Genomic DNA, 72,089 nt, shown 5'->3' on the forward strand with positions numbered 1-72,089 from the left:
TCAAATTATTGTGAAAGAACTTGCTATCGTTGACGAGTGCAATAATTATGCTGTATTCCATTTCAAATCACCATTTCCAAAGATGGAATTGAGCGCAAAATTGTATAACGACGTAACATGGCTGGAACGTAACTATCATAAAATAAAATGGGAAGATGGAGATTTAGAATACAGTGACTCATTAATACGTGATTACCTTGCAGGTTATGAGAAAATTTTCACAAAAGGAACTGAGAAAGCAAAGTTTTTGAGAAGATTGCATTCTAACGTACAATGCATACCGGAGGACTTTCTCAAGCCTGATTTCAGCTTTTTCACCACTTCGTGGTGTTATGATGCATGTAAGATACGTAAATATAGACCCGATGGAAGGTGTGCGTTGTACAGTGCCCAACATTATAATTCTTTGCTGTTTAAAAATATGTATCAAACAAATAATTTCTTGTGCGAAAACAATCGAATGCAAAGTATGAAATTGGCACCGATGTATACAAATGCGCAGAAAAGAAACTTTGCACGTTATGGATTCTTCTACAACGGAAAGGAATTACAGTGTGTTTATTGCTTGCATGCACTGAGATTGCATAAAGCTCGTACATGTTGTCTGTCTACAATTAGATACGCCCCCCTCAGAGACAACTGTGTTACAGCTAAGTGCACATTCCTACCTTATCAATTTTATTGTTCATAACTTAATCGAGGTCATGCAGTGTTTTAGCTTTGCAAAATTCAAAAATTAACTCGCCTCTGGATGAACTTTGGAAATGCTTGTATGACATTGCAGATAAAAAATGTAAAAGATCATTGCCCTCTCTCTGTTAAGACATCAATAGAGCTGATGCCCCAAGTGATATAGGTCTGAGGATATCTATAGCCATTTTTGGAATGCTTGTTCATACTAAATTCACTATAGATATTCTCGGAGAGCACACTTAAAAAGCAACGCCTGCGGTTTGTACAGCACATAGAAAATTTCAATATAAATTTGTGAAATTTTTCTTAACTGTCGGGTGGAAAGCAAACCAATTATTTGCAATTTTACAGTATAAGTTATTAGATGGATTCACTTTAATCTGACAGTAGAAATATGGATTCACTTTAATCTGATAGTAGAGAATTTTTTCCTCAGTGAAATTATTTTTTCCCTCACATTTCCAATTTTATCTGAGATTTTCGAACTGCTCGATATACTAGATACAGGACATCTACATTATTGTAGTGCAAATGATTTCTCAACTATTGTTACAAATTCCGATGAACTTTGGAAATGCTTGTATGACATTGCAGATAAAAAATGTAAAAGATCAACTTAGATCATTGACCTCTCTCTGTTAAGACATCAATAGAGCTGATACCCCAAGTGATATAGGTCTGAGGATATCTATGGCCATTTTTATCAAGAGATACGCCCCCTCAGACACAACTGTTACAGCTAAGTGCACATTCCTACCTTATCAATTTTATTGTTCATAGCTTGATCTAGGTCATGCAGTGTTTTAACTTTGCAAAATTCAAAAAATTAACTCCCCTCTTGATGTCAATTTCATTCAATGAATTTGATTTTATTGCAAAAAATATTAAATTTTCAACAGGATTCCAAGGAGATGATGTTGATCTAGCGTTAACAAAAACAGAAAATGTACATTTTCCAATTTTATCTGAGATTTTCGAATTATTGGACATACTAGATACAGGTCATCTACATTATTGTAGTGCAAATGATTTCTCAACTATTGTTACAAATTCCGATAAACTTTGGAAATGCTTGTATGACATTGCAGATAAAAAATGTGAAAGATCAACTTAGATCATTGACCTCTCTCTGTTAAGACATCAATAGAGCTGATACCCCAAGTGATATAGGTCTGAGGATATCTATAGCCATTTTTGGAATACTTGTTCGTACTAAATTTACTAATAGATATTCTCGGAGAGCACACTTAAAAAGCAACGCCCGCGGTTTGTACAGCACATAGAAAATTTCAATATAAATTTGTGAAATTTTTCTTAACTGTCAGGTGGAAAGCAAACCAATTGTATTAATTTTACAGTATAAAGATGTAACAGATTCACTCATTTAGCATTCACTTTAATTTGACAGTAGAGAATTTTTCCCTCAAAGGGACATTATACAGATTCACTCATTTAGCATTCACTTTAATTTGACAGTATAGCATTAGATGGATTCACTCAGAATAAAGATGTATTCACTTTAATTTGACAGTATAGCATTAGATGGATTCACTCAGTATAAAGATGGATTCACTTTAATTTGACAGTATAGCATTAGATGGATTCACTTTAATCTGTCAGTAGAGAATTTTTCCCTCAAAGGGAAATTATTTTTTCCCTCATCTAGCATTCACTTTAATTTGACAGTATAGCATTAGATGGATTCACTTTAATTTGACAGTAGAAATATGGATTCACTTTAATCTGTCAGTAGGGAATTTTTCCCTCAAAGGGAAATTTTTTTTCCCTTTTTCCCTCCCCCTCGTCCTCACTGGGAGAGGGGAGAGGGAGAGGGAGAAGGAGAAGGAGAGGGAGAGGGAGAGGGAGAGAGAGAGGGAGAGGGAGAGGGAGAGGGAGAGGGAGAGGGAGAAGGAGAGGGAGAAGGAGAAGGAGAGGGAGAGGGGGAGGAGAGGGCGGCGCAGAGGGGGAGGGGGAGGGGGATTTGCGGAAAAATTTTTCCTTATTTCTCGGGGATTGCGCAAAAAAACCAGTCTGAACTATCTATATCAGTCTACTTAGTCATCATCCGCCATTTTTCTCAAGAATATTACGGAGCTCCTGAAATTTTCCCAGAAATGAGACTCATTCCAGTTGATAGGGCTTATAAATAGCTATCCATGGTATAAGTTTGAAGGAAATCGTCTGAGCCGTTTTGAGAAAACCGTGAAAAACATGGATATTTAGTCATTATCCGCCATTTTTCTCAAGAATATTACGGAGCTCCTGAAATTTTCCAAGAAATGAGACTCATATCAGTTGACAAGGCTTATAAATAGCTATCCATGGTATAAATTTGAAAAAAATCGTTAGAGCCGTTTTCGATAAAAACGTGGTTTTTTAGTCATTTTTTCCGCCATCTTGAATTGGATTTTATTGAATTTCTTATTGTCGGATCCTCATGGTATAAGGACCTTGAGTTTAGAATTTCAAGTCAATCGGTTAATTGAGAATGGAGTTATCTTGTTCACAGACACACACACATACACACACACACTCATACACACACACACACACACACACACACACACACACACACAACACACACACACACACACACCACACACACACACACACACACACATACATACACACACACACACACACACACACACACACACACACACACACACACACACCACACACACACACACACATACACACACACAGACCAACACCCAAAAATCATTTTTTTGACTCAAGGGACCTTGAAACGTATAGAAAACATGAAATTAGGGTACCTTGATATTTTTTGGAAAGCAATACTTTCCTTACCCATGGTAATAGGGCAAGGAAAGTAACAAGCCTTGATAGAATTATTTACTCACTGTACAGTCAGTCAAAAATGTTAATATTGAAATGAGGGGTATTATGGCAAGGTGAACAAAAAAATAAGGTCCCATGCTCTTTTTCGATATTTCTTCAAATGAAAAATGAGTTTTGTGGGTTGTCAAACTCCCCCTGAAAGGGAGTTTGCTATCTTTTAGTAAAATAGCAATGATTTCTGCGTAAAATAACATCTTTCTTGCCAACAAGAATCGAACTCTTTGTGAATTTAGATATGACCTACACTTTAGATTTATATAATTCTATCAATTGAATTCATGGAAATTGAAGTACTTTTCTCAGTCAGTTTATGATTGATTGATAAAATTGATTATCAATAAAAAGATATTATAATTTTATCTGTAAAGAATTAGTTGAACGAATTGTCGATGTACTGAGTTTTTGGTCAACAATAATTTAATATTGGTATTTATCCAATCATTATTTTTTTCAGAAGTTATTTCATTTGAATTAGGATATATTTATAAGCTCCTATCAATTTATCATTCGTAACAATGAATTGTTCAAAACATGAATTTAATCAAATAAAAAATGGCTCATACTTCTGTATTCATGTTCGCATGTTTTCCACTTGTGATGGATAGCCAAAATATTGTATGGAGAGCTGCACGGCGAATTGTAATCGAGGGCTCTGATTGGCTGAAAAGTTCAGCGTTCGGAGTGCGGTGAGGCGAACAGTTAGAACAGAGCCAAGCGGCATGGCGAACGGTTCGGAGTACGGTACGGCGAGTGATTAACAGCTGATTTTTAACATTATGAAACATATGCTCATGTTCACTGAAAGGCAAGATGTTCGGAGGAATGCACGGTTTGCTGCGCGGTTCGAAGTTCGGTTCAGCATGTTTGGACGCTATAAAAGGCTAAGCCCGGACGAACTGAAATCAAACTACTGAGCCTAAAAACTTGAAATTTCGCACAATTGTTTATGGTAGCCTCAAAACATCCACTACGAAAGGATTTTCATAAGTTCACCCCCCTGAGGGAGCTGGGCCCCCCAAAAATTTTATTTTTTTACCGCTCATTGCACAGAAAAGTCATGAGGAACTTTTTCGTTCAACTATGAAAAAAAATTATATCTATGCAGAAAAAAATTCCAATCAGGAGCAAAGGGGGGTTCAGGAGAGGGCACTTTTCGAAAATTTCGATGTGAAATCACACTACAGCTCAAACTAGTCAGCCTACAGATATAAGAATTTGCACAAATATTCTTCAAACATGCTAGATGCGCTCTAAGAACGGATACATAAGTAAGCTTATGAACATGGTAAGGTTAACTCCATATGGAACTGAGATAATTGACACATGATATTCTAACATAATATGTTTTAATCATTGGAAAGCTTAAAACAATTTCATCAATCGGCTGATCAAATTGATTTTGCTTTGATTGAGAGGGCAAGCTTGCCACGTGTTTGTTCCATTGTTGTATGCTTGGCAAGTTCGGTTCGCGCCTTCTATCAGCTGTATATGGAGTCTCATACATTCCGATTAGAACAGAGCACAAAGATTTTCTTTGGTTAGGAGTTTGTTGATAATTCTTTTTTCAAATTCAAATTCTATTGCCATCACATTGAAAACTTTCTTAATAGACAACAAGATTACAGAAAAAAAATGTCAAACATATACATACATTTATTTGTAGCACGGCCAGAAAAAGACAAACTTGAGTACTAGCCGTGAGTTTATTGAATATAACTGAACATATATATATTTTGTTAATATTTTGTGAATAAAAATTACGGGTTTATGAGAGATGCGAGTGATTCCTTATATTTTATCCAAATGGTTATTCATAATATAGTAGTCGGGGTCATTGCAATCCAAAGTTTTTTATTCTGTACGGAAGCTAATACATTTCATACGTATTGATTGTCCATAATGTATTCAGTGACCATAATGGAAGTAATTGAACTACTCAAAATTAATGGCTTACTGCTCCCTCATAGAATTTATAGTATTTCTGGTGATTGAGCCTGTCTTTTTCAGCGTTGACTATTAATAATAAAGCTTAATTTACAACTAGCTTACCCGACAAACTTCGTACCGCCAATATATCTCATGAATAATGATTAATGACACGGAATAGTGATTTCATTATTCCGAAAACATATTATTCTTCTCAATCAATTGGTAGTAATATCTATCAGTAAAGTTTTGAATTAAAAAAAAGAAAGGTTAAATCAGTGTTTCAAAGATGAATTCAATGTTTTCATAGCTATAGATTGTCGATGTATGGTCCAGGAAATATGCGATGTACGATGAATCACACAGAATTCCATATTCTTCCATTCTAGGATGAATATGAGCTAAGCTAGATTCAAAAAAATTAAAATTATTCTTTCATTCTTCAGTAATTGATGAATGCAATATGAACAACTCTCTTTCATTAGGTGAGTATTTTTTTCAACATTTTCCAGTTTCTCAATGATAGGGGAGTGATAATTATTTGTATAGGTCTTCTAAGGAACCATTATCAACAGCTGATACCAATCAACTCCAAACTACCGTTTTAATACCAGTACACAATTTATCATAGGGTGACGTGTTTATCACAGCTGGTAACTTTAGATGCTAAAGCATATTATCACAATAATATGATCTTGAATCATGATCATCTTTCCACTCTTCGGTAGCCGCTCGGCCGAGAATTTCGAAAACATAGGTCTGTAAAATGGATTAATAAATAATTATTATTAGCCTCCTATCAAAATTTCTGTTTAGAAACCATCCCCGATATTCACACAACATATTCCCAAAGTTTCATGCCATTATGTCAAGTAGTTTTCAAGTCTACAGGGAAAAAACAAACATACAAACAAACAGACATTCATTTTTCTATAAATAGATTTTCATTCGGCTCAAACAAAAGTTTCGTCTCTAAATGAAGGTAGAATGATAAGGATTCAGTTCTGTTGTTTTAACATTTTTTCAAGTCACTTTCAAAAAGTTCATGTAGTACCTACTAATGTGTTTGAGACACATCTGATGCTATCATAGTTTCACCACTATTCTGTTCTACAGTCCTATCTCTTAGTAGTCGTTAACTATATCTATAATCTCTATACTTATAAAAGGCTAAGCCCCGACAGACTGAAATCACACCACAGCCCAAACTACTGAGCCTAAAAACTTGAAATTTTGCACAATTGTTTATGGTAGCCTGAATACATCCACTAAGAAAGGATTTTCAGAAATTTGCCCCCCTGAGGGAGCTGGGCCCCCCCAAAATTTTGTACTTTTCAACCGCTCATTGCACAGCAAAGTCATAAGGAACTTTTTTGTTCAGCTACGAAAAAAAATTATATCTATGCAGAAAAATTTCGATCAGGAGCACAGGGGGGACCTGGAGAGGGCATTTTTCGAAAATTTTGATGTAAAATCACACTACAGCTCAAACTAATTGTCCTACAGACTTGAAACTTTGCACAAATATTCTTCAAACATGCTAGACGCGCACTAAGAACGGATTTTTAGATATTTTGCCTCTAAGGATTTCAAAGGATGAAAAAGGATCCTATTGAGTAAGGTTATGAACATGGTAATGTGAACGCCATATGGAAATGGGATAATTTATTTATTGACATGTGATATTCTAACATATGTTGTAATCATTGAAAATAATAACAAAATAATATGATAGAAATTCAAAAAAGAACATCTGTTCTACTATTGCTTTCTACCTGATTCCACTTAACCTCAATAATATTGTTCTGATAATGGATAAATATGTTTAATAATATTATTGTTACTAATATAATAAAAGTATTGTTTTGATAATTAATTATTATGATTAATATAATAATAGTATTGTTTTGGTAGTCAATAAATATTTTTATTCTCATAAACTCTGTATAATATAAGGTGAATGTGAAACAGCTGCATCAAAGAAATTATCTCAAAAACATATGTTTAGGAAAATCATAGTTTTGAACTTCGTTTTCCTGATGCAATGTATAGGCCTACACGTGGCTTGGATTATCAATTTTTCAGCTAGAACAGTTTTTTGAGACTGCTAAATAAACGTCTGCAGTTTTATCATTGCTGTATCGGCAATATGAAAACGCATGCAGTTAATATGTCTTTAATTAAAGGTGTTGATATTTACATGATAATTATTTTCTGCCATTTTTATTTAATTACAATTTCAAAATTATTCAAGCCTTGATGGAATGATTGACTTACTGTACAGTCAGTCGAAAATTTTAATATTGAAATGAGGGGTATTTTGGCAAGCTGAACAAAAAAATAAGGTCATATGCTCTTTTCGATATTTATGTAAATGAAAAATGAGTCTTGTGGGTTGTCACAGCTCCCCCTGGAAGGGCAACTATTCATTTTATCCTATCTTTGAGTGAAATAACAATGATTTCTTGCCAACAAGAATCGAACTCTATGTGAATTTAGATAAAATATGACCTACACTTTAGAATTATATAATTATATTAATTGAATTCATGGAAATTGAAGTAATTTTTTCAGTCAGTTTATGATTAGTTGATGAAATTGATTATCAATAAAAAAATGATTATAATTTTATCAGTACCGAATTAGTTGAATGAATTGTCGATGTACTGAGTTCTTTGTCAACAATAATTTAATATTGCTATTTATCCAATCATTATTTTTCCAGAAGTTATTTCATTTGAATTAGAAAATATTTATAAGCTCTTATCAATTAGTCATTCGTAACAATGAATTGTTCAAAACATGAATTTAATCAAATAAAAAATGGCCCATACTTCTGTATTCATGTTCGCATGTTTTCCACTTGTGTTGGATAGCCAAATATTGTATGGCGAGCTGCACGGCGAACTGATGGACAAACACATTAAGTTATTAGTTTAGTTTTTTCGTACCTATAAAATTGTAGGATGGGGAGGAACAAACTAAGTTCACCTCGACCCCCTTATAAAAGTGCCAAAACTAATAATCAAAATCATCAAGCAGAAGCCACTTTCTTCGTTATCCGTCAGACCAGCTCTACAATGAGTTTGGTGTGATGGACGCAAGACAACTCTACTCCCTAGGAATTATTTGCAGACTACACAAAAACCCAGAAAGCTTTCAAAACAGAAACCACTGTCATAACACAAGGAATAGAAGCCTTCTCATCACGAACGTGGCTAGGAAGGCAACATACCAACAACACTACTTCAACCACCTAGCACCAAAATACCACAATTTACTTCCTGTGCACATAAAGATAATAGAAAACTCAAAAAAATTTAAATGCGCCATTAAAAACTGGATCAAACAACTGGAAGGCATAATATAGGAAACATAAATTTCGAACAATATTTGTAAGCTCACTTTCTCAGGGGTTATTTGCACCCCCACTCTAAACTTAATGTATTACTATTACACCTGCTCTAGAACATGGGTTTTCCATAGTTGAGTAGGTTAATATCCGAAAAAATGAAATTTATTTATATTTGTAAAAAAATTTCATGAATTGTATTTGAATATTGTGTAAATTTTATTGATTAGATTGCTTATTTGTATATTAATGGGAATAAAATGTATTATTATTATTATTATATTATTATTATTATTATATTATTATTATTATTATTCATTGTATATTTTTCCCCCGACTCAGATGTCCGATTGCTGTCTCATTCACTCAATTATCAAATGAAGAGCCTGTTTGACTTATAGTAAAGATAATATGTCAATTTTTTACAACATACAGTTTTTATTCATCAGAAGCCAATACCAATATCAGTCCAATAAAAAAATCCTTTTCTGTCATGTTCCCCGTAGCGAAGCACGGGTAACTGCTAGTAATTATATAAAGTAAAGAGCTGGCTTATGCACGTACGGGTTAGGAAAATTATGTATGACGCATCATCACGTCTGAACTACTGGACTAATTAGCTTGAAATTTTGCATATAGATTCTTTATTGGCCAAGGATGGTTATAGGCCTATTTTCAATTCTTCAAAATTTCATTACGTCAAGTTTTACAACAGATCCTTGCGAAGCACGGGTTCCTGCTAGTGAAATCATATGAATACACTAACATATGATCAAAATGAGAATCTTCTAGCAGTATTTATTTATTAACTTCATATCACTTGAAAATGGCATCAATATCCAAAACATGTTGTGATTAAATAATTCAAAAAGGATACCGTACTAAGATTTTTATTTTTCTTTCTATTTCAGACATCGTGTTTCTGCAGTGCTATTTTCCTGTCACCAGCTGGCTTAGACCTTTGAATAGTAGACTTGAGATGCGCGTTAACACTAGCGTCAGTTGATCAATTTTCATAATGGCAAGGAAATTTGTGTGAGTGCGCCACACCAGATTTTTACTTTCCTTGCCCTATTGCCATAGGTAAGGAAAGTATTGCTTTCCGAAAAAAATTAAGGTACCCCAATTGCTAAAATTTGTATAAGTTTCAAGGTCCCCTGAGTCCAAAAAAGTGTTTTTTGGGTATTGGTGTGTATGTGTGTGTGTGTGTGTGTGTGTGTGTGTGTGTGTGTGTGTGTGTGTGTGTGTGTATGTGCGTCTGTGTACACGATATCTCATCTCCCAATATAACGGAATGACTTGAAATTTTGAACTTGAGGTCCTTACAATATAAGGATCCGACACGACCAATTTCGATCTAATGCAATTCAAGATGGCGGCTAAAATTTTGTCAAAAACAGGGTTTTTCGCGATTTTCTCGAAAACGGCTCCAACGATTTTGATCAAATTTATACCTAAAATAGTAATTGTTAAGCTCTATCAACTGTCACAAGTCACATATCTGTTAAAATTCCAGGAGCTCCGCCCCATCTATGCAAAGTTTGATTTTAGATTCCCAATTCCCAGGCTTCAGATACAATTTCAACAAAAAATTCCAAGTTGAAACATTAAGTATGGAAATCTATACAATTTATGTTCAATAACATTTTCACTTGAAATTTAAAATAAGTTCGAAATTCGAGAAAATGTTTCAATTGCAAACTGTTGATTCTATTAAATCATTCACTATGAAGAGATAGCAGGTGTCTCTTCGTGTGTCTCCAGCGTTATTGACCTGTAACCAGCTGGCTTGGATCTTTGAATAGTAGACTTGAGATGCGCGTCAACACTAGCGTCAGTTGATCAATTTTCATAATGGCAAGGAAAGTTGTGTGAGTGCGCCACACCAGATTTTTTAATTGCCGTAGGAATTCAGTAGGTACTAGTCCAGGAGCTAGCTTACATTGAGCATACATGAGAGAGGCAGAGAATTTGATTTCGGATTATTGTTAGGGGGTCTTTAGTGTATATGAAACTCGATGTCGTCACGTCCCAGGGTGGTCGACAGATTGGGGGGGAGGGGGGTAGGTTGTAAAAAACGTGCGCTTATAAAATCGCCTGTCCTGCAGTTACTATTCATAGTACAGCTTTGACTTTATTCTCAATATTATGTACTTATAACTGGCTTTCAATGAGGTCCTCTACATTTTTGCGATAAACCGCATAGTTTTTCCGCAAAAAAAAAAATATCTCGAAAAATGTATTTTTGTATTATGGACTTTTTGTTATTTCTTGAATATTCAAGTCGTTAGCCGACTTAGAGGAAAAGGTTACGAATAAAAGTTGTAGGCCGTTTCTTCCTGAATTCAATGATATATATAGTTTGGGGGTTACGATCATAGATGCGGCGGTGAGAGGGTGATAAGTAGCACTGTTACGCTGCGGCGCAGTCCTCCCCCATGATTAATGCGCGTAGTGGCCTGTCTATCGCATCGCTCCTACTATTCTATGCATTCAAATTATGTATTTCAGCAACGCTATCTTATGTATTTTCGGTCGCTGAACACGATTTTTCAATTCTCAAGCCTCAATAATTGATAATTCTCATCATAATATACAAATTATGGTCAAATTACAAACTTTATCTCATTATCATTATTTATTATTACATTGTAATGCTAAACCATCTTGTTTCTTGTTAGGAATCCTATTTGTGTTTCTTAGTCGATAAAAAACTAATATCTCATAAAGAGAGAATAATTATTACATTTAGTTCAATGATCACTTTGGAATTGCGAAAGTCAAGTAATGGAGTAAGTTTAACAAATAATATAGGCTATCCCATATAGAGCACCGTGTAACAGGAGTAAAATATTTTCCCAATATAAATTTACAATTGTAGCACGAATATCTTATTTATTTATTTATTATTTATTTATTTATTATTTATTTATTTATTTATTTATTTATTTATTATTTATTTATTTATTCCAAGAAAACATAGGCTTACTGACAAACTCCAGTACGAGCCTTAATGACATAGATGATAGTATAACATTACAATTAACATACAAAAAAGAAAACAAAAAAAATAATATCGCACTTCATAAAATCACGATTCAGTATATAACTAATAAGATTAGAAAAGAACGATTTTTGGGTTGGATTCCGGAAAGTTAGTAAAGGGTATAGGATGAAAGATACATATAGAAAGAAGAAACATTTGAAGAAAGAGAGTTAGTAGAGCTCAAAAATAATAATTTATTCATCAATTGAGCAGCATAATCTTTCACAAGATCTCTTGAATGTATTGTAGCGGTCATAGAAGGAATCAAGGAATGGGTTTAGTCTATTGTACAATCTCATTGTTCTATTTAGGTAGGAATTGAAATGGTGAGCGGTTCTGACAAACGGTATTTGGAATAGCTTATTAAGTCTTGGTCTTTTGCATGGAACATGAAAATTTAGCAAATTGAATAAATCTGGCATGAATATATTATTATTTAGAATAAGAGCTCAAAAATAATAATTTATTCATCAATTGAGCAGCATAATCTTTCACAAGATCTCTTGAATGTATTGTAGCGGTCATAGAAGGAATCAAGGAATGGGTTTAGTCTATTGTACAATCTCATTGTTCTATTTAGGTAGGAATTGAAATGGTGAGCGGTTCTGACAAACGGTATTTGAAATAGCTTATAAAGTCTTGGTCGTTTGTGATATAAACATTCGGTGACTCACCAGTTACCGGTAGACTATCTATAACCTAAAAATTGTTAAACTTTTAAGCGGGAAGCCAAGACAGCTGTCAATCAGCTGTTTTTGACAGTTCTTTCCACAACTGACCTTCCGTACTTTCTCTTCGATAGTCTCGTTTGTTTTCCTTCCAATAATTTCTCCTCTTCCTTGTTCCTCATTCTTTCTCAGGAGCTTCCAATTATATCCTTGCTTTGACGGCTCTCTTAGCTTGAAGACCTTTTCCTTTAAATAGTTCCATCATTATCATCCACTATGTCTTTAAATAGAGTAAACAGACTTACCCGATCGGGCCGATATAATATTATTCAAGGAATGGACGACGAAATTGAGAGTTTAAGAGAGGGTCTTGTTAACAGGGAGGTGATTGATATTGCTATTGACTTGCATGCTGCTCTTGTTGTAATTAGCAATAAATACACCAGTGAAGCTATTATTGACTTTATTCCCATCATGATATCTCTTTTGAATAAATACGACACTTCTATGAAAGAAAATTCTGATTTAACTAATTTGCTAAATGATGTCAAATTCGAGAAGGAGTCTTTAATTGAAAAGTTGAGGATGGAAAGAGAAACTAGAGCTATAATAGTCGAAGACTCATTATCTATGGAGAAACAGACGGAAAGTGAGATTTGTGCCTTGAAACTCAATATCAGGAACATGGAGGAAGAACTACGGTTGTTACACTTGGAAATGACATCAAAGGATGAGATAATTAAATTATTAGAGTCTGATTCTAAAAGAATTTCATCAATATTTAATTCTGGCGAAATTCACCTTGGTGCTAGGCTCACTCTCGATTCTGATGACCCTTTCATTGCACCTCGATCATATTCCAAAGTGGTTCACGCATCAATTCCTGATCCTGTGATCACTGGAAATCGGTTCTCGCCTCTTAATGTCGATGAATCGTTATCGTCACCATTGGAGTCTGGACGGCGTAATTATAGGGTCACAGCTCAGGTTCATAGATCTGTCGCCGGTTCACCAAATACGGGCAAATCCATCTTTCGCAAAAAAAGGAAAGTAGTTATTTTGTCGGATAGCCAGGGGCGCGACATGTACAAGTATCTGAATGGGTTGTATGATTGTGATGTATTTGTTCATTGTCAACCAGGTGCGAAGATGAAGCACGTCATTGAAAGAGGTCTGTGTTTCACTAAGGACTTAACCCGGTCTGACTGCGTCATTGTTATGGCGGGAACGAATGATTTCGGTAGACTTGAGCCGGGTCATCTCACCGTAATGCAGGGACGTGATGTGATTGAGGCTGCTGATTTAAACACTAACATACTGTTGTGTGCCATTCCTTACCGCCACGATTTGCCGTCCGTGAATGACAACATTTGCTTCGCCAACTCAGCTATTCAAAATCGACTTGTCAACTTTGAGGGAAGATCGACAATGAAATTCTGTGGTGTTAGCAGTACGCTGACGCGTAATTACTTCACGAAACATGGACTGCACTACAGGATCTCAGCTAAGAGACTGCTGGGAAGGTCGATAAGCGAATATGTAAAAAAATACTCACAATCAGATTGTGTGTGATCGTTCTGTGACTGTAGTAAATGAAACGCAGTTAATACAGTCGGGCATCCCGAGAGCGCCGGATTCTCCTATCTTTCGTCACATGGAGTCCTGTCCTGCTACGCCAAACCCAAGCTGCTCTGATGCTCCCCACACATGTGTTGATGTCAATGTGAATCCAAGTGAAATTTCTTCTGTTTATTTATCTATTGCAACAATTGACAATGACATTTCTCATATTGAGACAAATGATTTAAACTGATAACTAATGACAACGATCTTGTTTCGGCCAGCCGACTTGTACACACTAGTCATAAAGTAAATAGTAATTATAATAGTAGTATTGCTCGTTCTGGTACTTTCAGGAATGAAGGGGGTAATCATTCCACTGAGTTGAGTTTCCTGTCGTGGAATGTTCAGGGGTTGCGGAATAAAATTGATTATATTGAAACTATTGTAGATGATAATAAAATCCATATAATGATGATAACGGAGCACTGGTTGAGAATTAACAATCTGAATTATGTAAATATAAATAATTTCAAATTAGGTTCTTATTTCAGTAGATCTAATAGAATTCATGGTGGTTCAGCTTTATTCTTAAACGATTTAATAGAGTTCAAGGAAATGCAGAGAGTGAAAGAATTATCTGTTGAAATGGTTTGCGAGGCTTGTGCGATTAAGTTGCCTTCATTGAACTTGATAGCTGTTGCCTTTTACAGGCCATGTAGTGCTTTATTAAGTACTTTTTGTGAATTCCTGGACACCTTGGATAGAATATTGACTTATTTATCGGCCTTTGACTGTTGTATTGTATTAGGCGGAGACTTCAATGTAGACTTTAACTTGGAGAGTAGCTTCAGAGATGATCTTTGTAATTTGTTGGCCAGTTTCAATCTAACCATCACCACAAGACAGATGACAAGACCCGCCAGATTAGAAGCCGGAGGTTCCTGCATAGACAATATCGTCACAGATATCCATTATACTCGATCAGAAAGTGCAATTCTATATACGGCATTTTCCGATCACTTAGCTTTAACCCTGAAAATAAAAATTGATAATAAATCCTTTGTCAGTAAGACACGCAATAGTCCAATTTTTTTAAGACAAATTAGCTCAAGTAGGACTAGTATATTTTTAGCATGTATGAAATCAATCAACTGGATAGCTGTTTACAAACTGATTGACCTAGATGAGAAAGTTGACATGTTCTATGAACTTTTCTTTCAGGGCCACCAGCAACAAACTTGGCCCTTTTCAGGGCCACCAAAAGCCATTTTTCCAGACAGTAGTAACAAACCCCTCGCTCGACCTGACTGACTAGCCCAATTGATGAACGAGCCACACCTTCCGCCATATCAATGATTGGCGCCTGCCAATGTGGGGCCACTCACTGTATGGAGATACAGTAACCCGTTACCACTGTCAAAACTTTTTTTTCAAAATAAAATGTCAACCTAAATTTTCAACTAACCGCCTCAACCTATGGCACCCGCAGGGCCACCCCATCGAGAGCCGCCGCCGAGGTTCAACTACAACCAGCTTCCTCAGTGTCATTACTGCCCGGCCAAGCATTTTCATCGCGACTGCCCAGAACTCGCGAAGAAACGGCAGGGAAACGGCGATACTGGAGAGACTCGGACTCCACCCCTCCAGCACTGAAAGTAGGAGTCCACTACACTAACGATGAGGTGCAAGACCCGCAGCGCCAGCCTCGCAGGTCACCACCCCAACTACAAGCAATAACCATCACCGAACCGGCCAGCCACTCATTCCTTGGTCACACCACCGTGGATCCTGCCAGCGTCACCAAGCCTCCTTCCAACGTCACCGAAGACCCCTTGCTCTTCTCGGCTGACGGAGACTCTCCACGGTACCTAGAGCCGAACCTCCACGGGCTATCAAGAATGACCCAGTACCAGTCATCACCCGGGTCACCGTCTCACAACAGCAACCGCGTCCGGCACACCCTTGCGCATCAACCACCCAGCCGTCACTCATGACCGTCTCACTCACAACAGATCGATCGCCTACCCGTCACGCCACCGTAGACCCTGCTAGCGTCGCTAAGCCTCCTTCCAACGTCACCGAAGACCCCTTGCTCTTGCCGGCTGACAGAGACTCTCCACAGCACCCAGCAGCTGCGCCTCTACTGACCTGCGAGAGGACAGCATCACCAGCCGACGATGAGCACGTCATCAACCACCAGCCTGGGGAGGAACATGCAACTGTGACCCACACGCACCCACCACCTACCGGGATCGCTGTCATGGACGGAGTCACCAACACTGCCCTCGCCGCAGTCGACGACCAGGTCACCAATGCTGACCCAGCCGCATTCAGCCACCAGGTCACCAACACTGCCCCAGCCGCAGTCAGCCAGCAGGTCACCAACACTGACCCAGCCGCCGTCAACCAGCCGGTCACCAACACTGCCCCAGCCGCAGTCAGCCACCAGGTCACCAACACTGCCCTGGCCGCAGTCACCGACAAGGTCACCCACACTGCCGCCCCAGTAGTCAACAACCACATCACCAGCCCTCCGCCCAGCCAAGCACCAAACCTAGCCGTGATCCAGATAGACGGACAGACTCCACCCCGCATCCCTGTCATCCTCGCAGGTAAACAACTACACACTCTACTCGATTCAGCCGCAATGCACAACTTCGTGAGAGCTGCCCACCTCGACCACGGTACACGGATCCAACCGCTGAAGCTACCTGTACTGCTGGCCAACCGTCTTACTAGCTGTGAAACAACCATACAAGGACATCTGGAACTCCAGATCCAACAGCACATTCAAAATGTTCCCTTCCTAGGTCTACCTGACCTACGCAAAGACATCATCTTGGGACGACCATGGTTTTGGGAGAATAAGGCAGTGCTTGACTTTGAGCAAGACAGGCTAATCTACGGCAAGACGCAGCGAGATACGATCTTCTGGATAGCGCAACCACCAGTCTCAGTAGAGATGGGCACTCACCTGGTTGACAAGTTACTAGAAGACACGCCCAGCGACCAGCACCGACGGTTAACAGTATTACTGCAACAACACGCAAAATTGTTCATGGAGCAGATGCCATCCTCCATCACCACGGCCGCCACCATGACAATTCAACTCAACAGCTCAGAAATACGCAGCCAGCGGCCTTACCGATATGCATGGGAGAAACTGCAAATTATCGAGTCCGAAGTTGCCACCCTCAAGGAACGCAACCTGGTAGAAGCCAGTGATTCGCCTTACAACTCTCCAATCGTCGTTGTCCCCAAGAAGGACGGCACATCATGGTTCTGCATCGATTACCAATGGCTGAATTCCATCACCATTCCAGCCACGGCACCGCAGATGATCCTACAGGACGTCATTCGAAGCCTGGGAACTTCAAAAATATTCAGCTCACTCGACCTACGGATGAGATACTGGCAGGTACCACTTGCACCCCAGTCTCGACCTTACACGTCCTCCACCACTCCCTACGGCGGAAAGCTACAATTTAAGGTCATGCCTTTTGGCCTACAAAATGCACCCAGCTGCTTCCAATCCATGATGAAAAAGGTACTGAGTGGATACGTCGACAAGTTCTGCTATGCTTATCTCGATGACATCATTGTGTACTCGGATACCTGGGAAGAAAACTTACTCCACTTAGCCAAAGTGTTTGAACGGTTAAATCTATACAATCTCTCTGTCTCAGCAGCAAAATGCCAGATCGACCGCAAGCAACTTGAATACCTCGGTCACATAATCACCTCCGAGGGCAACCAAGCAAAACTGCAGGCTATCCTAGCTATGACTTTTGCCCAACCACCCACCACCAGAAAGAGAGAATTTCTCGGAGTAGTCGGCTGGCTACGAGAATTTTTACCCAACGCCGTTTGTGCGCCTCTGTCTGAGCTACTTAGCACGAAGACGTGATGGAAATGGTCACCAACAGAAGAGACAGCTTTCTGCCGCCTACAAGCATTGACCGCCAACATCCAACCACTCTGTTGACCAGATTTCTCCAAGACCTTCATCCTACAGACAGACGCCAGCAAGGTCGGTATAGGGGCTGTCCTATACCAAGAAATCAACAATGACCATAAGGTGATTGCATACGCCAGTGCCAAGCTGAACCACACGGAACAACAGTATCACAGTAATGAACAAGAGTGCCTTGCGGTTGTCTGGGCAATAAAGCGATATCGCCCTTACCTGGAAGGCAGGCCATTCATACTCTGTACCGACAATAAGGTGATTACCTGGTTACAAACTGCAAAGGACAGCCGCGCCAAACTCACTCGATGGGCCCTGCTCCTTCAAGAATTTGACTTCACCCTAGAACACTGCCCGGGTAAAGAGAATCAGTTCGCTGACGCACTGTCACGGCAACCCGACAACGAAAAAGTTGAGGAGACCAGTCAACAACTAGAACAAACCATGCCTCCCGACATCCTACCAGTCACCAGTGAACCCGCTACGCTAGCAAGCATCGCAACCAAAACTGAACTGTTAGAAGAGATTTGGAGAGCACAGGCCACAGACGACTAGATCAACGCGCAGGTGCAACGATGGATGGAGATCGAACCCCGACCGTTGGAGGATCAACCAGGAACTGATCAAGTATTCCTCATCAGTTACTGCCTACACAACCGACTCTAGGAGAAAAAGACACGCGATGGTTGGTGAATAGTCATACTGCCCAATTTTCGTACCCGGCTACTGTTCCGCTATCACGACGATGATCTAATGGGACATCCAGGCTACGCCGAAACCTACCGAAACATCGCTACATACTACACTTGGCCTTGTATGAAGGCGCAGATAACCGCGTACGTACAAAATTGCCTGCTGTGTAGCTGCTCAAAAGCGTACAACCGGAATCACGAACCTACGCAATGACCGCGATGGTCTACTAGACCATGGGAAACCATATGTCTCGATCTGATGGGCCCCTACTCACTCTCCAAGCGAAGATATCGATTCATATTGGTCATCACTGATTCTTTCTCCAGGTGGATAGAAGCCTACCTGCTGCCTCATGGCGACGCCAAAACGATTGGCCACACGATGGATATGCACCAGTTTCCCAGATGGGGATACCCAAAAATCCTACTCTTCAACAATGGCACTGAGTTTACGGGGAAACTATGGAACGAACTCTGCCTCAAATGGGGAGTCTTACACTACACCATGCCAATTTATCACCCCTGAGCCAACCCTACCGAGAGAAGGAACCAGGAACTCAAGAAGGGACTACGGATCCGCCTACAAGAACAACACCAAGAATGGGAGAACCAACTACCATCCGTGCTATTCACCCTGCGAAATCAACAGAACACGGCAACAAGATACAGCCCCAGTCAAGTCCTGTTTGGCCAAACCCTTCCACGGCCAGGGGAATGGAGCCACTGGCCCGAAAATCAACTTGAACCACACAAAGACAATATTAACCAGCGTCTACACACGCTAACCGCAATCCAACGCAAAGCTGTGTTGAACCAAGAAAATTATCTCAATAGGAAGGGAGACCCGATAGCTGAGACACAGCCTCGTTATCAGATCGGCGACCAGGTGCTCACACGGAATCATCAACTCTCAAACAAGGCTCAGAAATTCCACACGGGCCTAGCACCCAGATGGAGGGGACCATATACGGTCGCCCACAACCAAGGAGCTGTCTACTGGATCACCCGTGACAACGAGACCATCAAGGTGTACGAGACTCAACTACGCCCGGCTCCAACCACCGACCTGCAACATCTCTTGGAATAACAACCCACCTGTTGGGGAAGACCCTTCTGGTCTTATTTCTGTAATTATTGACCACAACTCACCTGTTGGGGGAGACCCTTCTGGTCTCACTTCTGTAAAATTATCGCCCAATGGCACTTCTGTATATTTTGTAAACATTGTATCTTGTTTTTTGCAATCAATAAATTCTCGCCGTGGCTACCTCAAATGGGGGGGGGGATTGATACCTCCCTCGCGTTCGCTACTTTTCAGCCTGCCGCTCTGCTCTGCTCCCCATGACACGCATCAACCAAATGAGTGGTTGACCCACCCACCACCAGGGTTCGACCCAGTCACTGCCACCCGTTCCTGCGTTTCTATTGGCCGAGCACCGCCGGCCAATAGCAGCGCAGGTGAACTCGAGGACTGTGAATAAAAGAGGGCTACTAAGCTACCCTCGATAGCACTTGCTCACTAGCAGCCTTCCACTGAAGAACCAGAAGAGACCACCAGCTGAGACCACTACCAGAGACCACTACCAGATTAGACCACTACCGAGACCAGGAGCAGAGCAGCGAGCAGGCCAATGAGGGAACCACGGCGAGACTAACCGCAAACCTGAGGTGTCTTCCTTGTCTACTACCCAGCCGATGCCTAGGAGGAACTGAGCCGGTCGCCGAATCCAGAAGAGGAGGGCCCTATGTCGGCTTCACCAGGTGGAGGAGAGGCTGAGGCTGTACACCGCTGCGCCAGCTGCGCCATAAGACTTAGTGCCCCAGCCTTACAACTGACGCGCGGTTCTGGATGCGCGGGTTGGGTGCTGAACCGACATCGGAGTGTGTGCAGCGGAAGCCTACAACCCTGCCTACCCGGGGTTTGACCGAAGGCCCCTTCTAAACGAGGAAGTGGTCGAGGAGGTCCCCCTGGCGGAGGTTCGGCACGACCTCTGGCTAGTAGATCACCCGGTCAGCCCTCTCCATAGCCCGGGTAAACCAGAGTAGAGACTGCGAACCATTGACTTGAGCCCATGCCGACCTGCTCTTGCACCAGACGGACCTGCCCGTGACCCTAGCGCGGCGTGGTATCGCGCCAGTCGACGACTACCAAACATCTGGCCTGCCTTGGTCCCATATAGGGCCACCAGCAACAATCTTGGTCCCTTTTCAGGGCCACCAGCAACAAACTTGGCCCTTTTCAGGGCCACCAAAAGCCATTTTTCCAGACAGTGGTAACATACCCCTTGCTTGACCCGACTGACTAGACCAATTGATGAACGAGCCACACCTTCCGCCATATCAAGATTTAAGACAGCATCCAAAAAATTTTTTTGACTATATGAGAATGGAAATAGAAACTTTCGACTACATTTTGACAAAAGTTTCCAATAATCTCCAAAAGGACTGGAAAAATAATTATCACAAAAGTCCTATCATGGCAGAGGAGCGATTAATGCTAACATTGAGGTACAAGAAAGTTTATACAAGGAAGTTATATTCTTTGATGAAATAGAAACAATTGAATTTATTCTTGAAATGCATACATCAAGCTCTATATTATGCTTCATTATTATCATTGACAATAAGATAGAATTTTGTAATTGAATAAGAAATAGTTCAATAAAGTAAAGAAAATGTCACTTGCTTATGAAAATCCACATAAAAATCAACCCAAATCATGAAAAAAAATTGGTACATGTTTGTACTTTGTATTCTACAACTCGATACTAGCCTCGATACTAGCTTCGAAAATGGACCGATCCATTATCGATGCTCTTATCGATGGTCAGGACCCAAGATCGATTATCATCACAGCTCAGACATAAACAGGCCTTTTGGAAAGCACATTGGTATTATCTTCACGTTGCTAGAATCGCAGCTTTTATAACTATTTGCAGCTCCGACATAAACGTACACTTAAACATAGAGAGAAATGCAAAACTGTTGACTTGGATCTTAGGCCAGTTACAGAGCTCGATCGACCGTCAATGTGTAAGTATCATCCTGACCATACACATCCATACATCAGTTTCACACATTCATAGCTCAACCGACCATCATTGTTTAGGTAACATCCTGACCATAGGCATCCATACATCAGTTTTACACATTCAGAGCTCGACCGACCATCATTGCGTATGTAACATCCTGACCATATGCATTCATAAATCAGTTTTACACATTCAGAGCTCAGCCAACCGTCAGTGCATATGTGACATACTGACCATATGCATCCATAAATCAGTTTTACACATTTAGAGCTCAGCCGACCATCAGTGCATATATAACATCCTGACCATACGCATCCATCCATCAGTTTTACACATTCAAAGCTCGACTGGCCGTCATTGCCTATGTAACATCCTGACCATACACATCCATGAATCAGATTTACACATTCAGAGCTCAGCCGACCATCAGTGCATATGTAACATCCTGACCATACGCATCCATACATCAGATTCACACAATCAGAGCCAGACCGACCATCAGTGCTTATGCACCATCCTGAACATACACATCCATACATCAGTTTTACACATTCAAAGCTTGACCGAACATCATTGCGTATGTAACATCCTGACCATACACATCCATAAATCAGTTTTACATATTCAAAGTTTGACCAACCATCATTGCGTTTGTAACATCCTGACCATACGCATCCATAGATCAGTTTTACACAATCAGATCTCAACTGACCTTCAGTGCATATGTAATATCCCGACCATACACATCCATAAATCAGTTTCACACATTCAGAGTTTGACAAACCATCAGTGTGTGAGCACCATCCTGACAATACACATCCATACATCAGTTTTACACAATCAGAGCTCGACAGACCTGTTTCTACATCTGTGCGTATGCACCATCCTGACCATATGCATCCATAAATCAGTTTCACACATGTAGTGCTTGACCAACCATCGGTATGTATACACCATCCTGACCATATGCATCCATACATCAGTTTTACATATACAAACTCGACCGACCATCAATGCGTATGTAACATCCTGACAATGAGCATCCATACATCAGTTTTACACATTCAGAGCTCGACCGTCCATTAGTGTGTATTTAACATCCTGACCATACGCAACCATACATCAGTTTCACACATTCAGAGCTCGACCAACTATCAGAGTGTATGTAACATCCTGACCATATGCATCCATACATCAGTTTTACCCATTCAGAACTCGACTGACTGTCAGTGCGTATGCACCATCCTGACCATACACATCCATACATCAGTTTTACACATTCACAGCTCGACAGACCATCATTGTGTATGTAACATCCTGACCATATGCATCCATAAATCAGTTCTACACATTCTGAGCTCATCCAACAGTCAGTGCATATAAAACATCCTGACCATATGCATCCATACATCAGTTTTACACACTTAGATCTCGACTGACCTTCAGTGCATATGTAAAATCCCGACCATACGCATCCATAAATCAGTTTCACACATTCAGAGCTCGTCAGACCGTCAGTGCATATGTAACATCCTGGACATACATATCTATAAATAAGTTTGAAACATTCAGAGCTCAACCGACCATCAGTGCATATGCACCACCCTGTGGATATGCATCCATACATTAGTTTTACACAATCAGAGCTCAACCGACTGTCAGTGAGTGTGCACCATCCTGACCATATGCATCCATACATCAGTTTTACACATCAGAACTCGACCGACCATCAATGCGTATGTAACATCCTGTCATTAAGCATCCATACAACAGTTATACACATTCAGAACTCAACCAACCATCAGTGCATATGCACCATCCTGTCCATATGCATCCATACATAAGTGTCAAACAATCAGAGCTCGATCAACCATCAGTGCATATGCACCAACCTGACCATATGCTTCCATACATCAGTTTCACACATACAGAGCTCGACCATCCATTAGTGTGTATGTAACATCCCGACCATATGCATCCAAACAACAGTTTTACACATCCAGAGCTCGATCGACCATCAGAGTGAATGTAACATCCTGACCATATGCATCCATAAATCAGTTTTACACATTCAGAGCTTAGCCGACCGTCAGTGCCTATATAACACCCTGACCAAACGCATCCATAAATCAGCTTTACACATTAAAAGCTTGACCAACCATCATTGCGTATGTTACATCCTGACCATATGCTTCCATAAATCAGTTTTACACAATCAGATCTCGACTGACCTTCAGTGCATATGTAATATTCTGACCATACGCATCCATTCATCAGATTTACACATTCAGAGCTCGACCGATCATCAGAGTGTATGTAACATCCTGTCCATATGCATCCATACATCAGTTCTACACATCAGAGCTCGACCGACTGTCAGTGTGTATGCACCATCCCGACTATACACATCCATACATCAGTTTCATACATTCAGAACTCAACCGACCATCAATGCGTATGTAACATCCTGACAATAAGCATCCATACATCAGTTATACACATTCAGAGCTCGACCATCCATTAGTGTGTATGTAACATCCTGACCATATGCATCCATACATTAGTTTCACCCATTCAGAACTCGACCGACTGTCGGTGCGTATGCACCATCCTGACCATACACATCCATACATCAGTTCTACACATTCACAGCACAACAGACCATCATTGTATATGTAACATCCTGACCATATGCATCCATAAATCAGTTTTACACATTCTGAGCTCAGCCAACAGTCAGTGCATATTTAACATCCTGACCATACGCATCCATACATCAGTTTTACACACTTAGATCTCGACTGACCTCCAGTGCATATGTAATATACTGTCCATACGCATCCATTCATCAGTTTTAAACATTCAGAGCTCGACCGACCATCAGAATGTATATAACATCCTGTCAATATGCATCCATACATCAGTTTTACACATTCAGAGCTCGACCGACTGTCAGTGCATATGCACCATCCTGACCATACATATCCATATATCAGTTTCACACATTCAGAGCTCGACCGACCATCATTGTGTATGTAACATCCTGACCATATGCATTCATGAATCAGTTTTACACATTCAGGGCTCAGCTGACCATCAGTGCCTATGTAACATCCTGACCATACACATCCATGAATCAGTTTTACACATTCAGAGCTCAGCTAACCTTCAGTGCATATATAACATGCTAACCATATGCATCCATACATTGGTTTGACACATACAAAGCTTGACCAAACGTCATTGCGTATGTAACATCCTGACCATATGCATCCATATATCAGTTTTACACATTCAGATCTCAGCTGACCGTCAGTGTGTATGTAACATCCTGACCATATGTATCCATAAATCAGTTTTACACATTCAGAGCTCGGCAGACCGTCAGTGCATACGTAACATCCTGGACATACACATCTATAAATCAGTTTGAAACATTCAGAGCTCAACCGACCATCATTGCATATGCACCAACCTGACCATATGAATCTATACATCAGTTTTACACAATCAGAGCTTGGTCGACCATCAGTGTATAAGCACCATCCAGACCATACACATCCATACATCAGTTCTACACAATCAGAGCTTAACCGACCATCAGTGTGTATGCACCATCCTGACCATACACATCCATATATCAGTTTTACACAATCAGAGCTCAACCAACTTTCAGTGTGTTTGTAACATCCCAACCATCCGCATCCAAAAATCAGTTTTACATATTAAGAGCTCGGCCAAACGTCAGTACGTATGTAACATCCTGACCATATGCATCCATAAATCAGTTTTACATGTTTAGAGCTCGACCAACCATCAATGCGTATGTAATATTTTGACCATACGCATCCATACATAAGTTTTACACAATCAGGGCTCGGCCGACCGTCAGTCCATTTGTAACATTCTGGACATACACATCTATAAATCAGTTTTAAACATTCAGAGCTCAACCGACCATCAGTGCGTATGTACCATCCTGACCATATGCATCCATACATAAGTTTTACACATTCAGAGCTCGACCGACCATTATTGTGTATGTAACATTCTGACCAAATGCTTTCATAAATCAGTTTTACACATTCAGAGCTCAGCCGACCATCAGTTTGTATGCACCATCCTGACCAAACACATCCATATATCAGTTTCACACAATCAGAGCTCGACCGACTTTCAGTGCGTTTGTAACATCTTAACCATCCGCATCTAAAAATTAGTTTTTCACATCCAGAGCTCGGCCAACCCTCATTGCGTATGTAACATCCTGACCATATGCATCCATAAATCAGTTTCAAATATTCAGAGCTCAGCCGACCATCAGTGCATGTATTACATCCTGACCATATGCATCCATACATCAGTTTTACACATCAGAACTCGACCGACCATCAATGCGTATGTGACATCCTGTCATTAAGCATCGATACATCAGATTTACACATTCAGAGCTCGACCGTCATTTAGTCTGTATGTAACATCCTGACTATATGCATCCATACAACAGTTATACACATTCAGAGCTCAACCGACCATCAGTGTGTATGCACCACCCTGTCCATATGCATCCATACATCCATACATCGTGTGTATAACATCCTGACCATATGCATCCTTACATAAGTTTTACACAATCAGAGCTCGATCAACTGTCAGTGCGTATGCAACATCCTGACCATACACATCCATTCATCAGTTTTTCACAATCAGAGCTCGATCAACCATCAGTGCTTTTGCACCAACCTGACCATATGCATCCATACATCAGTTCTACACAATCAGAGCTTGACCAATCATCAATGCGCATGTCACAGCCTGTCAATAAGCATCCATACATCAGTTTTACACATACAGAGTTCGACCATCCATTAGTGTGTATGTAACATACCGACAATATGCATCCAAACAACAGTTTTACACATCCAGAGCTCTTCCGACCATCAGAGTGTATAAAACATCCTGACCATATGCATCCATACATCATTTTCACATATTCAAAGCTTGACTGACCATCATTGCGTATGAACTTCCTGACCAAATACATCCATAAATCAGTTTTACACAATCAGAGCTTGACCGACTTTCAGTGCGTTTGTAAAATCCTAACCATCCACATTCAAATATCAGTTTTACACATTCAGAGCTCGGCCAACTGTCAGTGTGTAAGTAACATCCTGACAATATGCATCCATGAATCAGTTATACACATTTAGAGCTTGACCGACCGTCAGTGTGTATGCACCATCCTGACCATATGCATCCATACATCAGTTTTACACATCAGAACTCGACCGACCATCAATGCGTATGTGACATCCTGTCCATATGCATCCATACATAAGTTTTACACATTCAGAGCTCGACCAACCATCATTGCGTATTAAACATCCTGACCATACGCATTCAAAAATCAGTTTTACACATTCAGAGCTCAGCCAACCGTCAGTGCATATGTAACATCCTGACCATACGCATCCATGAATCTGTTTTCACATTCAGAGCTCAGCCGCCATCAGTGCATATATAACATCCTGACCATATGCATCCTTCATAAGTTTCACACATTCAGATCTCAACCCACTATCAGTGTGTATCCACCATCCTGACCATACACATCCATACATCAGTTTTACACATTCAGAGCTCGACCAACCATCAGTGTGTATGCACCATCCTGACCATACACATTCATACATCAGTTTTACACAATCAGAGCTTGAACGACCATCAGTGTGTATGCAACTTCCTGGCCATACACATCCATACATCTGTTCTACACAATCAGAGCTTGACCGACTATCAGTGTATATGCACCATCCTGACCATACACATCCATTTATCAGTTTTACACAATCAGAGCTCAACCGACTTTCAGTGCGTTTGTAAAATCCTAACCATCCGCATCCAAATATCAGTTCTACACATTCAGAGCTCGGCCAACCGTCAGTGTGTATGTAACATCCTGACAATATGCATCCATAAATCAGTTTTACACATTTAGAGCTTGACCGACCGTCAGTGTGTATGCACCATCATGACCATACACTTCCATACATCAGTTTCACACATTCAAGGCTCGACCGGCCATCATTGTGTATGTAACATCCTGACCATATGCATTCATGAATCAGTTATACACGTTCAGAGCTCAGCTGACCGTCAGTGCATATGTAACATCCTGTCCATATGCATCCATAAATCAGTTTCACACATTCAGATCTCAGCTGACCATCAGTGTGTATATAACATCCTGACCATATGCATCCATACATCAAATAAATCAAAATCAAATTCTTTATTCAAAAAAAAATAATTATACAATCAAATTCATTCCAAAAATCAAATACAATATTGTTTCCTAATTTCTAATATGTGTTCCCTATAGGCTACCCTTGTGGGGACACTTGAATATATATAATAAAATATTTATATACAAATTTAAATATTATATTATGAAGAACATAATAATTGAATATGGTATTATATTGAAATAAATCAATATGTCAATATTTATAATCATTCTTGCACACATTCATACGCACACACATTCACATATGCACACACATTCACACATGCGCACAAACACACACACACAAACACACACACACACACACACACTCACACACACACACACACACACACACACACACACACACACACACACACACACACACACACACCACACACACACACACACACACACACACACACACACTTACACAAAACTTAAAACTATGTACGGAGTGGTTGCTGTTTTTTTTCCATATTTAGTTCAATTTTATTCATAGTTAACGTTTCGTTTTTTTTCAAAGTGCTGATGTAATTATACCATAAATGAATGCGTTTCGAATAAAGATACAGTGATTGAAATTTGATACTGTCTTACTGTTTACGCATACCGGACGGGATTTGTGAGTTCAATGATCTTTGATTGTTGCAGTGTTCATGTCGTGTAATGTGTAAATTATACTAAATTTAGACCTATATTAATTTAGTAAAAAAATCATTCGGATTGTCTAGTTGTAAAATGAATTTCTTGATTTCTTTTCTAAATAACTGACGTGACGTTATTTTCCTTGTTGTTACTGGAAGTGAATTGAATATTTTTATAGCTATGTATTTGAAGTGTCGTCTGGAATGTTCTAATCTTGGTTTTGGGAGGTTAATGTCCTGTGAATTCCTGAGGTTTATTCTTTCTCTCATCTGTTGAATATCGAAATTATTCTCAGCTAAATCCAGCAATGCTTTGAATAGAAAAGAATGTCTCACTGATAATATTGACAGTTCTCTGAAGAGCATCATTGAACTATATTGTTTATGTTTATTACAAATTATTTTTAATATATGTTTCTGACCAGTAATCACAGGTTTAATATGAACATTGTATGCACTCCCAAAGCATATTATTCCATAATTTATTCTAGAACCAATAATTGCATGGTATAATTGTAACAATACTTCTTTTGGACATAACTGCCTGAGGTAATAGAACTTCCTTATGTATACAAATAACTCATTTTTTATCTTCTGTACATGATCTGACCAAGTGAGCCTACTATCCAATATGAGGCCCAGATATTTAACTGTACGTGCTTGTTTTATAGTTTCACAGTTACACAATATATTATTCACCTGTTGCGCACAATTTAATTTATGGAAGTAAATACTAGAACTCCTGATCCGTGTTTTGAAGATTAAATTGTATTATATTAGATTTGTCTGTGTTGATAGTTGATTTATTTTCGCAAAACCACCACCTAACGTGCTTAAGATCCATTTCTAATTTATTTTTAAGTTCTTGATTTGTTTTGGCCGAATAAAATATAACTGTATCGTCTGCAAAAGATGTAATCTTTCCCTGTAAGTCACCATCCGTCAAATCGTTAATAAAGTCCAGGAATAAAGTACTTGATAACACTGATCCTTGAGGAATACCTATGGTAATGTCCCCGGGTTCACTCAACGTATTGTTAATTCTGACCCTTTGACTCCTATTAGATAGGTAGCATCTTAACCAATCATTGGCAATTCCTCTTACTCCTGATAAATCAAGTTTTTTTAGAAGCATGTTTTTATCAATTGCATCATATGCTTTAGATATATCAAGAAACAGAGCTGCACACTTATTATTAACACTAAAACTGTCATTTATTTTTGAAATAAGATTTTTAATTGCCGCTTCTGTACTTCTTCCTTCACGGAAACCATATTGGTTATCACTAAAAAAGTTATTATTTTTATAAAAGTTTTCAAGTCTAATCTTGAATATTTTTTCTAAAATCTTGGAAAAAACCGGTAAAAGTGAAATTGGGCGGAACTGATCTATGTTTTTACAATTTGGCTTTTTAGGAATAGGTATAACTACGCTGTGTTTGAACATGCTTGGGAATTTTCCTTTGGCAATACTTAGGTTAATTAGATCGGTTAATTTGTTCAAATAATTCAAGTAAGTTTTTTTAATCATGCTTGTGCTTATCCCATCTACACCTGGCGAAGATTTATTTTTCAATTTTCTTATTGTACTTGCTACTTCCTCCGGATTTGTAGGGTGGAGAAAAATTGAATTTGTTGGAGAATTGTATGGAAACCTTATTTTTGATATTCTAGCAGACTCTTCCCTGGTTTGCAATGTGGTTTGATCTAATTCATCATTCATTTTATTCACAACATTTAGAAAATAAGAATTAAACGAATTAGAAATTTTATTACTATCATGTATGCTATTTCCCTGCTCATCAACAATCAGTTTTAGTGGTTCTTTATTTTTTTTCAATCCTATTAACGCGTCAATTGTTTTCCACGTCTTTCTAATGTTTCCCTGGCTTTCTCTAAACAGTTTTGAATAATAATATTGTTTTCTTTCTCTCAGTTCATTACGTAAGTTATTTTTGAATGTATTGTATATTTGTTTTAAGTCGTCATTATTAGGTTGTTTGATAACATTCTTGTATAACTCATTTCTCTCATTAACTCATTATCTCAGTTTTGAGATAAGAATGAAACTAGCCTGACGCTGTGTGTTTCGGCTCTCGTTTGTGCTTCAAGTTTTGCGGGTTTTTCCGGGAGTTGTGAGTTGAATTTTGGTTGAGTTGTGTGACGCGGACTCATCTACGCGCCTGTGAATTTCTACGTATTGATAATAACTCGTTTGAAAGTTATTAGTGTTTTTGTTTAAAATGGTGAATACACCTATTGCAACGAGGAGCAGTGGCAAGGTTGGAGCCGGTAAGGACAGGGCTGCTGGCGATAAGAGTAGTTCGTCATCGTCCGAGCGTCGCCCCTCCTCTTCCTCATCTAGTTCCAAAGGCGAGGGGTTGATTGTTGATAAGCGCCTGATTAAGGAGCTCATCACTGAACTGCTATCAGATGACTTGTTTCTCGACACCCTGGTTGATCGTGTTGCTGATAAGATCAACGATAGACTCGAGGAAAAGATTACTGCCCGTGTTCTGGATGAGTGTGAGTCACGCTTCACGGCCGTGGAACAGAGGGAGGACTCGATGTCGGCTGCGATCACCAAGTTGCACGACCAGCTGGCAGCGAGCAATGCGGCGTACGAGGGTAGGCTGGACGCTCTCGAACAATATCAGCGTCGGAACAATATACGAATATTTGGTATACCGGAGCAAAAGGAAGAAAACGTCATGGAGCTTGTGACAAATCTATGTCGCGACAAGCTGAAGATTGAGATCGCTCCATCGCTGATTGATCGATGTCACCGTGTGGGTCGTCTCACATCGAAGCCTGGCGATACTCGGCCTAGACCTCGGGCTATACTGGTCAAATTCGTGAGCTACCAAACCCGACGAATGATCCTGACGGCGAGGAGGCGGCTCAAGGACTCGGCTGTCACTATTGGTGAAGATCTCACTCGGCGAAGACATCAGTTTCTACTTGAAACGGCGAGCAGGGTGGGAATCAGGAATGTGTGGAGTGTTGATGGTAGGATCCTCTGGCGTGAGGGTGATCGAATCCTGTCTAGTTAATTCGTCTAATACTTGAAATGGACTATTATGTATTCTGAATACCGTCCTGTATTAATTTAATGAACTATGATATTTGGATATGAGCTATAAGAATGGTGAATGAATATTATGCCTGAATATAAACTCTATTATGCATAAATTTCTCTTCAGTATCTTAAATTGTAATTTATTATTCTTCATGATACTATACTGTAATTTTTCCGGTTCTATTTCTGGTAATTGGTCATTATTGGTGTGGGCGGGGTCACTAACTCCATACTTCTGGATTCATATAGTTGTATCTATTAATTGAATTTTTCCGGTTAGAATTTCCTTCATATGGTTTAAGTCTCGAGGTTTTTTTTTCTAAACGGTCCTCTATTTCTTTTCATCTATTTATTTATTTTTCTATATTTAAATATTATTGGTTATTTATTTGTTCATTTCTTTCAATTGTATTATACGGCATGATTCCTCGGGATTTTGGGGTGGTGACCATTCCGCTCTTCGAATCTACTTGATCTCTTATCATTAATTTACTCTCTAACGTTCTTATTTATGTAGGCACTGAAATTTTTGACTAGATTTGTCTTTTCACTTTGCTCTCTCTATTTCTCTCTCCTTCACTGTTCAATTTTATTTTTATTATTATCTTTATTTATTGTAGAGTCCATTTTATTTCTTCTACATATTAAGAATCATTATTCTCTCAACTTTTCTGCTCCAAAGTGTTATTTGAATGGAATATATAAACATTCGTTCTCTATTCTCGCTCCATTACAATCATTAAAGTGCGATATCTGAAATGCCAGTGTTCTTACTGATAATCTTGACCGACTTCTGTATAGTGCAACTTTAACCTAATCTCTTTTGATATTTTATATTTCTCTCTCGTTCTAATACTCTTCGTTGAGAACCGTTTCTATTTCAAGCTTGAGAGCCGAATCTAAAACCTGATGAGTTAAACCTGATTGAGTGTTGTAGCCTATGTTTTGCATCACGGCTTAAATCACATACTTATTATTATTACCGTATACTAATTATTAATATTTATTATTATACATTATACTCATTTTTATTACTATTATTCAACTTTCATTGTTCTTGTCTTAGTCAATTATGTTATTTTCCAACTTGTCTATCTATTATCAGAATGTAAGAGGACTTCGCACAAAATCTTCCAATTTTTATAGATCCTTACTAAGCACTGATCACGATATTATTGTGTTGACGGAAACCTGGTTGCATGATGGTATTGCCAGCTCCGAATTTTTTGATGAACGCTATAGTGTTTATCGGAGTGATAGGGGTGATGGTGATGGTCGTCTGAGGGGAGGGGGGGTACTTATTGCAGTTAAAAGATCACTGCATGCTGATTTATGTGATGAGCTTTCCGTAGCTAATAATGATTATGAGTCGGTAGGAGTTAAATTGAATTTAAATGCAACATATTATCACATAAATGCAGTCTATTTACCTCCATCAATTCAGTCGAACACCTATCTCCAATACTTAGAATATATTGAATCTCTTCACGATTTACTTAATGGTAATTTAATGATTATTGGAGATTTTAATTTACCAGAAATAACCTCCTGCACTTATGATCTTTCTTTGGGAACATCTAGAGCTAGGATTCTGAATAATTTTTTGAATTTTTATGATTTAAATTTGTATAACTCAGTTGTGAATAATTTGGGTAGGACTCTGGATCTTGTATTAAGTAACTTCCACGTTGAAGTTGTCAGGAGTGATGATTCCCTCCTCCCTGAAGACGGCTATCATCCTGCATTATTTGTTGAGGCCTCATATTCAGATTCTGGGACTGATAATGCTTCAACTGATACCCGGGAATTTCGTTATAATTATCCTAAGGGAGACTATCTTAAACTCTACTGTGGATTGAGAGACCGCTGCTGGGACTCTTTATTCGGTTGTGTTGATGTCGACTCGGCTGTGGATGAATTTTACAAAATACTGTACTCACACATGGATGATTGTATTCCGAAGATTAAAGTGAAAGAGCACAATCCTAAATATCCTCCTTGGTTCTCTGCAGATATAGTATCTGATCTAAAGATGAAGAATAAATGTGCAAGGAAGAGGAAAGTTTCACCTCATCATGACAATCTTTTTAAAACTTTGAGAACCTCCTTGAAGACTAGAATTACTTTAGCATATAATAACTATATACATTCCATTCAATCTGGTCTGTGTGGTAATGTGAGAAATTTTTGGAGATACGTAAATTGCAAGAGAAAGACGTCCTTTGTGGAGTCGACTATGACGCTGAGTGGGGAGTCCTACATTGGTCCTCATATTGTGGATGGATTTGCACGTTACTTCGAGTCAGTTTATGAGGCTGATACACCTGTTGCATCTGATGAATGCGGGGGTGGTCCGGGGATGTCTGGCGGCCTGGGATTGAGTGTAGGCATTGGTCATGTTTCTTCTGATGAGATCCTATCTGCTATAGCGGGATTAAAATCTGGTTGCTCTGAAGGCCCTGATTTTGTTCCCACATTTATTGTTAAGGGTTGTGCAGCAGTTCTTCTTGAACCTTTAAAGTTTATTTTCAATCTATCTATAAAAACTTCTAAATTCCCTGAAAAATGGAAGATTGCTCGAATAACCCCGGTTTTTAAGTCGGGGAAAAGAACAGACATAAGGAATTACAGACCTATTTCTATTTTGAACTGTTTTTCCAAAATTTTTGAAAAAGTACTACATGCAATTATACTTGGACAGGTCAAGAGAGTTATTGCAGAGGAGCAGCATGGTTTCTTACCAGGGCGCTCCACTGTAACTAATCTAATGGTATTCAGCAATGAAGTGTCCACAGTGTTAGACGGTGGGGGAAGGGTTGATGCCATATATACAGATCTTTCTGAAGCATTTGATACAATAAATCACAGTTTGTTAGTTAAGAAACTCAGAGTAATGGGTTTCTGTGATAACTTGGTCAAACTTCTGGAGAGTTACTTACATTTGAGATTGCAGTATGTTATGATACATAATCATAAATCTGATTCCTTTTATTGTTCATCTGGCGTACCACAGGGCTCTAATCTTGGGCCACTACTTTTTCTACTATTCATTAACGATCTTCCTTCATTTGTTAAAAATTCTTCTTGCCTCATGTACGCTGACGATGTTAAACTATTCAGAGAAATAAAGAATGTCAATGATTGCATTAACCTTCAGAGGGATGTTGATAGTTTATTAGTCTGGTGTGAAACTAATAAACTGAAAATAAATGTGGCCAAGTGCAAAGTTATTAGTTTCACTCGACAGTTGGCTCCTTTTGAAAATATTATAATATTGGTGGCACCCCTTTGGAAGAGATGAAAACTTTCAAAGATCTCGGTGTAGTGTTTACCAGTGATTTTTCTTTCAATTGTCATGTGGACCTCATATGCAGTAGGGCTAATCAGCAGATGGGTTTCATCTTAAGGACATGCTCACCATTTAGTGATGTTGCCCCTCTCTTATTCTTATACAAGTCACTAGTTAGAAATCTCCTAGAATATGCCTCTGAGATCTGGAATCCATATTGCAATGGCCAAATTCTCATTCTGGAGCGTTTACAAAACAATTTTTGAGATATATGTATTACAAGAAGTTTACTGTCTACTGTCCATTTGATATCCCAACTGATACGCTGAGGTGTATATTTGGAATTGAAACATTAAAATCAAGGAGGGATGTCAGATCCCTTATTTTCCTTTACAACTTACTTAACAATGAAATAGATTCTGCTTATTTACTTTCTAAACTTAATATCTACATATCATCCATAGCTCGTCGTTCTTCATTTTCTTTTCTTGTAACACGCTCCAGAACAGAGAGTCATTATAACTCTCCAATTAATAGAATCCAAAGGCTTTTCAATCTCTTTTCTGGGCGCCTAGACGTCTTTGGGTGCTCTCGTGGCAGATTCCGCAGCACTCTGAAGGGCTTAATTTAGGATAGATATTTGTAGCCAGGTTTCTGTATGACATTTTTCTTTCTCTCTCTTTTATGACTCTTTTTTTTCTTCTCAGTGCCCACATGATTCTTTGTTATTTCTGTATTGCATGGTTTGTACCCATGTAAAATATTTTAAGTGCATATTTTCCCACCTCCCATATTTTATCTTGGAAAGTAGTTTCGGCAATAGATAGGATAAGATAGATTCAGGATAGATGGGAATCCTAGCTATAAGATAGGATTTTTTTAAAAATAAAAAACACATATTTCTCTTGTTAAGATGCTTTTTTTGTTATATAATTTATTTTGTTCTTATTTTATTTTACTCTTGTTTTATTCTCAGCTTGATGTTTATTTTAAATCTAATTTTTTGAATGAAGAATGTTGTAATGTTTCAAGGAGACATATAAGGGTTTAACCTGTTGTCTCCATGTATGTATTTATGCAAATAAATTTATGTAAATAAATACCATGGGATAAATGAGGAAAATTTCTTAAGTTTATTTGCTTGATCAGATAACTATTTATCCATGGCGACCTATATTTTTGTGTCAAGTTATTTTCTAAAAGAAGATTTTCTTGTGAATCTTTGATAGCGCTTTTTAAAATGTCAATGAAATTTTCCCATCCCTCATCAACTGATACTGCTGGTATTTCTCTATCCCAATCAATCGATGATAAAATATTATTCAACTTCCGGTAATTGATTAGGCATATTTTTTTATAATTTGTATCTGCTTCTTTGTTGGATCTCTTCAATCCTTCAACTTTAAGTATGATTGTACTGTGATCAGTTATATCTAAATGTAGTATTTCTGGAATTAGATTAATTTTATTCAGTTTTGTTCTATTTTTGCCGGATTTTAAGTAAAGATGATCTATTAAAGAGTTGGAAAATCGGGACCTATGAGTGTAATCAGTATTGAGTGATTCAAATCCAAAACTATTCATTAAATATTTGTAATCGTCAATAATTCTGGTGTTCTGAAAAAGATCTATATTTATATCTCCCGTGAAAAAAGAAAGGGACCTCATTGTTTTCGTTAATATTAAATATTTCTTCTAAGTACAAGGTTAATTCGTTAAGAAATATTTTGGGTGAGTTTGATTGCAACCTGTAAGCAGCCAACAACTGAAATTCAAAATTCTTATATGAACAAGATATATGTACACAGTCCGCTGAAATAAAAACTATTGTCTTTGTTTTGAACGTTACCTCACTGCTTATATAAACCAAAGTTCCTCCTGCTCTGTAGTTATGATTGAAATTACCATGTACGGAATAGCCCTCTATATGATATAAGTCTATTTCATTCTCTAGTATCCATATTTCTGTCAAGACTATTATTAGCGGGTTGTTTTCTAACTTCCTCATTTGCACTAAGAATAAATCGAAATAACTTCGCAGACTGCGTATATTTTGATGAATAATTAGTGTTTCTCTGCTACTTATCTCTGATGACATTTTTATTTACGGTACTGACACTGTTATTTTCTTGGTTACCTGGCTGCTTAGATGCACTTATCACGCTCAACTTTTTCACTTGTTCACTGTTCTTGAGTTCAATAACTGGTGTTCCGTCTTCTTTCCTAGCTAGAATCTTCCCTTCCTTGATCCATAGGTATTTGATGTCGCCTCTTTTGAAGATCTCTCTCGCCATGGTGAAAATCCTTCTTCGTGTAGGTGCTAGACTTTCATTCACATAGACTGGATGGTCCGTTGTTTCTCCCATCTGCTTTGTAGAAAACTGCCTCGTAACTTTCCTTTTATTCAATATTACTTGTTTGTCTGTTCTACGAACGAACTTGACAACGATTCTTGGAGAGTCACGTCCTTGTTTCCTGTTGTCGATTCACTCACCATACTTTTGCGACGTGTAGAGGAACAGCTGCTACATCTCCAAATTTGTTTGTTTCTCTTTATGTAGTCCGCATCGTCCTTGGTCATTTTCACACATCCTATATGAAAATTCGCTTCACAGTCGACACATGAAATCAGCACACCTGAATTCCGAACGGATTTAGAGCAAATAAAACAAGACATTTTTAAATCTTCAAATAAAATATTCACTACAGCACGGTTCACTAGCACGAAATATTTTGTTACGGAACGTTTAAACTTTGCACAGCTGACTCAGCAACCACTCCGATACGACCGCTCTCGTCGAGCTCTCAATCATTACATCAGTTTTACATATTCAAAGCTTGACCGACCATCATTGCGTATGAACTTCCTGACCATATCCAACCATAAATCAGTTTTACACAATCAGAGATTGACCGACCATCAGTGTGTATCCACCATCTGGACCATACACATCCATATATCAGTTTTACACAATCAGAGCTTGACCGACTTTCAGTGCGTTTGTAAAATCCTAACCATCCGCATCCAAATATCAGTTTTACACATTCAGAGCTCGGCCAACCGTCAGTGTGTATGTAACATCCTGACAATATGCATCCATGAATCAGTTATACACATTTAGAGCTTGACCGACCGTCAGTGTGTATGCACCATCCTGACCATATGCATCCATACATCAGTTTTACACATCAGAACTCGACCATCCATTAGTGTGTATGTAACATCCCGACCATATGCATCCAAACAACAGTTTTACACATCCAGAGCTCAACTGACCATCAGAGTGTATGTAACATACTGACCATATGCATCCATAAATCAGTTTTACACATTCAGAGCTTAGCCGACAGTCAGTGCCTATATAACATCCTGACCATACGCATCCATATATCAGCTTCACACATTAAAAGCTTGACCAACTGTCATTGTGTATGTTACATCCTGACCAGTCTATGTGGGTTCTAATATTCATTTTATAATTGTAATTGAGTTGTTAAAATTGTATGATACGTGAATAAAATTGAATATGCTGACCATACGCATCCATTCATCAGTTTTACACATTCAGAGCTCAACCGACCATCATTGCGTATGTAACATCCTGAACATACGCATCCATAAATCTGTTTTACACATTCAGAGCTCAGCCGACCGTCAGTGTATATGTAACATCCTGACCATATGCAATCATTTATCAGTTTTACACATCAGAACTCGACCGACCATCAATGCCTATGTGACATCCTGTCATTAAGCATCCATACATCAGATTTACACATTCAGAGCTCGACCATCCATTAGTGTTTATGTAACATCCTTACTCTATGCATCCATACAACAGTTATACACATTCAGAGCTCAACCGACCATCAGTGTGTATGCACCACCCTGTCCATATGCATCCATACATAAGTTTTACACAATCAGAGCTCGACCGACCATCAGAGTGTATGTAACATCCTGACCATATGCATACATAAAACATTCTTACACATTTGGAGCTGGGCCGACCGTCAGTGCATACATAACATCCTGGACATACACATCTATGAATCAGTTTAAAACATTCAGAGCACAACCGACCATCAGTGCATATGCACCATCCTGTCCATATGCATCCATACATAATTTTTTCACAATCAGAGCTCGATCAACTGTCAGTGTGTATGCACCATCCTGACCATACATATCCATACATCAGTTTTTCACATTCAGAGCTCGATCAACCATCAGTGCTTATGCACCAACCTGACCATATGCATCCATACATCAGTTCTACACAATCAGAGCTTGACCAACCATCAATGCGTATGTCACATCCTGTCAAAAAGCATCCATACATCAGTTTTACACAAACAGAGCTCGACCATCCATTAGTGTGTATGTAACATCCCGACCATATGCATCCAAACAACAGTTTTAAACATCCAGAGCTCGACCGAACATCTGAGTGTATGTAACATCCTGACCATATGCATCCATAAATCAGTTTTATACATTCATAGCTCGGCCGTCCGTCAGTGCTTAAATAACATCCTGACCATACGCATCCATACATCAGCTTTACACATTTGAAGCTTGACCAACCGTCATTGCGTATGTTACATCCTGACCATATGCTTCCATAAATCAGTTTTACACAATCAGATCTCGACTGACCTTCAGTGCATATGTGATATCCTGACCATACGCATCCATTCATCAGTTTTACACATTTAGAGCTTGACCGACCATCATTGCGTAAGTAACATCCTGCCTATACGCATTCAAAAATCAGTTTAACACATTCAGAGCTCAGTCGACCATCAGTGCATATGTGACATCCTGACCATACGCATCCATGAATCAGTTTTACACATTCAGAGCTCAGCTGACCATCAGTGCATATATAACATCCTGACCATATGCATCCTTACATAAGTTTCACACAATCAGAGCTCAACCCACTATCAGTGTGTATTCACCATCCTGACCATACACATCCATACAAAAGTTTTACACATTCAGAGCTCGACCAACCATCAGTGTGTATGCACCATCCTGACCATACACATCCATACATCAGTTTTACACAATCAGAGCTTGACCGACCATCAGTGTGAATGCACTATCCTGGCCATACACATCCATACATCAGTTCTACACAATCAGAGCTTGACCGACCATCAGTGTGTATGCACCATCCTGACCATACACATTCATTTATCAGTTTTACACAATCAGAGCTCAACCGACTTTCAGTGCGTTTGTAACATCCTAACCATCCGCTTCCAAAAATCAGTTTTACACATTCAGAGCTCGGCCAACTGTCAGTGCGTATGTAACATCCTGATCATTAGCATCCATAAATCAGTTTTACACATTTAGAGCTTGACCGACCGTCATTGTGTATGAACTTCCTGACCATATGCATCCATAAATCAGTTTTACGCAATCAGAGATTGACCGACCATCAGTGTGTATGCACCATCTGGATCATATACATCCATATAACAGTTTTACACAATCAGAGCTTGACCAACTTTCAGTGCGTTTGTGAAATCCTTACCATCCGCATCCAAATATCAGTTTTACACATTCAGAGCTCGGCCAACCGTCAGTGTGTATGTAACATCGTGACAATATGCATCCATGAATCAGTTATACACATTTAGAGCTTGACTGACCGTCAGTGTGTATGCACCATCCTGACCATATGCATCCATACATTAGTTTTACACATCAGAACTCGTCCGACCATCAATGCGTATGTGACATCCTGTCATTAAGCATCCATATATCAGATTTACATATTCAGAGCTCGACCATCCATCAGTGTGTATGTAACATCCTGACTGTATGCATCCATACAACAGTCATACTCATTCAGAGCTCAACCGACCATCAGTGTGTATGCACCACCCTGTCCATATGCATCCATACATAAGTTTTACACAATCAGAGCTCGACCGACCATCAGAGTGTATGTAACATCCTGACCATATGCATACATAAACCAGTTTTACACATTTGGAGCTGGGCCGACCGCCAGTGCATACATAACATCCTGGACATACACATCTATAAATCAGTTAAAAACATTCAGAGCACAACCAACCATCAGTGCATATGCACCATCCTGTCCATATGCATCCATACATAAGTTTTACACAATCATGGCTCGATCAACCATCAGTGCTTATGCACCAACCTGACCATATGCATCCATACATCAGTTCTACACAATCAGAGCTTGACCAACCATTAATGCGTATGTTAAATCCTGTCAATAAGCATCCATACATCAGTTTTACACATACAGAGCTCGACCATCAATTAGTGTGTATGTAACATCCCGACCATATGCATCCAAACAACAGTTTAACACATCCAGAGCCTAACTGACCATCAGAGTGTATGTAACATCCTGACCATATGCATCCATAAATCAGTTTTACACATTCAGAGCTCAGCTGACAGTCAGTGCCTATATAACATCCTGACCATATGCATCCATATATCAGCTTTACACATTAAAAGCTTGACCAACTGTCATTGTGTATGTTTCATCCTGACCATATGCTTCCATAAATCAGTTTTACACAATCAGATCTCGACTGACCATCAGTGCATATGTAATATGCTGACCATACGCATCCATTCATCAGTTTTACACATTCAGAGCTTGACCGACCATCATTTCGTATGTAACATCCTGACCATACGCATTCAAAAATCAGTTTTACACATTCAGAGCTCAGCCGACCGTCAGTGCATATGTAACATCCTGACCATACGCATCCATAAATCAGTTTTACACATTCAGAGCTCAGCTGACCGTCAGTTTATATGTAACATCCTGACCATATGCAACCATAAATCAGTTTTACACATTCAGAGCTCAGCCTACCGTCAGTGCATATATAACATTCTGACCATATGGATCCTTACATAAGTTTCACACAATCAGAGCTCAACCCACTATCAGTGCGTATTCACCATCCTGACCATATGCTTCCATAAATCAGTTTTACACAATCAGATCTCGACTGACCATCAGTGCATATGTAATATGCTGACCATACGCATCCATTCATCAGTTTTACACATTCAGAGCTTGACCGACCATCATTGCGTATGTAACATCCTGACCATACGCATTCAAAAATCAGTTTTACACATTCAGAGCTCAGCCGACCGTCAGTGCATATGTAACATCCTGACCATACGCATCCATAAATCAGTTTTACACATTCAGAGCTCAGCTGACCGTCAGTTTATATGTAACATCCTGACCATATGCAACCATAAATCTGTTTTACACATTCAGAGCTCAGCCAACCGTCAGTGCATATATAACATTCTGACCATATGGATCCTTACATAAGTTTCACACAATCAGAGCTCAACCCACTATCAGTGCGTATTCACCATCCTGACCATACACATCCATACATCAGTTTAACACATTCAGAGCTCGACCAACCATCAGTGTGTATGTAACATCCTGACAATAAGCATTCATAAATCAGTTTTACACATTCAGAGCTCAGCCGACTGTCAGTGCATATGTAACATTCTGACCATATGCATTCATGAATCAGTTTCACACATTCAGAGCTCAGTCAACCGTCAGTGTATATGTAACATCCTGACCATATGCAACCATAAATCAGTTTTACACATTCAGAGCTCAGCCGACCGTCAGTGCATATATAACATCCTGACCATACACATCCATACATCAGTTTAACACATTCAGAGCTCGACCAACCATCAGTGTGTATGTAACATCCTGACAATACGCATTCAAAAATCAGTTTTACCCAATCAGAGCTCGACCGACTTTCAGTTTGTTTATAACATCCTAACCATCCGCATCCATAACTCAGTATTCCACATCCAGTGCTCGGCCAACCGTCATTGCGTATGTAACATCCTGACCATATGCATCCATAAATCAGTTTCACACATTCAGAGCTCAGCCGACCATCAGTGCATATATTACATCCTGACCATATGCATCTATACATCAGTTTGACACATTCGAAGCTTGACCGACCGTCATTTCGTATGTAACATCCTAACCATATGCATCCATGAATAAGTTTCACACATTCAGATCTCAGCTGACCATCAGTGTGTATGTAACATCCTGACTATACGTATCCATTAATCAGTTTTACACAATCAGAGCTTGACTGACCATCAGTGTGTATGCAACATCCTGATCATACACATTCATACATCAGTTCTACACAATCAGAGCTTGACCGACCATCAGTGTGTATGCACCATCTGGACAATACACATCCATATATCAGTTTTACACAATCAGAGCTTGACCGAATTTCAGTGCGTTTGGAAAATCCTAACCATCCGCATCCAAATATCAGTTTTACACATTCAGAGCTCGGCCATCCGTCAGTGTGTATGTAACATCCTGACAATATGCATCCATGAATCAGTTATACACATTTAGAGCTTGACCGACCGTCAGTGTGTATGCACCATCCTGACCATATGCATCCATACATCAGTTTTACACATCAGAACTCGACCGACCATCAATGCGTATGTGACATCCTGTCATTAAGCATCCATACATCAGATTTACACATTCAGACTCGACCATCCATTAGTGTGTATGTAACATCCTTACTATATGCATCCATACAACAGTTATACACATTCAGAGCTCAACCGACCATCAGTGTGTATGCACCACCCTGTCCATATGCATCCATACATGAGTTTTACACAATCAGTGCTCGACCGACCATCAGAGTGTATGTAACATCCTGACCATATGCATACATAAATCATTTTCACACATTCGGAGCTGGGCCGACCGTCAGTGCATACATAACATCCTGGACATACACATCTATAAATCAGTTAAAAACATTCAGAGCACAACCGACCATCAGTGCATATGCACCATCCTGTCCATATGCATCCATACATAAGTTTTACACAATCAGAGCTCGATCAACTGTCAGTGTGTATGCACCATCCTGACCATACACATAAATACATCAGTTTTTCACAATCAGAGCTCGATCAACCATCAGTGCTTATGCACCAACCTGACCATATGCATCCATACATCCGTTCTACACAATCAGAGCTTGACCAACCATCAATGCGTATGTCACATCCTGTCAATAAGCATTCATACATCAGTTTCACACATTCAGAGCTCGACCATCCATTAGTGTGTATGTAACATCCTTACTATATGCATCCATAAATCAGTTTTACACATTTAGAGCTTGACCGACCGTCAGTGTGTATGCACCATCATGACCATACACTTCCATACATCAGTTTTACACATTCAAGGCTCGACCGGCCATCATTGTGTATGTAACATCCTGACCATACGCATTCATGAATCAGTTTTACATATTCAAAGCTTGACCGACCATCATTGCGTATGAACTTCCTGACCATATGCATCCATGAATCAGTTTTACACAATAAGAGATTGACCGACCATCAGTGTGTATGCACCATCTGGATCATACACATCCATATAACAGTTTTACACAATCAGAGCTTGACCAACTTTCAGTGCGTTTGTGAAATCCTAACCATCCGCATCCAAATATCAGTTTTACACATTCAGAGCTCGGCCAACCGTCAGTGTGTATGTAACATCCTGACAATATGCATCCAAAAATCAGTTATACACATTTAGAGCTTGACCGACCGTTTGTGTGTATGCACCATCCTGACCATATGCATCCATACATCAGTTTTACACATCAGAACGCGACCGACCATCAATGCGTATGTGACATCCTGTCAATAAGCATCCATACATCAGTTTTACACATACAGAGCTCGACCATCCATAAGTGTGTATGTAACATCCCGACCATATGCATCCAAACAACGGTTTTACACATCCAGAGCTCAACTGACCATCAGAGTGTATGTAACATCCTGACCATACACATCCATACATCAGCTTTACACATTAAAAGCTTGACCAACTGTCATTGCGTATGTTATTATTATTATTATTATCATTAATCATCCACTGACCACCTATAGAAGGGGTATTCGGATTTGTCAATCAATATTATTCAGAAGAATAAAAAAAAAAATCATTTAACATAAAACATTACAAACTAATTATTTTGTACCTCATAATAGGTAAGGAATTCTTCAATTGAATATGCACATATATTCAGTAATTCATTTTTCATCAAGGCCCTGAATTTACGGCCTGTCGTTGCTTTAAGGCTGGCAGGTAATTTGTTATAGAGTCGAATCCCAGCACTTTTAACTCCTCTCTCATATAAAGTTGTTCTGTGGGTATCATCTCTTAAATCTTCACGATGTCTAGTTCCGTAACTGTGGAAACGTGCACCAGTTTTAAATTTGTCCTTATTTTGATCAATAAAACATAAAGCCTCTAGAATATACAAACTGGGAAGAGGGAGAATTCTCATCTGTTTGAAGTGTGGTCTACAGCTTGATCGTATTGTCTCTCCAACCATCACTCTTATTGCCCACTTCTGGATTCGAAAGATGTCTATTACTTGAGTTGAGTTTCCCCAGAAAATGATTCCGTAGGCCAGAAGAGAATGAAACATTGCAAAATAGACATCTTTGAGGGTTCTATTGTCTAATAATAATTTTAAATTTCTAAGAACAAACACCACAGAGCTCAACTTGTTTTTTAAAGATTCTATATGAGGTTTCCATGAGATTTCAGAATCCAATACAACTCCTAGAACTTTAATATCATTTACAGACTCCACATTGCTGTCTTCCACTCCCAAAGTTACTTCTCTAGCCGTTCTAAAAGGTAATTGCTTAGTCTTTCCATGATTCAATATCAGCATATTAGCAGTCAGCCACATCTCAAGTTTCTCAAAAGCAGTTTTGCACTCAGATTCCATTTCTTTCTGACAGTTATTCCTCAATAAAATGCTTACGTCATGAGCATATAACACACAGTGTGCCGGTTCCAGATAAGATGGTAAGTCATTTATATACAGAAGGAAGAGGAGTGGACCGAGCACCGATCCTTGAGGGACTCCACTCCTTGTCTTCAACCATTCTGAATTATATATATAGGGGGGTGACTGAATCTCAACCCGCTGATATCTATCACAGAGGTAAGAGTGAAACCATCCGAGAACTACATCCTGAAACCCATACATCTGTAACTTATGACACAAAATTTCTCCATTAACAAGGTCGAAAGCCTTGGAAAGATCAGCCACTAATCCACATGCCTTGGATCCACCATCCACAGAAGTAAGCACCTCATCCATGAATGAAAAAAGAGCATCGCCTGTTGAACAGCCAGGCCTAAAACCAAACTGTTTGGGTGACAACAATTGTAACTGGCTCAAATACTTTCTTAACCTTTTAAGTACAACATATTCAAAAATTTTTAGAAATATCGGAGGATTTGCCACAGGTCTATGATTCTCTGGAAGTTCATGTTGTCCTTTCTTATAGATGGGAACTATTTTTGACAGTTTAAGCTTGGATGGAACATAACCAGCTTGCATTGATCCATTGAAAATAAATGAAAGAGGCTTTAATATGTGTACTGCTGTTTGTTTCACTAAATTATTTAAATATTAAAACAATCATAGGATCTTTTATTCTTCAGTTGCTTTATTATCTCCTCCAGTTCTCCAACTCCTACTGGATCAAAATTATTCAGATGCATATTATTTTGTTCATTAATGGTGAAGAAATCCAAGAATTTATTCGTACTAGTCAATCCTGTCATTGTGCTCTGTACTTTAAGTGGTGTGTTGACAAAATATTTATTGAGTAAGTCAGCAGCTTCTTCACCTGTTTTCAAGATTCCAGAATCATTAATTATACGAGTCTCTGATTGTGATATCTTATTCTTGGCAGATTCGGCTCTAACTAATTTCCAAACTGCTTTAACCTTGTTATCAGAATTTTTTATTAGTGTACTAGCAGCTATTCTTTTGGTTGCCTTGAGAATCTTTCTGTATATAGATTTGTAGATTTTGAAATATTCCAGCAATCTTATGACTCTGGCGCCTGAATTTGTAACAATATAAGTCATTTCGTCATTCATGGATGGGTTCTTCAACATTAAACTTAAAGCTTTCAGCCTATCACTTGAGACTTTAATACCTGGAGTAATCCATTCTAAGTGACCACTCCGAGCAGTGCCAACTGGTTTCTCCGGAACAGAATGATTGCAATGATTAATGTAGGTGGACATAAAATTATTAAACATTGTTTCAACGTTGTTACATCTATACACAGAGTTCCAATTCTCCCCTGATAAGCCTTGATTGAGAGTTGCTATAGCAGTTTGGTTGATGATGCGTATGATTTTCCTTTTTCCACCTTCCAATCTTTTAGTCTTATGAGAATCAGAGTTCGTTTCTTGTATTAGAAAGTTTACACTACTTCCATCATGATCTGAGAAGGAGCATGGGATTGTTTCGCTTCTACAAAGATTAATGGGATGATTTGAAATGATATAATCAATTTCTGTGGCTGTAGTTGGTGTAATTCGTGTTGGTCCATTTGTTATCTTGTTCAATTTGAATGATGTAAGTAAATTTCTGAAAATACTCTTGTTTTTATCTTCCTTACAGAAATCGACATTGAAATCACCGCATAGACACACAATTTTTCCTTTCTCTTTAGAAACTTTGGACAGAACAGAACGAAGCAATTCAATAAAACGGCCAAAATCAGAATTTGGAGCTCTGTAAATACATATCAGAATTATTTTCTGTGCAATCGATTTAAGTTTTAATTCCACTGACGAAATTTCAAACACACTTTCCACAGCTGAAGAGAGTAAATCTGTCCTAATTCTACAGCTCTTGACAGATTCATCACGCACAAATATACAAGACCCACCTCTAGTTTTAATTTGCCTATTGTATTGTGATTTAAGGGTGAAGTTAGGAAGAGAGAGATGATCCAATTCATTTATATTGAGCCAATGCTCCGTGAAACACAGTATGTCAATATTTGATCTTTCATGCAAGAGAATCTCTACATCCAGTTTGGCATTGAGCAAACCCTGGCAGTTTGCGTGGAAAACGTTGAAGCCTCTAAAAAATGTCCTCTGTCAATTTCATTGATGGTGGGAATGCTGGTGGGACTATCTCCTTCTGAGCGTTTGTCACATTCAACACCTCTTACATTTGTAGATTCAATAGGAGTTCCAATAATATGATGCTTGAAGAGCTTGATAAGTTTCTGTTTACCCCTATATCTGTTCAAATGATGACCATGACGAGTGTAATCTGTGATATCAAAGTTACTCAAGTCCAAGGTTTCTATATTTTTCTTCCCATTGATTTGTTCAAGTATCCATGAATTCACTTTACTGATATTGACATTCATGAGGGGTCTGTCATATCGAAACGGAATAGAAGAAACAGTCACATTAGTGTAGCTAGCTGTATTGAATACTTTTTCGAAATTGAAGTCTGTGCTCTGCACTGATTCATCTGTTACATTGTTACCTCCAGCCAATATTATAACTCTATCATTCATGTCAAAATCTCTAGTCAGATCTTCAATTTCATGAGTAACTGTGTTAAATTTACATCCAGGTTTCGATATTACAGTCACCTCAAAACCGCTTTGTTTGACTTCCTCATTAAGACTCCAACCAATTTCTCTTCCGTGGCTAGCTGACAAGATCAGTACTCTCTTATTTTTTGTTTTCTCTCTCATTTTCTTATTTTTATTCGATTGACTATTTCCTACATTCACACCATGAACAGCCTTTTTTCTATTATCTATGTCATTACAGTTTTCTTTCTGTGCTCTCATTACTCCACTATTATTACTTTGATTATTCAAGTTCTCCAGGGGATAACAGAATTTCAAATTGTCCAGTTCCATTTCTAGGACTTTTTTCTCATTTTTGAGAACCAAATTTTCCGCCTCTAGAACTTCTATACTTATTTTCATCTGATCCATAACAGAATTGTACTCAATCAATTTCTTATCAACTTCAATGGAATGATCTATTGCATCATTCCATTGCTGTTTCATCGTACTCATTTTGTCATTTAAGTCTGTAATTTCTTTTCTTAGAGATTCGATTATTTCATCCTTGCTGCTCTGAAGATCATTATTTATGCTGAGATGAAGTGATTCAATTATTTCATCCTTGCTGTTCTGAAGATCATTATTTATGCTGAGATGAACCGGAGAACTTGAAACCAAAGGGGTGCTCGATATACTGAAAACACATGAACCAGTAGATAATACATCAGCATCAACTGTCTTTGACAATTCGTCAGATAAAGTTATGTTATCCAAGTTCAAAGAAGCAGTAGTATTGTTGAGATTTGAGGAGTCATCTAACTTTTTGCTATTGGAAGAATTCAGTGCGCTATAAGGATGATTGTGTTTTAGATTCGGACCAGTAGTCAGATTTAGCATTGAGTCAGATCGTATGGAAACCCTACATGACTTACCAAGACATCGCCAAATTATTTCACCTGCAGTTGAGGTACCTGCTTTTCTGAATTTATATTTATTAAAATAAACTGCAGAGTTACCTGTGCTTGTTGTTGTTTCCTCCAATTTCATAATGATATTTTATTATTACTTTAACAATAGGTATTATTATTATTATTATTATTTATTATTAGGCCTATTTTATTTCTTTTTTATTTATTCACTTAATAAATTTTTATTGTTCTTAAGTATTCAAAAGTACGCTAGATATATTATTTATTCATTTATCTGAACTGATTTAAATTTCTGTATTTTGGAAATTATTGAGATCATCCAACTCAATAGGTACAGCGAAATCAAAGCTAGAATTTTACTAAAAATCAAAGTACAGCAATCAACTAACGCCAATATCGATACACAGCACTGAATATACAGAACAGAAACTGATAGGAAAAGACTCTTTCTAATTCGCCTGTGCCCCGTCTGGGCCCGGGCCAAAAGCGAATAATCACAAGGTGCTATGTTTACAATATCCACACAGCAACCTGCTCCTTCAGAAGTCCGTTCCAGCCTGCAATGCTTATGACTGAATCAGATGGCAAGTGATAGTAGAAATTAATGCAAAAAGCTGAATCGCTTAGGTATAAGAATGAGTTAAAAGGAGAGAGGGATAAGGAAAATTAAGAATGATCGATTATATTTATGTAAAGTTGAATTTTTGTTTTTGTTTTATCGTTTTATTTTTATTATTGTTATATGAGTTTCTATTACTTTTTACGGATCAAATTTTTATTCTATCATATAATTATTGGTATTTATCATCAATATTGTGTTCTATTATTAATATTATTAGTGTATGAACAACGATGAAAACTATATATTCCAAATATAATAATTATTATTCTATTTCATAATAATAATTCTATTTATGGATTGAGAATATGCTGAAAGAAGATTAAAAGGATACTGTAATTGAATTAATTTGTTTAATGAATCTTGAAAAGAAAAATCTCCAAAAGAGTTTAATGATAATATTGAAATAACGGAATCTAGAAGCAATGTGAAAAACAAGATGAATGAAATCAGAGGATTCAGAAGTATCTTATCTACGGTGAGCGCTAAGGTATTCTTATCAAGGCGATAAGCTGGGAATTCAACTAGTGATAGATAATTTTAATTTCTTTGCAAGGTAAATTGAGAATTTCTCTACTGGTCAACCTGTTGAAAACTCAACTGAAGTTCTTGCTCTATTCACAGAATCTAACCTCCAATTCAAGTACGCCGGAACTAAAATGAATAATAAAAAGTACTTACAGTCTGTCCGGATCAAATTTAAGTTATACCACAATAATAACTACTTAAAAAACAATACCAACACGCATTCGAATTACATCTGTACGAATAACCAGCAAAAACACAAAAAATTTTAGACCCGAATTCACCATCAACTCCTAACCGCAGGCAGGCCTGCCAACCTCTCCCTGTTACATCCTGACCATATGCTTCCATAAATCAGTTTTACACAATCAGATCTCGACTGACCTTCAGTGCATATGTAATATGCTGACCATACGCATCCATTCATCAGTTTTAAACATTCAGAGCTCGACCGACCATCATTGCGTATGTAACATCCTGTCCATACGCATTCAAAAATCAGTTTTACACATTCAGAGCTCAGCCGACCGTCAGTGCATATGTAACATCCTGACCATACACATCCATGTATCAGTTTTACATATTCAGAGCTCATCCGACCATCAGTGCATATATAACATTCTGACCATATGGATCCTTACATGAGTTTCACACAATCAGTGCTCAACCCACTATCAGTGCGTATTCACCATCCTGACCATACACATCCATATATCAGTTTAACACATTCAGAGCTCGACCAACCATCAGTGTGTATGTAACATCCTGACAATACGCATTCATAAATCAGTTTTACACATTCAGAGCTCAGCCGACCGTCAGTGCATATATAACATCCTGACCATACACATCCATACATCAGTTTTACACACTCAGATCTCGACTGACCTTCAGTGCATATGTAATATCCTGACCATATGCATCCATTCATAAATTTTACACATTCAGAGCTAGACCGACCATCATTGCGTATGTAACATTCTGACCATATGCATTCATAAATCAGTTTTACACATTCAGAGCTCAGCCGACCATCAGTGTGTATGCACCATCCTGACCAAACACATCCATATATCAGTTCCACACAATCAGAGCTCGACCGACTTCCAGTGCGTTTGTAACATCCTAACCATCCGCATCCAAAAATCAGTTTTTCACATCCAGTGCTCGGCCAACCGTCATTGCGTATGTAACATCCTGACCATATGCATCCATAAATCAATTTCACTCATTCAGAGTTCAGCCGACCATCAGTGCATATATTACATCCTGACCATATGTATCCATACATCAGTTTGACACATTCAAAGCTTGACCGACCGTCATTTCGTATGTAACATCCTAACCATATGCATCCATAAATCAGTTTCACACATTCAGATCTCAGCTGACCATCAGTGTGTATAAAACATCCTGACTATATGTATCCATAAATCAGTTTTACACAATCAGAGCTTGACTGACCATCAGTGTGTATGCACCATCCTGATCATACACATTCATACATCAGTTCAACACAATCCGAGCTTGGCCGACCATCAGTGTGTATGCACCATCTGGACTATACACATCCATTTATCAGTTTTACACAATCAGAGCTTGACCGACTTTCAGTGCGTTTGTAAAATCCTAACCATCCGCATCCAAATATCAGTTTTACACATTCAGAGCTCGGCCGACCGTCAGTGCATACATAACATCCTGGACATACTGTAAACAATATATGGACGGCAGGATAAACCTCCACTAAATATGTAAAGGTGAGAAAATGAAAAACAAGAAATGATCGAACTGGTTTTGATAATTAAAACAAAACAATAAATTATTAGTACAAAATTTTAGAATTATAATTAGAAATTATGAAATAACAATAAATAGATGAATATTTCTAGGGCTACTCGCTTGGCTGCTAGTGAAAATTAAATTTGTTGTGGTTATGGAAAATTTAAAACAAATGACTCAGTAGTCACCTACCTTTATGATAATGGCCCCCAATTTGGCATCCACTGGTTAATCGTGACGTTAATTATTAATGAAAAATAAATAAAAAAAACTGATCTAATGAAGTGGGTTCAGATCCCCCCTTATTCAATAATACAATTCTCTTTAAACTGCCCGAACTGTGACAGGTAAACTGTATTATAAAACAAGAACAAAATCTATCCCCTTCACCAGAACAGCCGGACTTTACTCACAGTCCTAACGAACGAGCTCACACACACACTAGTAAAATTTTGGGTATTAATATATAACTCAGTCAATGCCAAACATGAAGCCATTTCAAATACATATTTTTATCCGTCGCACAAGCGAGCACGTTTGTTATGAAAAACAAAAGAGAAGCTACAATAATTTTGATAACAAGTGAAATAAACAATCTTTCTGTCGATGACAAAACTGTTCAAAGGCAGAAACACCGTTCATTAAACTTTTCGTAAATTAAAACTCTAAAATCCTGATCAATATGAGATAAATATATGAATCATATATATGTCCCATATGACCAGGTGACACATCACCCATCCCGCTGAAAGACTCGTCCCTGAGTCTGTAGTCAAGAGGGGAACAAAAAAAAAAAATAATGATTAAACAAAATAATATACTCGGGAAACAAACGTGTGCCTGATTGACTTGATAATGCTACTATACATTGAAATCAAACTTTTACATAGAAAGGTAGGTTACTCAAACTAAATTACAAACATTCAAATCAAATTCAAAATGAAACTATGCTGCACAATAACATTGATTATATATGAAACTAACTTTCAATATTATACACATTAATATACATGAATATTCAACTTATTATGAAAAGAAAATCTCAATTGACAATATATTTATTTGTGAATCAACATTGAACTACTTAAAAATATGAACTACGATAAAAATCGAAGAAGAGAAAAAAAAAAACTTTATAAGTACATTATGACTCATAACTATATAGTCAAGAAAAAAAAACAATAAAACAGTTAATCCATCAAAAAGTAACTATATAACTCTTAACTATCGATTATATGTATCTTGGGTTGTGCTACCGTTACAGCAGATAATTTACACACATACAACTTGATGCCTAAATATGCACAGAATAAAGTTAAAAACCCTAACCAGCCAAATAATATATAAAAAACAAAACTAGAGGAATTTACAACATCTCCCCAAGAATTTGGAAGATCTACTTTGTGAAATATATCTGACGATATTACGTCTTGAACTGTAAATTCCGGAACCTTTATATCTATATCAGTTTTTAAAATTTCGCTAAAATTAACAAAATTAGGATTAAAATGCGGTTGCAAAACATCAATTTTTAACGAATTAAACTTAACCCAATGTAAAGGTAAGTAATGGAGAACCTGAGGTTGTTTATCAACATTTGCGTCACACGGAAAAGTCTTTCTCACCATTATTCTCCCGCCGACCGAAATCTCGCAATGACAGGGTAAACCCACATACATTGCTCCCGGAATAGGTTGAAGATGATGAAACGAACCTCCCTCGCAAGTGACTGTAGTGTTGGCCTGTATATTCGCGACGATATACTCCGAAGGCAAAAATTCGACGATCTCCAACTCCTGCTTAGCTGGACAACAGCTTAAACTGCAATATTGTTGGATGTCCTTCAGCTCTGTCGCCGCAAACAAGAGATGCATACATCTCGATGACATATGTCCTCCATGCACCAGCCGCGGAAGATAGCATAAGAAATCGTCCTGTGCCCGACAAGAAGAGAGATGATCTCCCGAGATGACCTGAATCTCACCGTCCTCCTGTCTCCGCGCCAAAACGAAATCCTGCTGCTGAAGCTGACAAATCTGGCCGTCGAAATACATAGGTGTCCTCACATACTTGTGCAATTGAAACTGTCCGCCGATGCTGACCAACGGTACTTTTAAGCTAAGCACCATGGAGTTCTCCTTCACCACGCAAGTCGTAAGTGGAAGATCAAAATATCGCTGCAAATCCGATAGAGGTATAGCTAACTGGTGTCCTTTCGACTTATATCCTTTCTCCAATCTGAAGAGATCTGAACGTAATAAATTGGGGTGTACCAGTGAAAAGGGTAAAAGCTTTTTATCACAGCGTTCCTTTGCAGTATTTATGAATTCCTGCCGTGATAAGATATTTACATGTGAGTAGAGGTGAAAAATGTAAGTTAATAACTGGTTTGTGAACAGTGTTTTCTCCTCCGATACATTCTGTTGTACGAATAATCTCATACCGTCTGTTAATTTGCTATACGCATTGTGAAATTGCTGAGAAAAATTTCCAGCAAACTGCCTCAAGTTGCGAGAAATCCGAATTAAATCTTTGTGGTCGTCTGCAACCAACCCTTGGAATGCGTTGAGGTGATCAGCTACATGTTTTTCGTTGAATTCCAGCTTATGAAGTTCCCCATCCGTCGCTACTGCGCAGCAAAAATGAAGAAAATCGCCGACAACATCGATCGCTCTGGTCTTTCGTGAAGCTTGAGTTCCCAAACGGATTGAAGAGTTGAAAGCAGCATGACTATTGCGAAGAATTCCGTTTGTAGAATTATACAAAACTTCTACCGCATCCGCTAAACTGCAATCCTCTTGTTGACAGTTAGGCCAGAACACCCTTTCCGCCTGCAAGATGTCGAGCTGAGCTGCCGGGAAATCTACCTCGTATGTTAGTGGAACCGATGATTCATACGCTACAGCGTGACGTAGCTCCTTGTAGAAAACTCCCGCGAAGACCCTGACTGCCTCCAGTTGCGCCGTGAAAGTCATGAGAATGAGAAATGACGCAAAATGTACCATAATTGACATGTTTATGCGTAACAGAACCTCTTACAAACAAAAAAAACTCTACTTTGAAGCAACCGCAAATGAATCGTAATAAAAAAAAATCAAGAGAAACGTTTACAATAATATTAACAAACTCGACGTGAATATTACAATTAACAACTGGACTGGCTGGTTAGCATATATTATCAATCAGAAACCTAGAAATGATACAATTTATTAGAAGTGCATAGGCCTATATATATATATACTGGAACAATTCTGAAATCAGAACAATATATGAGTCATATGAAAACAAAATCACAATCATACAATAAATAATCAGAATATAAAAACTTATACTCTAGTTATATTTTTATTGAGAAAAGAAATTCAAGTCAAAATAAAAGTGAATAAAATATTCATCCATCAAAAATATAATTGTCTTATAACAGCTTCATTATGAATTTCTATTAGTGAACGTTTAAAAGTATCATAACGTTTGTCACTCAATGAACGACCTTGCCCTGGATATGAATAACAAGATTGACAACTAAACAAAAATACGTGACAATTGCACTTTCTTAACGTAGGTCACATCAGTACAAACGCAAAAATAAAATAACAAAACAATGAATTACATTACTGTACTTTTTCGTGGCACCAGATATCAAAACGTACCATGATTTATCGAGAAAAAAAGAAAGTTATATCAGTGATAATGTTATATTACAAAAATGTAACATGCAATCAGAATATGTAATTATGTGAATGAAACATGACCATTTGGTTATCATAAAATGGTAAACTATCCATCAACCATATTTCCTGTTTATTTTCCTGGAATAACCATAATTTGAAATAACTGAGATATAATTATAATGACTATGAAATATAACATGGTTAATCATAACTGTAAAATCAATACAAAATCAATAATGCAACTGGTGAAATTAAATGTAAAACCCAGCCAAATACCAATTTTCATAGGTAACTGTACCCTAAAATTATAAATATGTAACCATGGAATAATGAACCCTCTTCTATAATAACTGATTCTATATCGTAAAACATGGTTCTACAATGATTACCAAAAATCACTTCTGAAAATAAAAACTCAACCATATCAATAAGCCCTAAACTCAACCTATTGTGCCAAAAGAAAAATTTTTCTACTCAAACCCATTAATATTAGAACCATGACACAATGAAACTCAAATATTATCATGAAATATAATCAAGAATATAGTAATCATTACTTTATACTGAGAAAAAATTATAAAACGAAATACAATTCAAAGATATAAACGTATAAAACTGAAACTCTGCTATCCATAGCTAAAAAATTCCCCTATAACCGTTTATTATAACCCATGAACAATAAGTTTGGTCTATATTACCATTGAAAAATATGGACTCCACCTCCAGCAACAATAATCAGTAATAATATTTTAATAAAATTTTACGAGGACTTATAATTATAGGCTTAAATCAAAGACCCCATCGAAAAAAGATCAAATAAATAAAATATAATCCTATTATTCACCCACTGGATGATAAATCCATAAATATTATAATCAATTCTGATAAACAATGATGAAATGATAAATAATTACAAATAATATTTACAAAAATTCTCTTAGGGACTTTAATATAGTGCATGACTTCAAAAAAATACGACAAAAAATGACTATCACCATTAAACCTTAATTATCAAAACCTTATGACAACAAATTCAAATATTTAATTCATGAAATCTATCAACAAAATATCTACCTTTAATAACCCTTGAAAATATTTCAATAAAACTTATTCATAACCTTAATATAATGAGATATAAAATCCAAAGGGCCGAAATTCTAAAGTGAAATATCTCAGAACCCTTTGCCCTAAACAAAATTATAATTATCGCAATGCTAAAATCTATGCTAAGAAAATATGAAACTGCAATAAAATTTTTTTCGAAAATCGACTTTTTCCGAATTTGTCTGAAATTTCTAGACTAACAATCAAGATACGCCGCGTACCTTGTAATCATCATAAATCGTAAAAAAAAAGAACTCAACGGAATGAACGAATACCACTTATAACTGAAAACCAAAATCCAATATACGTAGAATACAACTATCCATCATATGTCCCATATGACCAGGTGACAATACACATCTATAAATCAGTTTAAAACATTCAGAGCACAACTGACCATCAGTGCATATGCACCATCCTGTCCATATGCATCCATACATAAGTTTTACACAATCAGAGCTTGATCAACCATCAGTGCTTATGCACCAACCTGACCATATGCATCCATACATCAGTTCTACACAATCAGAGCTTGACCAATCATCATTGCGTATGTCACATCCTGTCAATAAGCATCCATACATCAGTTTTACACATACAGAGCTCGACCAACCATCAGTGTGTATGTAACATCCTGACCATATGCATCCAAACAACGGTTTTACACATCCAGAGCTCAACTGACCATCAGAGTGTATGCACCAACCTGACCATACGCATCCCTACATCAGCTTTACACATCAAAAGCTTGACCTACCGTCATTGCGTATGTTACATCCTGACCATATGCTTCCATAAATCAGTTTTACACAATTAGATCTCGACTGACCTTCAGTGCATATGTGATATCCTGACCATACGCATCCATTCATCAGTTTTACATATTCAGAGCTCGACCGACCATCATAGCGTATGTAACATCCTGACTATACGCATTCAAAAATCAGTTTTACACATTCAGAGCTCAGCTGACCATCAGTGCATATATAACTTCCTGACCATATGCATCCTTACATAAGTTTCACACAATCAGAGCTCAACCCACTATCAGTGTGTATTCACCATCCTGACCATACACATCCATACATCAGTTTTACACATTCAGAGCCCGACCAACCATCAGTATGTATGCACCATCCTGACCATACACATCCATACATCAGTTTTACACAATCAGAGCTTGACCGACCATCATTGTGTATGCACCATCCTGACCATACACATCCATTTATCAGTTTTACACAATCAGAGCTCAACCGACTTCCAGTGTGTTTGTAACATCCTAACCATCCGCATCCAAAATCAGTTTTACACATTCAGAGCTGAGCCAACTGTCAGTGCATATGTAACATCCTGACCATTAGCATCCATGAATCAGTTTTACACAATTAGAGCTTGACCGACCGTCAGTGTGTATGTACCATCATGACCATACAGTTCCATACATCAGTTTTACACATTCAAGGCTCGACCGGCCATCATTGTGTATGTAACATCCTGACCATACGCATTCATGAATCAGTTTCACACATTCAGATCTCAGCTGACCATCAGTGCGTATATGACATCCTGACCATATGCATCCATACATCAGTTTTACATATTCAAAGCTTGACCGACCAATTATTGCGTATGAACTTCCTGACCATATGCATCCATAAATCAGGTTCACACAATCAGAGATTGACCGACCATCAGTGTGTATGCACCATCTGGAACATACACATACATATAACAGTTTTACACAATCAGAGCTTGACCAACTTTCAGTGCGTTTGTGGAATCCTAACCATCCGCATCCGAATATCAGTTTTACACATTCAGAGCTCAGCCAACCATCAGTGTGTATGTAACATCCTGACAATATGCATCCTAAAATCAGTTATACACATTTAGAGCTTGACCGACCGTCAGTGTGTATGCACCATCCTGACCATATGCATCCATACATCAGTTTTACACATCAGAACTCGACCGACCATCAATGAGTATGTGACATCCTGTCATTAAGCATCCATACATCAGATTTACACATTCGGAGCTCGACCGTCCATTAGTGTGTATGTAACATCCTGACTATATGCATCTATACAACAGTTATACTCATTCAGAGCTCAACCGACCATCAGTGTGTATGCACTACCCTGTCCATATGCATCCATACATAAGTTTTACACAATCAGAGCTCGACCGACCATCAGAGTGTATGTAACATCCTGACCATATGCATACATAAATCAGTTTTACACATTCGGAGCTGGGCCAACCGTCAGTGCATACATAACATCCTGGACATACACATCCATAAATCAGTTTGAAACATTCAGAGCACAACCGACCATCAGTGCATATGCACCATCCTGTCAATATGCATCCATACATAAGTTTTACACAATCAGAGCTCGATCAACCATCAGTGCTTATGCACCAACCTGACCATATGCATCAATACATCAGTTCTACACAATCAGAGCTTGACCAACCATCAATGCGTATGTCACATCCTGTCAATAAGCACCCATTCATCAGTTTTACACAATCAGAGCTCAACCCACTATTCACCATCCTGACCATATGCATCCATAAATCAGTTTGAAACATTCAGAGCACAACCGACCATCAGTGTGTATGCACCATCATGACCATACAGTTCCATACATCAGTTTTACACATCCAGAGCTCGACCGACCATCAGAGTGTATGTAACATCCTGACCATATGCATCCATAAATCAGTTTTACACATTCAGAGCTCAGCCGACCGTCAGTGCCTATATAACATCCTGACCATACGCATTCATACATCAGCTTTACACATTAAAAGCTTGACCAACTGTCATTGCGTATGTTACATCCTGACCATATGCTTCCATAAATCAGTTTCACACAATCAGATCTCGACTGACCTTCAGTGCATATGTAACATCCTGACCATATGCATCCTTACATAAGTTTCACACAATCAGAGCTCAACCCACTATCAGTGTCAGTATCAGAGCTCAACCCACTATTCACCATCCTGACCATACACATCCATACATCAATTTTACACATTCAGAACATCCATTTATCAGTTTTACACAATCAGAGCTCAACCGACTTTCAGTGCATTTGTAACATCCTAACCATCCGCATCCAAAAATCAGTTTTACACATTCAGAGCTTGGCCAACTGTCTGTGCGTATGTAACATCCTGACCATATGCATCCATAAATCAGTTTTACACATTTAGAGTTTGACCGACCGTCAGTGTGTATGCACCATCATGACCATACACTTCCATACATCAGTTTTACACATTCAAGGCTCGACCGGCCATCATTGTGTATGTAACATCCTGACCATACGCATTCATGAATCAGTTTTACACATTCAGAGCTCAGCTGACCGTCAGTGCATATGTAACATCCTGACCATATGCATCCATAAATCAGTTCCACACATTCAGATCTCAGCTGACCATCAGTGCGTATATAACATCCTGACCATATGCATCCATACATCAGTTTTACATATTCAAAGCTTGACCGACCATCATTGCGTATGAACTTCCTGCCCATATGCATCCATAAATCAGTTTTACACAATCAGAGATTGACCGACCATCAGTGTGTATGCATCATCCTGACCATACACATCCATACATCAGTTTCACACATTCAGAGCTCAACAAACCATTATTGCGTATGTAACATCCTGACCATACGCATTCATAAATCAGTTCTACACATTCAGAGCTCAGCCAACCGTCAGTTCATATGTAACATCCTGATCATAGGCATCCATAAATCAGTTTTACACATTCAGAGCTCAGCCGACTGTCAGTGCATATATAACATTCTGACCATATGCATCCATACAACAGTTTCACACATCCAAAGCTTGACCGACTGTCATTGCCTATGTAACATCCTGACCATATGCATCCATAAATCAGTTTTAGATCAAAGCTTGACCGACCATCATTGCGTATGAACTTCCTGTCCATACACATCCATACATCAGTTTTACACATTCAGAGCTCGACCGACTGTCAGTGCGTTTGTAACATCCTGACCATACACATCCATACATCAGTTCTACACATTCAGAGCTCGACCGACTGTCAGTGCGTATGCACCATCCTGACCATACATGTATTTCAAGAGAAATGCATAAGTATGTTGATGATAGTATTTAAATTGATAATATGAAGCGGAATGGTTTACAAATTGTCCCTCTCTCCTACAGTATGGCTTCTTCTATCCAATTTATATTGAAATTCCCAATGTCATTTTGATCAAATTGATAAGTATTCCTTCAATTGAGTCCTTAATTGGTTGCTCAAGGGCTGGGGTTGTTCTGAGTGGACCATTTAGGAAAACTTATGTTGCGAAACAAAAGGGATTGTTTCAAAATCAAAATCATGTAATAAAGTTGCAGGTTGTCAAACAAATCTGTGGTGCGTCAACTGTCAACTCAGGTGGTTAGATCTGATATACGATGGTTCAATCATGATATTGATGTTTTCAAGTGACTTGTCTTGTAGTTATTTTGTGGTTATGGTTTTTTGTTCAAAATTAGACAACCTGAATCTCAACTACATACGGAAGCTACAAGTTAGAACATTTTCTCCCCAAGGATTTGATTGGGAAAGAGCTTGTCTCCTAGCAGAATCTCTCTTGACAAGTCTATTGAGAGTCTCTCAATCCTTGACTCACTTAGTGTGGAGCACCTAATAAAACTGGAGATGGAATTCAACTGTGTGGATGAAGTGGAAATACATGGCGCTGTCCAATAAGACCAGAAACTGGCAGAGAAATATGTTCGAGAAGACCTCTACTTGGAAGGATATCAAAGTAAATCAGCATTTTGAACGTTTTAAAGAGTACGGAAGCGTTATGGGAGGATGATGGGGTGTTGGGGGGTTGAGAGAAAAATGTAATAAAATGGCGGGACGCTGAAGTAAAGAGGGAGCATCCCGTTCTCCGTGTTTGTATCTACCTGACCCAGAAAAGAACGAATTAGACTTGCAGCAAATTTGCACCGGATGGGAGTACTGCCAAGGCCTTAATCCTTCCACCCCCATCTCCTCAACATTAGAGCACTTTCCGCGCCCCAAATGACACCCAAGTTCTTGCTACATTGAAAACCGTTCTCCATTTGGAATTCTGCTCGCCTCACTTCTACCCCAATTTAGTTCTCCTTTCATCTTCCTTGTTCTAAATCATCTGCAATGCTGCGTTTCCCATCCCGATCTAGCAGTGCATTCAATACTTCCCATCCCCAACATAGATTTTATGGTAAAATCTAATGGTACATCAGGATTTTGCTCGACCTGTATGATTTTGTATGCTGTTCCATCACAGGTAATAGTTTTAAGATATCCATATTCAGTGTTTAGCGACTGCTACACTACCTCTGAAAACTTAATTATCATACAGTCAGTCATAAGAAGAATCAAGGGTGAGCGAGTGTTTATGCCTCCCGCGATTCAGACGATTGTATCGAATCTTGTAGTGACTCAATCAGTTTGGTATTCACTTAGCGTCCACGCACGCAAATTTCTAACCTCAATACTGGTGACTCAGTGCAAGATTCATTATACGTTACGATAGCAACTCCCCCAAAGAAGAGCACCACAACTATAATAAAGGGAAGAACAGACTTAGGCTAAGGCTAGGCACACACCATTTAGTCAAGACAAGACAAGACATGATCAGACACGTTTAGTCACAATACTCCACATAGCTGCTTGTGACGCAACTCACACTCATTAGTCATTGCAATTAGACATGTCTTCATAAGCAACTATGTCAAGTATTGTGACTAAACGTGTCTAATCATGTCTTGTCTTGACTAACCGGTGTACGCCCAGCCTAATACATACTGATACATACAGGATAGGAAATTCATGTATGACGAATCATCACGTCTCAACTACTGGACTGATTACCTAACTTGAAATTTTGCATATAGATTCTTTATTAACCGAGTATTGGTATAGGCCTGCTATTTTAAATTATTCTTCATTACGTCAAGTTTTCAGTTTGTCAAGTTTTCAATTGGACCCTTGCATAGCACGGGTTACCTGCTAGTAGGAACTAATATCTTAGGGGCGAAATGAACATCCTATTCAATTGAGTTCGTAAACTCCTTCAACAGTTAAGTTCCTATTCCTTTTTTACAATGAAGCACAGATCGGGAGAGAAAAACTAAGAATACCTTGTACTATTTCTCTCCCAAATTCAGGTAACATTAAAAGTACAAATGAGGTTATGTCTTCTAGATTCTACAAAATTTTCAGTCCAAAAATATTTATACAATCCATTCTTTTGAATTAAGATGTTCCAATCTATTAAAACCAATTTTAGTAAGGTTCATAAGATAGTATTGTCTCTCAAAAATAGCTCGGAATAGGAGAGACTATAGTGAGGTCCACATTATAATGGCAGTGTTTGTTCAGCGATAGTATTGCTATCATTGTCTATCATTCAACAAAGCAGATATCGCTATCTCTTTCTCGCTTTGCTCTGTTGTCGGATCGCCTTTTAACTATGTAGAATTAATAATAAATTTACAAAATATTACATCTTAATTATGAAAATTCATTATGAAATTATTGAAAAATATAATGTCTTGCACGATAAAATATAATTGATTATTTTAAACGAGAATGAACAGTTAATATTACATCAATAAATCTGTGTCATCTACCGTCTATAGAAGGCATTGACAAGACTGAGGATCAGTAACGTTGTTCCTCGTATCTTCCTCCACTACCATTATAACGTGGAGTCGCACACTCACCCTGCTTGTAAGTGTTATAGCCCTGGTTCATAGAATCAACACTGTCCCCACTAATAAATCAACAACTATAAGCCTTGAAGCCGGTTGTTCCTTCCTCAATCATTCACAGTTGACAACAATATTGTATCTATCAATCTATAAATACTGTAGAATTAAAACTTTAGGGGCCGGTTTCCGAGCTCGGGATTTGGCTAAGCTCTAGACTTTAAACAGCTGGAATAGTTCTAGTTCTAGCATTTTTCTTTTATTTGTGATTAATTTATTGACTGTAATTGATTATGTTGATTCTAATATGTATATTGACAAAGCAGAAATTCTCTACATACTGTCAATGTGATGTAAAGAATGTAATTGCTAATAAAGAATTGGAGTTTGAATCTGGGGTCAGAAAATTGGCTTTCCGAAACGGGACGTAGTCGCAGTCACTGTCATAGTCGCGTTTGAATCAAATTTCGAAAAACTAGTAAATTGAACAATAAAATAAAATAAAGAGAAAAGAGTGTAGTCTCAGCTATTTTGAATTAGTATTTAGGAATGTATCATTTCGTCAAGGAAAAAGTTTCCAAAGACAAATGAGAAAAAAAAGATTTATTTTGCTGTTACTATTACTGCATCTACGCCCCGTTTTGAAATAGTATATTTCGCACCTAGGGCCGAAAATGAGACTTTTCCAGCTCGAAATCGGTTTTCAAGTCCGAGGCCGTAGGCCGAGGACTAGAAAAGATTGAGAGACGGAAAAACATTCTTGCCCGTGGTGGGAACGCTATTTTTCGCCACACAGAAAAATATACAATATAATTATATAAATATGAGAATAATTGTTCAGCAAGCACTTCCAAAAGCAAAAGTGGAAGGTCATAGCTCTAGCAAATCTGAGGTGATCTGAATATCAGGAAATTGTCCAAGTATTTTTATTTTTTATTCTGATTTGTCTAAATAACCTAAAAGATTATGTTCAATTATGTGGGAGGTTGAGTTTATACAAAGTGCGGCAGAAAGGATGAACGGTTTTCAAAAAAGTAATATGTCGTTACCTATGCATAAAAAAAAACATTTATTTACAGAACAATATTCACATTATTTTACAATTTTAGAGAATAAATGTTTGAAAACAATATCTGACAGGTGACGGCCGTTTTCAGCTATGCACTTTACAAGCCGCTCTCGGAAGTTGGATTGTACTCTTTCTAGCATTGCCCTGCCAATTTGTTCGACTTCCTCACGAATTGCTCCCTTTAGTTCTTGAAGTGTACGTGGTTTATGCTGGTAAACACGTGTTTCTAGGAAACCCCACAAGAAGTAGTCGCACATGGACAGGTCTGGAGAACGAGGGGGCCAATCAATGTCACCAAACCGAGAAATGATGCGACCACGAAAAACAGCCCGAATTGCTTCCATTGAATTTCTTGCTGTGTGAGCTGTTGCCCCGTCCTGCTGAAACCATACTTGCCGGATAAGAATACGTGTCCTTCTTAAGAGGCGGCTGATGTCAGCTCTGGAAGCCCATCACATTAGCCAGGCAAGGGCTGAAAACCAGTTAGGATAGAATCTTTACATTCTATACTCTCTGCTAAAAACAGTACAATGTGAGAAGCTAGAGCGCTAGGAGAGAGAGTGAGTGAGTGAATAGAAGTGCAAATACAAAGGCAGATGGCCGTAACCAATCGATTGTTGAAAAGTCTGTCTAGTCTAGAAGCAAGAGAACATAATACTTCTTCTATTCTTTTGTCTCTGCAGAAAGCAACAAACAAGTCTAGAACTCAAGTTGAAATCACATTTGGTTGATTTGGTTGAAAATTTCTTTATTTTCTCCATATAAAGAAATTTGAATGAAAAAAAATTATTAATATAAATTTGGTTCCTTTTATTTTTGAATGCAAGTTGATTAGTTCAGTCCTACTTGAACAGAAGCATAATCACAATAATATCACAAATCATGAGTAGTAGTCATTGAGTAAATCAAATCATCAAATCAAATCATTGAGTACATTATATGAACACTTAAACAAACTAATAGAATGTGAAAATTGGAATTGATTAGAATATTATTCAATTAATTATAAATCATTATTCCTATAAAAAGAAACAAAATCCTACAAGAATGGTTGCTGAAAAACATCAAAACTGTCTCTCGAACTGTCAGTTCTCCTGTAAATCTTCCCTGAATAAGTATAATAACAGAATAATTATTCGAAAACATTAGATCATAACACACTATAAGCTCACGTAATAATAACACAATTTCATTTTAATCAATTTCATATAATACAAGATTGAACCGCACAGAATTTGTATAAAACCCTACAAACGTATACACCCATAGACTTTCAAACAAGTTATTTCAACTATAATTTTATGAATAATTATAATTATTATTATTGTTATAGGACTGCCTATTATCATAGAGAATAGATAGCATAAGATAAGTTTTATTATTAAACAGATTATTATTACTATATACTATCAATGCAATTATTATATACATATTATAATATGCCTATCATGTATACATAATTTTGAAAATTAGTCAAAAGATATATTCTTCTCATTAAAAATTCAAACTTTGGAAATTGATACAAGGAATTTAAAAAAAGGAATATAATATTTTTACAAGGAATTTGAAAAATCCACTGATGAAATCTACTCTTTATGATTCACAGTGATAATGATATGAGCCGATACTAACTAGTATGTACACAGACAGAAACCTTTTTAGTAGACAGTAGACTCATTTTTTAATGAATAGGTACTAAACTTTAGAGAAAGGTCATATATATCACATCTGAATGTATCCTTTTAAAATTCAAAACAATTATTATAATGTTAGATATTTGAACAATAAAATAAAATAAAGAGAAAAGAGTGTAGTCTCAGCTATTAGGTACTTCACTCCGGTCTTCAAATCCTGGGTGGATTCCTTATTGGCATGGATCGCTTATACCTTGGATCAACCAGTTCTGGTAATAAGCAATCCATGTAGAATCTTTCCAGCTTCTCCCTCATATTCTTCTCCCAAAAATTGTCATTTCTGTTGATTCGCTGTATTTTGAATCCTTTTGGAGTCCACAGTACAAAAATACAATACTCCCTTCTTGTAATATGTAGTTGCCCTTGGACTTGGAAAAAATAGTGATGGTTCTCATTGATAGAGCCTATACCACCATCTTTCTCTTTCTTCCAAAAAGTCACTTTTCTATTTAAAATAGCATCTTCTGGAGTTATATCCTCTGCTGATGCTGGACATTTGATTTCGACAATGCCGTCTTCTCCTATTAGTCCATCGGGAGTAGCTCCTAGAAAGCATTGTTCTCCATCAATGAATAGTCCACATGGCTCTATACATTTTCCCAGTGCAGCTGCTACCTGTTGACGAGCTACATCCTCATTTCGCCTCCCGTACGCCATTGCCTCGCAATCGAAATTAGAATAAAGTATGAGTTTCACTGTGGACTCGCAGCTTGTTGTAATTTTCATATTGCACACTCTCCCAAAATAAGAAGCGGTTGAAAGAGATCTTCTCAGTTCTTTCCACTCTCCACATTCGCTTTGACCAATTGTCAATCTCTCTATTTCCTTTATTTTTTCCGGAGACTTCTTCAAATTTTCTATGAACTCTGCCGTTTCTCGAGCCATCACATCTTCTTCGAGATCAGGTTTTTGAGCTGGAGGTCCGTAGTCTGCATCCTGACGAGTTGCTGTTTGAAACAGAGCTTTTATGCACGTCTTCCTCCCTCTCTGTTTGTCGACTTTTCTTTTTTTCCTGATCTCGACACTTTTTGTTATAATTCCAGGACTTGAGTCATACATCTTCTTATGTAGTTGATAATGGATTCTTCCACTGTTGTGCTGGACAACAGCCGCAAAGCAACGCCCCTGATAGGATCCTCGTTGAGCGAAATTAATTTGTTTCCCACCAATGTATTTCGCAATTATAGAGTTGTAATGCTCAACTGAATTGCTTGTTACATCGATCAGGAGACTACGGCTGTGACGACTTATGTCCTTCATTACCTCGCTCAATTTCTGGTAAAGGCCTGCTGATATTAGCTCTGGCACAAGATTATTCTTTGAATGAATAGCCTGAGATTCTTCGTATCTTTCTTGACAGAAATAACCCCTCTCCATACATTTCTTGTGCTCTCGAAATATAAGGCTAGGAATGTTGATAATGTCTAATCTAAGACGTTCAGTCTTCTCATGAAAAGGGATTGATTCATTTTTCCGGAAATGTGCTGCTTTTGTTACTGCTGTCCGAAATCTCATCACATTTTCCCCAATCTTCTTCCTCAAATTGACTGTATTTCGATCTCGATTTGTAGTTGTGACGATTCGTCTGAGTTTCGAACAAAAATTTCTCAACAAATGATTTTTACATTCTATTTTTTCCACAGTCGTGTTCCTGAATGGCCTAGATGTTGTAACTCTATTATAAACGCTGCTATCCCCATCAGCAATCATTCGTGCATATTTGAGTCCGTACATTTCTTCACTGCAGGCAAAACCTTCAGAGATTATTGCTGGTTCCATACTTGATGAACTCTGATTGGATCCCCAGTTTTTATAACACGTGTGGGCTTTGGGTTGAACACCAAGATTTTCAGCTCTGGCACATGGAGTGCAATACTTGTTCTTCACACCCATGTACAGAACCTTCCGTTTGTGGTAACCAACAATATTGCTGCCTGAAACAAATAAAAGACAATCTCTTGTAACATACAAGTGACTCAAGGGAAAAAACTACTTTCTGTCACTTCAAAATTTTAGTCCGCTATCTTGGATTCAACTTCATTTCGAATCCAGCTTCATTTTGAATCCAAGTTCATTTTTTCAAATGGGAACGTGGTCATGTGATACATGATTTCGATACAGAATTTCAAAAGAAAATTGATGGCGAAACCCACACTTAAATACCTCGAACCGTTTCAATGATCTCATCATTTAAATATACTAATAAATGATACAAAAATTAAATAAATGAGTACGTACATTGGATAATCATGTGTTATTGAACATCAATAGCATCTTCTATGTGATAACTCTCAAATAGCATCAGCTTTTTTCAATGAATGGAAAAATTACAGAAATAGCATGTAATTTAATCCCAGCTGTCTAAATGATAAACCAAAACAAATTTTTTTTCTTATGCACTCTCAATGTTATTTTTATATCTTGACAAAGGAAGAACTTGACCTGTAAAAAGGTACGAAGAATACGTGTTTTGAAGCTGATTGATCAATTCTTTCTAAAGTAGTCGAACATACAAACAGACGGTAATCGACTTTAGCCTTCAGTTAGTCAATTAATATATATTTTAGTAATATATTAAGTAATTATTATATATCAAATAATATGATAATAATATTTAACACTACACTAAAACGTTTAGTTTTGGAAAAAAAATATTTTCAAGCCCCGAAATCCATTGAAGAATTGCCAAATTGTTTGATCAAGAGATTCAATTGATTGATGATAAAGTTTAATTGCGCCGTAAACATAGTGAATTTGATTTTTATCAAGTGCAATATTTCACAAAATGTTAGGAGACAAAAGTCGCGTTGCCAATACATACATAGAAATAATACTCATTAATCATTCGTAAACAGTACAAGGGAAATACTTTCACCATTGAAAATATTAATTTACCGATGCTATAGTAATTGGAATACTGTGTAGACCTACGTAGTACAGTATCCTTTCCTGCTCAAATCGAACCTGTACTGTAGGCTACAGAAGAGTCACATGTCGATTGGAAAATTATACCGATCGAATACTTTGGCCAAGAACATTGACTTACTCCTTCTTCCTTCTCGAAGATATAACAAGATAACATTGAAAGTGCATTATGAATGACAAATTGTAGTAACACCATAATAATATTGCAAGTGAAAAGTCAGCTTGGATTATTTTTATTTCATGCAATGATGTATGCATTACTCAATGCAACTTGACCTACTTCTCTTGACTCTTGACTGCTTCCAATAGAACAGCTGACGGAATCTCAGTGGCATTTTGAGCGTGTTCTCCAGCCCAGAACTCTCTAGTAATAAGTCTCACTGGTATTACTAAATTGTTTACGAGAACATCCCATAATGTATTGAATTTTTCCCAGATTACTGAGCTACTGTAAACATACTTATAATTAATAAGCTAGAATTGTAGTGATTGAATGCTTACCACGCCTGACAATGAAGAGTAGTTGTTACGGTAGGATCGCTTACACCAGCTGCCGTCGGCGACAACAGTGATAAGAGGAGTGCCATTCTCATCTACGTCGCCGTGCTCCCTGGCCAGCCTCGCCTCCTCCTCTGCAGCATCTTTCATCGACATCTCCGCTGTTGAAATCCAGCCTTTAGTAACTTCATTTTCATACTTGATATAAGTTTTGTTACTAATTGGAGGAATATTCATGATGGACAGCATCTCCTCCAGCTGAGCGTGGCCACCCCCCGTAGTCATTGTCGCACTCACTGCTGCCATATTTATCCCCATTCTATTATCTTTCTTCTTCTCTGATCAAATAGTTTGTACAATATTGCACATTTTACACTTCATAATGAAACAACTTTTCAGTCCTACCCTTTTTTCCCCCACAACTTTCATATCTCTAAATGAACAATCGAAAGGACTATGATGATCCAAATGTTTTATTTGTTCAAGAAATTCATTGATATTGATGATGCGTCTTCCCAGCAGCTCTTCTTCTTTTTCTTCTCCACCATTTTCATTTCTGTGTTCTACTAAGTTGTCCATAGATTCCTTTGCTTTCCTGAAATAACAACAAAATTTATGTTAGTATGATAAACGTATTTTAAACACCTGATTAAACTTGTAGCGTGAATGTTGATGTGGAACTTTTCCATAATTGAAGAGACTTGAAACGTTGTCAAAAATCCACTTTTATTAAATAAAGATGGATATTTTACAGGAGCATGCTTTCGTGTGTGCTCACACATCATCAGCTGTAAGTTACAGTACAGTTGGGAAGTAGAAAGATTCCAACTTAACAAAAACAAAAGCAAAATATAAAAGAATTAAAATTAAAATCATAAATTAAAAATAGAAATGATAATTACTCAGAATGATAAAGTAGCTCTTGCTTTTGTTTTTGTTAAGTTGGAATCTTTCTACTTCCCAACTGTACTGTAACTTACAGCTGATGATGTGTGAGCACACACGAAAGCATGTTCCTGTAAAATATCCATTTTTATTCAATAAAAGTGGATTTTTGACAACAAGTCTATTCAATCCTGAGTAAACTATTAGTAATGTTTCTATTAGATATTCATTAGGGGAAACTATACAAGTTATATTTGCGTGTAGTCATATGGAACCAATTTATAACAATTATACCAAGCGTCATGCAAGACTAAATAATAATAGCTGTAAGAAACCTTTTGGCGAGTACGAGACCCATAGATAGATATAGACTATAGATACCTATAGTCTATATAGAGACTATAGAGACCTAAAGATAGACTCCATTGCAATTTCGTGTTTACTGTATTGTTACCTATGATGAACAATAATATGTGACAGGACAGGTTCTGGTAGCGGGCCCAACCAGTTCGGACATAAACTTAAACCTAGTTAGGAGGTCGGCCCAGTCCTGCCTATACGACCCTGGAAGAGGCCCTCTGAGTTCAAGTGTGTTGAAATCTCAACCCCAATGGGAAAGAGGCACAAACTCCTCCAGGAGACGCAGACCACAGCAGAACTGTTCGACTCTCCCTCTTATCTATTTAACATGCCTTAACTAAGTGAGAACAAGGCGACTGGAGAAACAACGACTGTTGAAATGAAATAGATTTAATTTACGAAATAAATTGATTAGATCAATATTATGTATCCCTCACTAGTTCGCAAGAATGTCCAATTAGTTGTTAACGTTGAAACATAAAATTCTTCTCAACTCACATTAAATTCGAATTTTAATACTACACCAAATTAATGCCTTAGACATCGGCTTAAAAAGTAACATAGGTACACACATTTAAATACTCTCTACATCATAAAAATATGCAACTGTCGTCAGGATAATTGTTAACAAAATTAT

Source organism: Nilaparvata lugens, chromosome Y (genome assembly GCF_014356525.2).
Source record: "Nilaparvata lugens isolate BPH chromosome Y, ASM1435652v1, whole genome shotgun sequence".
Lineage (NCBI taxonomy): Eukaryota > Metazoa > Arthropoda > Insecta > Hemiptera > Delphacidae > Nilaparvata > Nilaparvata lugens.